Source organism: Hylobates moloch, unplaced genomic scaffold, assembly GCF_009828535.3.
Source record: "Hylobates moloch isolate HMO894 unplaced genomic scaffold, HMol_V3 SCAFFOLD_2, whole genome shotgun sequence".
In the NCBI taxonomy this organism is placed as follows: Eukaryota; Metazoa; Chordata; class Mammalia; order Primates; family Hylobatidae; genus Hylobates; species Hylobates moloch.
The window spans coordinates 120,241,636-120,313,724 of NW_026652277.1; the positions used below are offsets into that span (position 1 = coordinate 120,241,636).

General features: G+C 34.0%; 1 pseudogene; it reads right to left on the reverse strand.

The window, feature by feature from the left end:
- Positions 1–29,699: 29,699 nt before the first annotated feature.
- On the reverse strand, positions 29,700–58,135 carry LOC116476795 (TAR DNA-binding protein 43-like; annotated as a pseudogene).
- Positions 58,136–72,089: the final 13,954 nt, after the last annotated feature.

A 72,089-nucleotide genomic window follows, 5' to 3' on the forward strand; every position in this document is an offset into this window, starting at 1 on the left:
GTTAAAACGGCTTTTATCCAGAAGACAGGCAACAATGTACCCCATAAATATATACACATAATATGTACCCATAAAAATTCAAAAAGAAATTAGATAACTTCTGTTGAAAGTTAACACAAATTGATTTCAGTACAGATGCTTCTGAATTCACTGAGAAAATTACATAGCTTTTTTTCTTTATTTTTGAAATTTCATATCATGCATGAATTTGAGAAATAAATTCCATAGATCATGATAGATGATCATTTTTACATATCATTTCTTTTCATAAATCTCCTGTTATATATTACATGAGTTTGTTTAGGAATTTACTATATTTACCCATGAGATAAGTATATATACATATAGATATTTGATTTTGTCTTTTTATAGCGTCTGTCAGATTTTAGTTTCAAGGTTATGATGGATTTATAAAATACCTTGCAAATTTTTTTTAAATTTTCTTTTATTACCTGGGATGTTGGGGGTAAGATTGGTGTTATTTCTTTTTTCAATGATTGAAATAATTCAATGGTGAATTTACTTTGCTGGTGATTTTGTTTATGAATAAAGTTTAATAATGGATTAAATTATCTTAATTTTGTAATTGCATATTTTCATTATTTCTGTAACTTTTATAACATTGTATTTTGAAGCAATTTTTCATTTTAAGTTTGTTGACAAATTTATTATAAACATAGGTTCATAATATTCATAATATTATTAATTTTGTGTTGTGGCTTTTATACTGAAAGTAAGAATTATTTTAACAATTTCTTTGATTTTAGAGTAATCTATCCAGGGATTTATCAATTTTTTAAATGTATTCAAGAAACAACTCATGCCTTTGTTGATATTCAATATTTAAATATTTAATTGATTCACTATTTTATGTTTATATTTTTTTATTTTACTGTTTTTATATTATTACTTATTTTTCTGTTTTATCTACAATTTTACTAATCATCAAGATTACTAGAAGATTTGCAGCTTTTCTTTCTTCATATATATATTGAAGCCTGCATTTTGTATTTACTTATTTTTATTTTTATTTTTGAGATTGAGTCTCACTCTGTCACCAGACTGGGGTGCAGTGGTGCCATCTCAGCTCACTGCATTCTCTACCTCCCAGGTTCAAGTGATTCTCCTGCCTCAGCCTCCCGAGTAGCTGGAACTACAGGCATGCGCCACCATGCCCAGCTAAGTTTTGTGTTTTTAGTAGAGACGGGGCTTCACCATGTTGGTCAGGATGGTCTCGATCTCTTGACCTCGTGATCCGCCCACTTCAGCCTCCCAAAGTGGTGGGATTACAGACTTGAGCCACCATGCCTTGCCTTAAGCCTATATTTTAATAAATAAATATATAATATAATATAAAAGCCCGGAAAGGTGGTATGCTTTCTGAAAATAGTCATATCTATCTATGCATCTAACTATAAATCTGTTTAATTGTACAGTAATTATATTGAAATGCATTAAAGTTAATTGGAGTACAGGCATTATTTTTTAGAAAAAAAAAATGACAAGTCTACCAAGTTTCTTAAAGAGAATTGATTTTCTCTTTATTTCCCTTATGTTTCATATTGTCCGTATGTTTTAAGGTTAATAATACTTGAACTCCACGTTATGCTAACCTCTGAGAACATGACCCAGGAATTACATAATGAATTTTATATTTGGGGAAGCCCATATGTCTGAACCATTTCAATGTAATATGATATATTAAAGCTCTCTGATCATATATAAAAATAACTATGCCATCTGTAACTTAATATTTCTCTATACTAATGCTAAAATATAAAAGTGGTAGTCGTTTGGACCATTTAAAAAAATAAACTCCAGATGTTGTAGCGGGTTAAGACCATCATCAGTTTCAGATTTTTCACTGTAATTGTACCTGTGATTCTTCCCTTTTAAAATTGGCTGGGGCCGGGTGTAGTGGCTCACGCCTGTAATCCCACCACTTTGGGAGGCCGAGGTGGGAGGATCACGAGGTCAGGAGATCGAGACCATCCTGGCTAACATGGTGAAACCCCGTCTCTACTAAAAATACAAAAAACAATTAGCCGAGCATGGTGGCGGGCGCCTGTAGTCCCAGCTACTCCGGAGGCTGAGGCAGGAGAATGGCGTGAACTCGGGAGGTGGAGCTTGCAGTGAGTGGAGATTGCACCACTGCACTGGAGCCTGGGCAACAGAGTGAGACTCCGTCTCCAAAAAAAAAAAATAATAAAAAAAAAATTGGCTGGATACTTCAGAACACTTCCACAGGAAGCAACCCTGATGATTACCAGATTGCCTTACACAGAACAAAAGTAAATGTGACTTAGGAGGAAGTAAGCATTTTATTAAAAATACACTTGGTATAAAAGAGGTGTATAGTAAGACACTATTGACAAAAATAATAAGTCTGCGAACAATTGTACAGAATTTATCTTCACAGTGCCAAACTATTTTAGAGTCTAGATAGTCAATTTGACTATCTAGATATATAGCCTAAATAGTCCAGTTGACTGGAAGGATATATATCATTCCAATATATATAGATCTAGATCTAGATGTAGATCTAGGTATATATGCTTCTAATATATATAGATAAAGATATAGTCAACTAGACTAACTAGACTGTATATCTAGATAAAGGAAATGCCTCCTTCCAATATTCCTTTACTTAAAATTAACATGATAAAACTATGAATTTTCAAATCTACTTTTATATGTTGTCCTTTCTACCAAGCAAAGATTCATTTACATAAAGCATTTTAGTTGATTTTAGAAACCAGTATTTTTGTTACAATTTTATATTATTACTGTTATAATGACTTAGATCTATTCCATTAATAATTTATAAAATGATACTTCTTATAGGTTACAATGTGACATGCCTGTGCCTCCACCCCCAAATTTTACATTCTGTGGTAATTTAATTGTTAAAAAGCAGCAGCAATATCTATATTACATCTAACAAGGAGGAGGCATGGGAAAGTGCATGCATGTATATATAACATGTACTGAGGTTTGTATATGCAAATTTTAGTGATTAGTTTTCCAGTGGATATTCTTTCTAAATTGCATTTTTGTTTTTATTTTCAACACAAGTCAAAGTATATTTGAAAATATTTTTGTTTCCAGGCAAAACAAAATTGGTAATATTTATGTTGCTTTTGTCGGTGTTTGTGATGTCATGCCATTATTCCATCAAATGCTCTGATTTCTATCGAGATGTAAAAGTGAGTGAACCAACGTATGGATGCTTATGAATACAGATACATTAAAAGGACTAGATGCATCCCTAGCAAATGGTTTCTTGTGTTACTAATAGAGCATTAGCATAAGAACCTTCAAATCACTAGATCATGTTGATGCTCTCAAATGACTTGCAATATCTTTCCACATAAACACACTATACAGTATATAATTCTGTATGTTGTACTATATACTATTGTAAACAGTGTAATTAAATTGCATCATAGACAAATCAAACTACTCTATTTCAAGAAATTATTACAAAGTTTTCACAATCAAAACAGTATGGTATTGGCAAAAGAATGAACAAATACATCAACGAGTAAATGTAGAGCATCCAGAGTTGGACCCCCACAGACAACTAATTTTATACACAGTGCCAAAGTACTTTAGTAAAGCACAGGTACTCTCCATGATGAAGCAGGCTTTATTCCTGAGATACAAGGTTTGTTCAACATACGCCAATCAATAAATGTGATTTACTACCTTAACAGAATTAAAACAATATCATCTCAATAGATGCTGAAAAAGCTTTTAATAAAATCCATCATTATTTCATGATAAAAACTCTCAACAGACTAGGCATTGAAGGAATATACTTCAAAATAATAACAGCCTTCCATGGGAAACCCACAGCCAACATTATACTGAACAGGCAAAAGCTGGAAGCCTTTTACTTAAGACAAGGAACAAGACAAGGATGCCCAATCTCACCACTCCTACTCAACATAGTACTAGAAGTCCTAGCCAGAGCAACCAGGCAGGTGGAAGACATAAAAGGTATCCAGATAGAACAAGAAGCCAAATTATCTCTCTTCAGTGATGATATAGTTCTGCATATAGAAAACCCTGAAGACTACATCAAAAGGCTCCTAGAACTTCAGGAAATTTCAAGACACAAAATCAATGTACAAAAATCAGTAGCGTTTCTATACTCTAATGATGTTCAAGCTAATAACCAAATCAAGAATGCAATCCCACTGATAGTAGCCACACGAAAACAATCCTAGGAATAGAGCTAACCAAGGAGGCAAGATCTTTGCACTGCTGAAAGAAATCATAGATAATGCAAACAAATAGAAAAACTTTCCATGCTCAGATTGGAAAAATAAATATCATTAAAATGACCATACCATCCAAAGACATTTACAGATTTAATGCTATTCCTCACAAACTACAAACATTTTTTTCACAAAATCAGAAAAAAAAAACTATTCTAAAATTTATCTGGAACAAAAAAAGAGCCCAAGTTGCCAAAGCAATCCTAAAAGAAGAACAAAGCTGGAAGAATCACACTACTCAACTTCAAGCTATACTGTTAGGCTATGGCAACCAAAACAGCTTGCTACTGGTACAGAAAAAGACACCTAGACAAATGGAACAGAGTAAAAAACACAGAAATAAAGCACCACATCTGCAACCTTTTAATCTTCCACAAAATTAACAAAAATAAGGAATGGGAAAAGCACCACTTATTCAATAAATGGTGCCTGGATAATTGGTTTAGCCATAAGCAAGAGAATAAAATTGGACCCTTACTTTTCACTACATCCAAAAATTAATTCAAAATTGATTAAAGATTTAAGCGTGAGACCTCAAACTACAAAAATTCTAGAAGAAAACCTAAGAAATGCCATCTAAACATTGGCCTTGGCAAAGAATTCCTAAGTCCTCAAATAGCAATTACAACAACAAAAAATTGACAAGTAGGACCTAATTTAACTAAATATTTTCTGCACCGCAAAAGAAACTATAAACAGAATAAGCAGACAACATACATAATGGGATAAAATATTTGCAGAGTATTCATCTAACAAAGGTCTAATGTCTGGAATCTATAAGGAACTTAAATCAACAAGCAAAAAACTCTATTAAAAAATAGGCAAAAGTCGTGAACAGACATTTCTCAAAAAAAAGATATATAAGCATTCTACAAACTTATGAAAAAGTGCTCATCATCATTAATCATCAGTGAAATGCACATTAAAACCACAACGAGATACCATCTCACATTAGTCAGAATCGTTATTATTACAAATTTAAAAAATAATGGATGCTGGAGAGGCTGTGAAACCACATCTTATTGATTATTTGTTAGATTTAGAAAGGTCACTAAAATAAGGAACTATATAATATGAGAAATCTATATGCAGTTTTTATGACTAGTTATAGAATAAATATTTAAAGATAAATTGATGACATAAAATATCTACTTTATGGCCAGTTTTATGCAGGACAAAATATTATAAGCAAGAATAGCAAAACCTAAAATGAAAGCTGGGGTTTTGAGAGGAAGTTTAAAGATTGCCTTGAGAGATGATCGACAAATTATGGCAACTACGATAAAACGTATTTGTAGAATACTTCAAATACTTCCTGTGATGCCATATCATTTCTCGATTAGTTCTTTCTGTTGCTCACATCTCTTTCAACAGAATCTCAACTTTCTTTCCATTTCTATTTCTATGAAATAGTATCATGACAAATGCAGATTTTCTTTTGCTGTTATGTTATTGAGGATACTTGGAACCTACCATGAAAAGGTTAAATATGTGTACACGGAATTGCTCCTACATCATACTATAATCTTATACTACCAGTTTTAAGGCCACAATATGTGTGGATGGTAATGTGTTTAATTATGTAAATATTAATAAGATTCACATTATATTTATACATTGCTATTTTCAGACATTTTGGGTGTATGTCCAAAGTCTTTTACATAAAGAAAAAGTTAGTATCTAGGATTTGTTTCCTAGCAGCTCTCCGAAACTTTTGCATGCAATAATGTAGCATTCTCTAGTAATAGTACTGTAATTCTTACATATAATATAAAATTTGTTTTAAAGTAATGCTCAGACACACACACAAACTCACATGCTCACTTACACCTATCCAAAGTCACCAAACATAAAATCAGGTTATTTTAATTGACATATTCAGGTAAGAACATCTCAGAGGTGAAAAATAAGAATTTTGTTTGTTAAAATGCTTTGCACTATTCTCATCTTTTATTTTAATATAAAATAACAGTAATAAACTTCTTAAAATTACTTATTTTAGGCTGTTGTTTCTAAAGAAGGGAGGCAGTTGTTTGATTTCCTTTGATTTATACCTTGAGCCACAATGCAAGATTCCAAAGAGACATAAAAGTGTTTACCTGACTAGTAAGAGAGATCTTTATCTCTGACTAATTTCCAGCTCTACATAATTTCTGCTTTTAACATGAAAGAAAAATCATTTCCTGAAAGGTAGGAATATTACTCTTGAAATATAAAACCAGCCATAAAAATAATAATACTAATTAAAGCAGCATTAAATGTCAAAAATCAAGAAATCACATGTGAAATGCAAAATGGAATTGCCACAAAAGGGAAAAACTATTATATGTGAGAAAGTTAAATGTTGATTAAGCATATTTAATCCATATGAAAAATTGATATAATTATTTAAAGTCATTTTGCAGTAAAATAATCTGCTGATTGTAATAATCATATTAGTATGTGTACACTTTTACTGCTAAAAAGCTCCATCTTATTCCATTGAGGAAAGTGAGAAATTACAAGCTGACAAAAACATGAAGATTCTGATGAGGAGACACATAGACCAAGCACATGCACAAAAACTCACAATTTTAACAATGGGATTTTCTGTTTCCAGTTAAGCAGTACCAATCATTCATCTGAAGGTGACTTTCCCAAATTATCAAATATATTTTTAAACTCTGCAATCTCTTAATACTGCATTTTATGAACATTTACAGATTCTTTTCCAAGTTAGGGTTTATCTCAGAGAAACATATTTTGCCCTCTAGACAAAAAATAAAATAAAATGAAATTCACACAGCATTAAGCAGAGTTTTTTATAATAAAAAAGTGTATTTCTAGAAACTATTGGAGGTATCATTTACTCATATGTGTTCTTCTCTATTTTTTTTTTTTTTTTTTTTTAGTTAACTTTATCTGAAAGGTCAATGAATCACTCCCTTCTCTAATATACTTCCCCTTCTTTTGCCCTTGATCTTTTTGCTCCAGGATTGGCAGATGTGGGGCCCTGAGGCAAAGCCATTGACGGAGAATCCCACAGAGCTTAAGATGCATACATTCTATTTTTGGAACATTACAATCACCAATGAGGACATTTACTCATCGTCCTTTTATTTCTTAGCTTCTCCTTATTTGTCATGTTTCAATTATTCAAATAATTGGGCCTTAATCAAGGCTAATCCGTTTAGAAGTCTAAGTCCACTTCACTTGAGTTCTTTGGCTCTCTAATTTCTGACACTTCCTCTGGGAAAAATTCCTTTCAACCATGTATAAGATTTCTTCCTATTACTAAGTTATATATAAATATATATATTATGATTTTATATATATAATCATATGCTTTTCAAGGTTCAGTAGAGTCCCTCAAATTTCTTCTGAAAGAAACAAATATTAGAAGCTGTTTTCAATATTCCTGTGTTAATGACTGCTCAATCACTCTCAATTAAACACCATCTTTGCCCAGTACAGCCACACAGAATAGCTTAAATTTGGATCACAGCATGCATCTCTGAAGATCAGGTGACAAGCAAGCCTTCAAATATTGCCATGTCCCAAGATATCTTCATTTCTACACATCTTTGGCCAACTTATTTCAAAAACCTAAAGGACTGTATCTAGACTCTGAAGCTCCCAAATATAAAATTCAAAAAGTCTACTTAAAGTCTGGGCCTGATGGCTCAAGCCTGTAATCCCAGCACTTGGGGAGGCCGAAGTGGGTGGATCACCTGAGGTCAGGAGTTCGAGACCAGCCTGGCCAACATGACAAAAATCCATCTCTACTAAAAATACAAAAATTAGCTGGGCATGGTGATGTGTGCCTGTAATCTCAGCTATCCAGCAGGCTGATGCAGGAGAATTGCTTGAACCCAGGCTGTGGAGGTTGCAGTGAGCCGACGTCGCGCAATTGTGCTCCATCCTGGGAAACAGAGCGAGACACCATCTCAAAAAAAAAAAAAAAAAGTCTACTTAAATACTCTTCCTCAATTTATCAGCGTGACAGAGATTCTGATCCGTCCCATCTAGGATATAACCTGTCAGGGACATTAGTGCAAGAACTAAAAGCTTGCTTGTAGAATCATGTTATATATATATACACATACATATATATGTGTGTATATATATGTATGTTTATATAGATACATATTTTCCCCCTTTAATTGTCTCTCCAAATGATAATCAGGAACTCATGGTCTCTCCTTCTGTACTTTTTTGTTAGGAGGTTATGGCAAGTCATGGAATAGATACACAAGTAGCTAAGGTTTAGACCACGATGCAGGTACTCAAAGTTAACAGCTATCTGCTTGGCAAGATTTCTCTAACCTTACATACAAATTTTTATACATTATATACTGTAAACCTAACATTCTGGAAAAACTTTGAGCATGTTCAATTTCAGATGGTAAAGGTTGGCATAGCAACTTTATGATCCATGCTCATACTATTATATTTTATTTTACTTCAAGACAGAGATGATCCTTGTTTATTGCTTCTTAGACATTTATACAACAAATATTGATGTTCATTGACATCAATGAGTTGATATCAATTGTTGATATAAATTATATCAATGATAATGAGTATGCTCATTCCAAGTGTAAGGCACTGTAAGTGATAATAATTTGCATGTGATGTGGACTCAATATTCAAGGAGCACACAGCCTCATAAGGTAAATTAGAATGTTACATTATTGTAATAGAAGGTAAAATAATAAAGAATTGCAAATATAGTACTGTGGGATTTCAAGTGAGGAGGAATTCCTTCTAGTGTCACTAATATCAATACAATCTCACTTCTTGGGCTTTTAGAAATCACAAACCTGTCTACTAGTTGGCTAATTACAATATTCAGTGTGATTTTGCTTTCCAGAATTAAAAAAATAAGTTACTGAGTTCTAATAGCAATGGAAATTTTATACAAACTTTACCTAAAACACTTTAGCTGTCTTCTCAAATAATGAGATCGCATTTCTAGATAAGAACACATGAATGGAGTAATTGTAAGGTTTACTCTAATGATGTGTTTGTGTGCATGTGTCTGTGTACATGTGTAGTTTGTTTCATTGTTTTGTTTCCTTTTTTGAGGAGAAAATAAGGGGACCAAGAGAGTCCACTGGCAAAAATCTAAGAAGGTATATAGCAAAGTCACAAATTAAGAAAACAAAAAATGATACCAGTATTGTTGCATGACATGTAAATTAAACTTCTCCCTGGAATGGCACTTGAGTTTTTCTCCTTTGAACAATTTCAGAGGCCATTACATGTTTCTTCAACTTATTGTTTCCTTGGTAGCCACTAAGTGAGATGGTTGCAGACAGATGCAATTATTCTTTTTGTAGAAAATACGGTGTGGGGTGTTATGCTAAAACTCTCATCGCGTTCCTTTTCTCTACTGGTTAGGAGTTAGTCACATAACATGGATCCATGTGTAGCACCTTTGCCTTTCATCTAGATTTTCTTATGCTCCTTTGCAAGAATGAAGAAGGGGACAAATGCCAACCACATATATGGATTTCACAAGTGCTGTCACTTTTTCAGTTTATAAAGAAACGTTAGGCAATAGTAATGTCAAAGAAATGAATGCATTGACAGAATTCCTAGGTATAGCATGTTCAACTGGTAGAGAAGAGTATATAGACATTTTTCTTGGAATTGAAGATATTCTCAGGCCTCTAAAGCATTCATAAAATAGATAAGGCCCAAATCCAATGGTATGTGAAAATGCTTCCCTTATTTAAGAGAACCCAAGTCATCAGTACGATAAGATAAAGAAGGATTTTTCTTTACCAAAGAAGATAAAAGGGGGTCAAAGATGGTGATATTAATTAAAAACATGTTGAAGTTTAGTCCATAGATATTAGAATTAGATATCTAAAAGCCCGTACCTGGTTTTTAGAAATTGCTTCTCTACTAAAAATACAAAAAAAAAAAAAAAAAAAAAATTAGCCGGGCGTGGTGGCGGGCGCCTGTCCCAGCTACTCGGAGAGGCTGAGGCAGGAGAATGGCGTGAACCCGGGAGGCGGAGCTTGCAGCGAGCCGAGATCGCGCCACTGCACTCCAGCCTGGGTGAGAGCGCGAGACTTCGTCTCAAAAAAAAAAAAAAAAAAGTAATTGCTGAGAAAACAAAACCACCGGCACAAGAAGGCGGAAGGGGCCTGATACGGTAAGAGTAGGCAATACAAGATGAATTTATGATAAACGTGGTGAATTGGTTGGGATATGTCTGTCTCAAGGGACTAATGTAAGACTCAAACTTACAGGAAAAGCAAGTATAAACAGATTTACAAAATTTAATTTTGTTTTTTGGAACTGCAGGGTTTTAGCAAGGCTTTTAGCCTCCTACAGTGACCTAGTCAGAGAGCGTGGAGTTGAGGAAAGTGAAAAGGCTTTGATGATTCATTGTATTGAACTTTAGAAAATACAAGAAAATGTTGAACTAAAAGTTTAGGCTGGAAGTTCAGCCTCTGATGGCCCAGGTGTGTAAGTCGTACACATTTAATAAAATATTTATTTTTTCACATTGCTAGAAAGTTATTATCATCAATAAAGGTTTCCAAACCAAACAGCTGAGAGGGCAGTGATTCCCTCTGAGAGATAAGCAATAAAATATGTACTCTTACAGAATAAAGAACACGTCTAAGTGTTAGTGGTAGTCTAAATAAAATTATTAATAGCTAAAAGAAAGAATGAGTCCATCAGAGCCAGTGCTGGCACAGACAAGGGGAGGTTGGAAAATACATACATACATACATACAGCAGTATTTCTATTTTTTTTTTTTTTTTTTTTTGAGACAGAATCTCGCTCTGTCACCCAGGCTGGAGTGTAATGGCGTGATCTCATTCTCCTGCCTCAGCCTCCCGAGTAGCTGGGAGTATAGGCACCCGCTACCACATCCGTCTAATTTTTTGTATTTTTAGTAGAGACGGGGTTTCACTGTGTTAGCCAGGATGGTCTCGATCTCCTGACCTCGTGATCTGCCCGCCTCAGCCTCCCAAAGTGCTGGAATTACAGGCGTGAACCACTGTGCCCAGCCATAAAGCAATATTTCTTAAAGCTCTGGCTACAGTGGAGGAAGTCCTAAATATGAATGTGTGGCCCTTTTAGCAGCCTATACTAACTAGTAGTTGACATAGATGACAGTAGGTGTTAACATTATATTATAGTCATTGCTCTGCTTCCAAGTTCACTAAGATATCTTACAATTAAAATTTGCCTCTTATATGGATTCGTCCACAAGGAGAAAATAAGCAAATTGGTAAATGCATATTCAATTCACTTGTTCGTTGTATTTAACTGCATATAAATTCATTGTCATTATTAGCATTTTTATCAGTCTCTTTGTGTTTTGTTAATGTAAATGAGCACCCACTTCAAATTCTGATTATCTCTAAAGTAATAATAGCAGAAATCCGGAGACTTCAGGAGTGAGGCCCAGTTGGTGGAATGTAATAACCCGATTAGCACTAAGGTGTTGTCATAGGATTGGGCTGGCCCAGGTGTGTAGCCTGCTTCTTGTAGGTGATGCTTCTCTCTCTTCGTTAAGCATGAACTTCAAATAACACTGTAGCTCTAAAACTTAGTTATCACAAAGTTTGGTTAAGTAAAATGTCATGCAATAAGCAATTATAAAAATGTCTATATACAAGAGGAAAAAGTTGAAGTACTAAAGATTCCAGTGGTTTACAAAAATAATCCTGGAGGTAGAGTCAAGAGAGCCCAACAAAACAGGCTACATTTGACTAATTCTATTAATCGTTCTCTCTCCAAATGTCAACTATGCTTTAAATTGATGCTAATATAATGATTTAATTTATCATTAAACATTATTTTAAATGATATTTAAAGAAAAATGTTACAATTTATCATCAAGCCACTTATTAGTTACCAGACAACTGGGCAATTTAAGAATTTAATATAGTTAATAGAAGTTGACTAATACCTATGAAAATATTTATTTAAAATAAGCTGTATATATATAAGTATACTGGAAAGAATTTACAGAAGATGTGAAGAAGAATGGACAATAGGCTTTCTTAAGATGCTCCTTGGGGACCCTATGGGAAACATTTAAGCTCTTTGAGATTATTTATATAACCTATAAAATGGCATGTAACCTTAGCTTCTTAAAAGTAAAGTGCTAAATTATAATGTAAATTCCTTTACAATTAAATTATAAAATGTTATGAATATATATAGTGAAAATCCAAGTTTAAAGTTGAGAAGAATCAGGACAATAAAACGTTTATATTATATATAAGATTATGCAAAATTATGTTTTATTGGAAATGCTTTTGATTCCAAATTATTTAATTGCCTTAGATTTCTATTTTAACCTGTATTGGGTAAACCTAGCCAAATTATAAAAAATTTAAATCTTCCTACCTCTCAGGAGCAAATATGATGATTTTGGACACATATTCAGATTTAACAATATAACCTTGAAGCATTAATCTGCTTACATATTATAAACAATTTTCTTAATGTTGTCACTAGGAATGGGAAATACAAAAAATCTGAGATTTCTTCACAGGAATAACAATAGGCCAAAAATTTAAAAAGAGAAAACTAAAGTGAGATAAAGATATACAAAATACTAGTAATAAAAGCCAGTTAAACACTGGATGCAATAGCTAAGAGTATGAATTCGAAGGGGAAGTTAACATGCCAAAAAGCAATAAAAATTTAAATAATAATAGCAGTAAATTAAAATAAGTCCAAACAGACTGATCATGAAAAATCAGGATTCCTAGAGGTTGTGGTAGTCACAAGGGTTAAAAGCTAGATGAGGAGACAGAAATATGAAAGAGATATGTAGTAAGAAGTAAGGAAAAGTGAATTATCTAGAGTTCAGTAAATCAGGAGCCAGAAGATGCACAGTGTCCAAGGAGTAGGACAGAATTTAGTCTATATTGAGATAAGATATTTGGGAAGAACACTGATTAATAAACCAGGTAGGTGACTTTGGGCATTTCAATGCTTCACCTAAGGGAAGGTGCTTTTAATATTCTTTGTAATTCTAAGGAATGGGGATTGTGAGCTTGGCCTTAATTTCATTTAACTGGTATCTGCACAGGCATACACATAGGTGTAATGATGGCTGTAATTTATCTTTAAATTTGACATATACTTTAAAAATATTTATACATATAAAGTTGAAATAGTACGAATGTTCTCATTTTTTTAATATATAGATATTTGGTGTAGGTCATTATTACAGTATTTGAATAAAGGAATGCATCCCATAATATTTAAACCTGGTTGTCATTCAGATCATCTGGCATGCATGTCCTTTGGCCCATCTGTTAGGTTTTCGTGGTGCCATACTGAGGAAGTGGCAAACTAGTTTCAAGTAGACATAAATGCCAACCAAAGATGAATTTAGCAGGATAGCTTGTTGAGTGCAAAAAGTGACATCTCCTATAAGTGGAAATGCTTGACTAGCAATGCCAAACTGGGGTCTTGTGCTTCATTACATGTGAGTGCATCTGTTGCCACTTGTTGCCCTAATTCCATGAAAGAGAATAATTTTCACTATGAAACTTTGGAAAAATGGAAGCATAGGTAATTGCATAGGTAATAGAAGACAGACCTTATTATGGCATATATGATAAAGTTGCTGAGATAGATGCTTCTGAAAAGTAGTTGAATAAATGAATATACAGTATTTCTCTAGAGTTTAAAATATTTGGTCAAAAATTCAATGGTATCATTGAACAAGAAGCAAGTTTAAAGAACAATATGTAATTATGCCATATTTTAAAAAATGAACACTACATGAAATGAATTTTAGCAATATAGTTTATGCACAGCTCCAAGCAGAAAAGAGAGGATAAAAAAAGAGGGTAACTTCAAGCATTATGATTGTGAAATTCATGTATTTTGGAAACTGATATAAATCATTTAAGATTAAAAGAAGCAATAAGGAAAGACAGGTTAACTGGAAAATTATAGCCAACTAATGTATATCTTATTTTGTAAAATGCAAGAATAGAGAACTATTCACAATGAAATTAAGTTAACCAAGTAAAATTTTGGAATATCATAAATTTTATGACAGTGGTAATGTTCAGAAAATTCACCTCTTCAATTCACTGTAATAATTCATTCATGGATTTATTTATAAATATTTAGTTAGCAACTAGCATACCAAACCCAGTGATTGAGTCGTCCTAATGACTTACCTGAAATAAAAGATTCTTTTTTATTTTTACTTCTAGATGACAGGTTTTCTTAAACTTACCACTTGGTCCTTAGTTTTCACATACAGCCCTATTGTTTTTTAAATTGGATCTAGGACTGATAGATGGGAAGGAAGGAGAGATATCAGTGTAGCAAAATGTTAACTGCAGAATCCAGGAAAAGTGTCTATAAAAGCACATGGTGAAATTCCTCCAACTTTTCTAAATGTGTGGGAATCTTCATAATAAAATGTTTTCTTAAAAAAAAGAATTTTTTAAATTTAAAATGATGGATAGTTGTTAAATAACAAAAGTGACAAGTGGTTACCACATAGAATGTTTTAAACAATTTTTCCCTTTCTTTTGTTTGTGTGAACTGATGCTTTAAAAGTTTGTGTTTTATATTATTTTTCCCTTAAAATCATCTGAACTGTGACTTCTATTTGAAATCTCAAATCAACCAGAGAAATCTATTGATCCCATATCACCACACTAATATATGAATACACTTATTTCATGTTACAACATTCCAAGGGAGATAATGATTTCCAAACCTGGACATTAAATTCTCAAAATATATTTTCTTCATTAGGAAAGTTTTCTTTTGGAAATACAATGTACTGCAGAAGTTGGGGCTTTTTCATGTTTCATAAAATCAGAAACTGCTTTAATTACTTTAAGGAAAAAAAGAAACACAAGAGTTCTGATTCCAACATTTAAAGGTCATAAGCATCTTAATAACTCTTTAACATTGGAAAGTCTTCTTCCGTGTCTTTAAAGTTAAAAATCCTGTTTCCTCACATTATGATGAAAGGGCAGAATTACGATGTTTTGCAATATGGTAACTCTCAACCGACTTACCAATTAAAATAGGCTATGCTGCTGTGAAATCAGTGATTCTACATTATGGACCAATTTAAAATCATCCCTATGTTAATCCCTAGAGGATTGTTTATAGTTTTAAACACCTTATGTTTATTCATTTACTACTTTTTCTAATTCTGATTCTAAAATCTGGTTATTTTATTTTATTGAAAAAAAATAACAGGACCTTTTTCTTTCTACAATATTCTCAGGTATTCCCACAGTATTGAGTCCTAAGTATTTTAAATAAGTTAGCTAATGCATCTTTCACAGTCAAATCATTATGCAGATATTATTATTTGCCACCTCCCCACCCAATTACAGATGAAGAAACTGAGGATCAAGTAATTATGGAATTTATTCAGGGTCTGATAGCTGGCAAAAGGCCGGGCTAAGATTCAAACCTAGGCAGTCTATGTTTATAATTTTAAACTGAGACTTAATTGACATGATTCAAAAGTCCTGAGAACAAATTGGATGAAATACAAGAAGTCATACTTTTTAATGTATTACTAGGTCTAAAATAATGAAGAAATGAGAGGACAAAAGCACGATAAAAACGTAAGTGGGGAGAAATGAATTTGTAAAGGAAATGGTCATTGTTCTAAGGGCTTCTTATCACCTGATTTCTGGTGATATCCTAGAGCATTACTCTCATTAAGATGTGCTCTGCCCAAGAGAAGGAGACAATGCCTAGGGCCAATATAAGGGTGAATTTGGTTCAGAGATTCCTAAACCATAGTTCACCTTCCACCATCAAATCTAGCACAAAATAAATAACAAATACACAAAATTCCTTGCTTTGATTAGAGAGATGTTTGTCTCACACTGTTAAGGTGAAAAAAAAATGAAAGTATCTCCTTACAGTTTCTAAGAAAAGTCCACTCTTATAAGGATTTGGAACTAGAAAACATAATATCCTGTAGTTCTGAAATAAACAAGTTGATGACTAAAGTGGTCATTTTTTGTTTGTTTGTTTGTAGCAAGCACTTATGAGAAGAAAAACCAAATCCTCTCTGCAATAATATAGTTTATAATCAGGTCTCAAAAAACATGTATTATTAAAATTGAAAGTAATATGAGCTCATGATAAAAATGTCAAGAATTCATGAGAAAACAAGGAACTATAAATGATAGCTTGGAAGAGCTACTAATTTAGAATTGTACCTGCTAAGACTATGGTCACAAGAATTATCTGCTACAGAATATTAAGTATATGTAATATATCACAATGTTATTAAGCAACAAGATATCATCAAAGTGAATTAACCAGATATGAAAAAGGGCAACAAATTTTATACAGATTAAAAATCATACAGTAAATTATGAATGAAACAAACATCCTAAAACATAGATTCAAAATATTAAAAGAGAGAGTTACTGAATGAAAAGATGGATTTTAATATATTACAGATACTTTAGAGTGGATAGGAGAAAAAATATATAAAAGAGAAGTTAAGGGATATTGAGGAGAGAATGAGATGGTCTAATACATACATAGTCACATTTTCATAAGGAGAGAATAAAGGAAAGTAAAGAAGCAGCAGTTGTGATTATGATGAATAGTTTGAAAATTCTTAGATTCAGAAAGCCTAGTGAATCGTAAGAAGCAGCAATAATATAAATAAATTCATATCTATATGCATATGGAAACTTCTGAATAGGAAAAACAAAGAAAAAAAGACAGCCAGAGAAGATAATTGAGTTAAAATAGATAAGTTGTTATCAGACTGATAATTAAATTCTTAATAACAACAAGGAAGCTCGAGGACAATGAAAGCACATTCAAGGACTGAGAGAATGTAACCATCAACTTAGCATTTCTTATTTAGAAAAAATTCTGTGTTAAGCATGGAAGTAAAATTATATTTTTTCTCAAACAAAATCAATGGAGTTTCTACTAACAGAACTTCACATACATGAACAAACAAATTGAAAAACAATAAGAGATTCAAACTAAAATGATCAAGTAAATATTAGTAAATATGGGTAACTTTACAAATCTTTATTGTTAGTAATAACATCTAATTTTTATTTTATTTTATTTTATTTTATTTTATTTTATTTACTTTTACTTTCTTTTTTGAGACAGGGTCTCACTATGTCACCGCAGTGCCGTGGCTGGATCACGGCCCACTGCAGCCTCCACCTCCCAGGATCAAGTAATTCTTCCACCTTAGCCTCCCAAGTAGCTGGGACTACAAGTGTGTGCTACCAGGCCTGGCTAATTTTTGTATTTTTTGTAGAGATGAGATTTTGCCGTGTTGCCCAAGCTGGTCTCGAATGCCTGTGCTCAAGCAATCTGCTTGTCTCAGCCACCCAAAGTGCTGGGATTATAGGTGGGAGCCTCTGCTTCTGGCCCTAATTTTTTTTTTGTTTTTGTTTTTAAGTAAAAGATGAAAAATTCTAGTATATAATGTAAAGAAGTGGCAGAAGTGGCTTAGAATTTGTATTTTTTATGACTTATGTAACTCATTTCATGGAGGGAATCCTCCCTTAGATTCTACTGATTTAAAGGAGTCTTTGTGTAAGGTAGTAGCATTTATTGCCTATTCAACAGGCATTTCCTATTTCTTTCTTTCATGCTTAAAGATTTTCTATGCGGCCGTTAGTAGTGAATTTGATATCGCTACACAAATGAGGTACTTCTTTTTCCCATAGTCATGTGGTGATTTTCTCAACCTCCACTGCAATGTAAGTGTGGTCATTTGACCAGCTGTTTCCAATGAGATGTAAGGGTAAATTTGATGGGGCTTTGGGGAAAGCTAACTTACTATGATATAAAGTATGGTCCATTTTTGCCTTGTTCCCAAGCATTTCGTTACTGCTTAAAGATGAGTTCAAGCACTCTGTAGGAAATCTGAACGGAATTGCAGAAGTAACTTCCCAGTAGCTCTACAATGTTGAGCAATTGAAGCACTGCCAATTATTTCCTATGTTCAGAATACTTGTTCATGACATAAAATAAGCCCATCTAGATGAAGCCACTCTTAGTTGAGTATTACACTGAGGGAAACTTCTTGCAGACTAATACAATTGCACATATACACACATATCATTTTAATAAACTGCTTGATTCCTTAGTTTATATTTATGGACAAAAATCAAGTGGTATTACTTCAATACCATTAAGTACCTGGGTTTTTTTTTACTCTACCTAATTATTTAGGATTTCTATCCACTTCTTTCCCTGTAGATACTCCTCAGGGGTTTCCATCATGTTTGTCCATAGATAGTCTCTCAGTTACAGTTACTACAAGGCATTATATCCATTTATCTCATGAAATGCTTTCCATTTATCAGTGTATATTCATCAAGAAGCCACTTGAAGGAGAATAATTATTGCTACTACTTAGTGCACTTCATGAGAGTGTAAGTGATTGTGCTACAAAAATATTTCTCAAGATCATCAATCCATGAAACAAAAATGGTCCTCTGTCCCCCCAATATAGTAGAGCATAGTTTGATCCCTAACGCAGAGTAACCTTTGAAACATGGGCTATCAAATACATTGTTGTTTCCCTGGACCCAAAAAATGTCCCAACAAATTGAACAGGCCTCTGCTCCCTTAATTACTTTTTCCATAAAAGTGTGGCTGTTAACATGCAAATAAAAGAAACAGCATTATCATTTTTTCAAATAATATAATATTTTGTCTGAGAATAAATTCAAATTATAGAAGATTGAGTATGATTTAATCCCATTAAAATATGCCAAGGACTATATATTTATATAGATCTAAAATATACATATAATCTACATTTTTAAATATTTATACTATGTATTAAATATATATTATATATAAATATTATATATTTTAAATATCTGTCCACATCTACCTTTATTTATCTAACAATCTAATACTGTATATGCATAGGAAAAACTTGAATGCTTAGGAAATTGATCTCTAGCAGCACTGGAAATGGTTTTAGAGGCCAGTGTGTGAAGAAAATAGACATTTATTCCCTACATAATGTATTTACAAATATTCTCTTTATTGAACTTCTATGTTTTATCACATTTAAAAGAAAATAAAAATGAAGCTACTCTTAATGTAAGCAATTGGTAAACTGGACTCAAATTTAATCTTACCAATATCTACATTTATACTTATATAATCAATCAATAATATAAAATGATATCTGATTTTGAAAATGGAAAACAAGAGAATTCTATAATCATTCCCTTAAGGACAAATATCAAATATGAGATTAAAAAAATACATGAAGGTATTAGATATCCAAAAGGCAGTGAAGAATGACAGAACCAGGAGGAACTAAGAGAAGTCAGCAATCTAGAGAGGTAAGGTTGACTACTGTGAGCCATTTTTCTCCAAAAGGTGTTTTTCTTTTTCTTTTCTTTGTTAAATTTCAGTAGCTTTAGTGGTGCAAGTGGTTTTTGGTTACATGGATGCATTGTTTAGTGGAGAAGTTTGAGATTTTAGTGCACTCATCACCAGAGTAGCGTACATTGTACAGAATACGTAGTTTATATCCTTCAGCCCTCTCAAGCCCTTCTCCCTTCTGAGTCTCCAATGTCCATTACACTGGTCCATATGCTATTGTATACTCATTGCTTAGCTCCCATTTATAAGTGAGAATATGCAGTATTGGGTTCTCCATTCCTGAGTTACATCACTTAGAATAATGGCCTTCGGTTTCATCCAAGTAGCTTTAAAAGGCATTATTTTATTATTTATTATGGATGAGTAGAATTCCATGGTGTATATATACCACATTTTCTTTATCCATTCATAGGTTGATGGGTACTTAGGTTTGTTCAATATCTTTGCAATTGCAAATTGAATACTGATAACTATATGTGTGCAGATGTCTTTTTTACATAATTAATTCCTTTGGGTAGATACCTAGTAGTGGGATTGCTGAATTGAATGGTAGATCTTCTTTTAATTCTATGAGAAATCTCCATTTTGTTTTTCACTGAGATTGTACTAATTTACACTACCATCAGCAGCATATAAGTGTTTACTTTTTACCACATCTATGCTAAAATCTATTGTTTTTTGAATTTTTAATAATTACCATTCTGGCTGGGGTAAAGTAGTATATTATTGTGGTTTTAATTTGCAATCCCCTGATGATTTGTGATGTTGAGCATTTTTTCATATGTTTGTTGGCCATTTTTATATCTTCTTTTGGGAAATGTTTATTTATGTAATTTGCCCACTTTTGATGGAATTATTTGTTTGTTTGTTTGTTTGTTTGTTTGTTTTCTTGCTGATCTGAGTCCCTTATGAATTCTGGGCATTAGTCCTTTGTCAGATGCATAGTTTGCAAATATCTTTTCCCATTCTGTGGGTTGTCTTCTTACTCTGATAATTATTTCTTTTGCCGTGGAGAAGCTTTTCAGTTTAATTAGGTCCCATGTATTTATTTTTGTTTTCGTTGCATTTGCTTTTTTGGTCTTAGTCAAAAATTCTTTGCCTAGGCAAATATCCAGAAGAGTTTATCCTAGGTTTCCTGCTAGAATTTTTATGATTTCAGGTCTTAGAAATAAATATGTGATACATCTTGAGTTGATTTTGCATACAGTGAGAGAGGGGAATCCAGTTTCATTCTTTCTACATGTGCTATACAGCTTTCCCAGCACCATTTATTGAATAGGTTGTCCTTTCCCCAATTTATGTTCTTGTATTCTTAGTTGAAAACAAGTTCGTTGTAAATATTTGACTTTATTTCTGGGTTATAGGTTCCATTGGTCTATGTGTCTACTTTTATATCAGTATCATGCTGTTTTATTTACTATAACCTTGTAGTATAATTTGAAGCTGTGTAATGTGATGCCTCTACATTTGTTCTTTTTGCTTAGAATTGCTTTGGCTTTGGGTTCTTTTTTTGTTCTATATAAATTTTAGGATTTTTTTCCTAATTCTGTGAAAAATGATGTTAGTGTTTTGATAAGCATGATATTGAATTTGTATATTACTTTTGTGGTCATGTTCACAATGTTGATTCTTTCAATCCATTAGCATGGTATGTATTTCCATTTGTTTGTGTCATTTCTGCTTTCTTTCATCAGTGTTTTGTAGTTCTCCTTGCAGAGTTCTTTCATCTCTTTGGTTAAGTACATTCCTAGGTATTTTATTCTACTTATTTTATTTTATTATTTTTTTGCAGCTATTTTAAAAGGAATTTAGTTCTTAATTTGATTCTCAGCTTGGTCATTGTTGGTGTATTGCAGTGCTACTGATTTGTGTACTTTGATTTTGTCACCTGAGATTTGACTTTAATCATTTATCAAATCTAGGAGTCTTTTGGATGAGTCTTTAGGTTTCTCTAAGTATGTGATTATATCATTGGCAAACAGAGAATGTTTGACTTCCTCTTCTGCAATGTAGATGATGTCAGCGGAGTATTGAAGTCTCTCGCTATTATTGTATTCCTGCCTGTTTCTTTTGTTGGGTGTAGTACTAATTGTCTTATGATTCTAGGAACTCCAGAGTTAGATGCAAACATATATAAGATGGTAATATTATTTTCTTGTTGGGAAGATTTTTTTATCATTATATAATGACTTTCTTTGATTTTTTTTTCTTTTACTGTTGTGGCATTAAAATATATTTTATCTAATGAATAGCTACTTCTGCTCATTTTTGGTTTCCATTTGCATGGAATATCTTTTTTCTACCACTTTATTTTGAGGGTATAAGAATCCTTATGTGTTAGGTGAGTGTCTTGAAGACAGAAAATACTTAGTTTTAATTTTTTAAAATCTGCTCTGCCAATCTGTATCTTTTAAGTGGAACATGTAGACCATTTACATTCAATTTAATATTGAGATGTGAAGTACTGTTTCAGTCATCATGTTGATAGGTAGATACTTTGTTTTTTGGATTATGCTACTGTTTTATAAGGTCCTGTGAGTTTTATGCTTTCAAGAGGTTTTATTCTGGTGCATATTGACCTTTTGTTTCAAGATTTAGAACTTATTTTAGCATTTGTTGTAGGTCTGGTCTGATAGTGACAAATTCCCTCAGCATTTACTTGTCTGAAAAGACTTTATTTCCTCTTCACTTAGGAAACTTAGTTTTTCTGCATAGAAAATTCTTGGCTTATGGTTATTCTGTTGAAGGAGGCTAATAAAAGGACCCCAATCCCTACTGTCTTGAAAAGTTTCTGCTAAGAAGTCTGCTGTTAGACTGATAGGATTTCCTTCACAAGTTACCTGATGTTTTTGTTTTACTGCTCTTAGAATTTTTTTCTTCAGGTTGACTTTAGATAGCCTAGTGAATATATGCCTTGGTGATGTCCTTTTTGTGATTTTATTTTTGAGACAAGGTCTCACTCTATTTCCTAGGCTAGGCTAGACTGCTGTGGCATTATCTCAACCTTGGTGATGTCCTTTTTGCAAGGCCAGAAAAGTTTTCTTTAATTTTTCCCTCAAATAAATTTTCCAATTTTTTGCTTTTTCTTCTCTCTCAGGAACAGTAGAGATTCTTAGGTTTGGCCAATTAAATTAAAGTATTGAAGACTTTATGACTTTGTTACATTTCTTTTAATTATTTTTTCTTTATTTTTGTCTTATCAAGTTAACTCAAAAGCCTTGTCTTTGAGCTCTAAAATCTTTTCTTCTACTTAGTCTAGTCTATAGTTAAAACTTCCCACTGCATTTGGTAATTCTCTAAATGTGTTTTTTATTTCCAGAAGTTCTGATTGGCTTTCTTTAAAATATCTATCTCTTTAGAAAAATTTTCATTCATATCCTGAATTGTTTTTTAAATTTCTTTATGTTGGTTTTTACCTTTTTTTGTATCTCCTTGAATAACTTAATAGTGAAACTTGTGAATTCTTTATCTTGTATTTCCAAGTGTTCGTCTTGATTTGGATTCATTGCAAGAGAGCTAGTGTGATATTTTGAGGGTGTTAGAGAACCCTGTTTTTTAAATACTGTTAGAATTATTTGTCAGGTTTTCTATTTCTCCTAATTATTTTAAAATTTATTTTTGACTTAATTTATTTAAAATTTCCTTTATTTTCCCTTTGAGGATATAACTTTAATGTTTATAGTTTATTGTAACCCAAATGGCTCTGGGTGTTTTCAAAGGTGAAGACTCTGTATGACTTCTTTGGTTATAGAGAGTCTTTGTATCATGGCTTTCTCAATGCTGCTTGTGGTAGCTATGTGCTTGGTGTGTGAGCAGTTTAACTGTTTTTTGTGGGGTTGGAATGGAAGAAGTCTTATGAAACATATCTTATTCCTCAATCATGTGCAGTTGTAAAATTTATTTAGCTTTTTCTTCAGTATATTTTTTCTACTGTTTTGAACATTTCAGGCTTTAGGCAAGTAGGAGATTTGCATAGGTAAAAACCAGCTGTGGCTAAAGCAGGTTAGTAAATACAATACCCAGTTGTGGGCAAAGGATCCAGTCTTGACTGAGGTGGCTGGGGAAACTAGGTGAAATACACTGAGGACTTTTAAGGGGGAAGAGATGGAGCCACCTAGAGGTGTTTTTCAATTCTGTATAACATAGCCAAGAAGCCAAATGACACACTTAACAGTGTCTCATTGATAATCGGTAAAAACTAGAGTTCAGTGGTTTTCAGCATTATGAGGTATATCTAGAAAACCTGTTCATACTTTGAGTTGAAATCCTTGAAGGGCAACACCCTAGGACTAAGAGGGAACCTAATCCCTAAATCCCTTTGAGGCTTTGTAGATGCAGGCATAAAGCCTCTCAAGAGAAAGCTAATATAATTCAATGCCTCCAATTAGGCTTAAAAATAAACAATGTCTAAAACACAATAAAAAATTATTAGGTGCAAAAGATGGAAAGACCACATGAACAAGAATAAAAAGGTAACAATGGTCAATAAGAAAACTAAGAAATTAAATTTGATGGAGCTATCAAATATCATAGACTTTCAAATTTCTTAAATCAGGTTACTTGCCTAGATAATATTTATAAACGTTCTGAACTGCAGGAATATTTTATTTCTACCTAAATTACTTCTTATCATGCTAACCTAGTATGGCAATATTACTCTGAACTGAAAACATAAATTATCAAAATTTACAGTTTCTTATTTAAAAATCTTGGGGCATGAAGTATTTTAAAATTCAGAATATTTTAGAGTTGGAAAAAGTAATACTGTATAGATTACATAAACACTTCCAGAGAGCAGTACTGTATAAGCAAATGCTTTAATATTTCTGAAACAACTTAGTGAATGTATAAAGAGCTTGACTTTTTAAAAAGACTACACATAGCTTAGGTCAATAAATGTTAATCTTTACCACCAAATGAGTTTACTGCAAACTTTTAAAATAAAAACTTCAAAATTTCAGAACTTTTTAAATTTTCAAATTGTGAATAAATGATTTGAGAGCTATAGTATATCCACTGTTGATAGAATGAAACAATTTGAAGTAGTTTTTGTTCAATCAAATTTTTTGATAATAAAATTAATGCTAAAGAGAAAAAATAAACTGAATTAAATATGCTTATAAATCCGCAATATTTACAAATCTAAATAAAAAAACTTTGTACTATTTTATGTATCTATTTTTTTAATACAGTAATTCTAAGCTTAAATTAAGTTTTAATTTTAGGCTATAACATTATTATGATCTTAAGAGACACTTGGGAATCATTGTAAACCTCTGGAACTAGAATAAGCCATTTATATTTGCATTTATTTATATTTATATTATCCTATGGAGAGAGTACCAAGTATTCATTTTGAATCTGCTAAAATATAACATTAGGATGTTATATTATCATTTCAGCATGGAATCTATTTGAAAAAATGTTTTTTTCACTGGGAATTATGACAAAACGTACTTTATTCTTTCATTGACAAGTGCGTATATCACAGCATGTTTTATTTGGGTATAAAACATGAATCACCAATGGGATATGGGGATATGGGTGTAGGTTTGTGTTTATGTGTCTTTGTAATGAAATCTAATGTGACTGGCTTTTAAAATTTAAATATTGAGTATTAAACACAATTTACGTCTCTTGTATAAAACCATCTTAGAAATATTTGGCCATTTTTCTTTTCCATTCAATTACTCTTGCATGAATAATTTGTAATACACTCACAAAAATATAAATAGAAAAAAACTGAGGAGCTAAATACTTAGCTTATGACTCTACTAATTAATACTTTTCTTTGGGCTTTTGTTTTCTTTTACAATGGCTTCTTCGAATTTATAATAAAGCAAAGAATTTTCCTTGTGATTTTATATCTAATGATACATTTTATTGAAGACTTTGGAATAAGGGTGAGATCTCATTGGTGACAGAGATTTTACTGGGGCCTTGAAGGAGGGCTAAAGTAAGACACGGTCACACAGTTCTAAGAAAAGCTTCCTAACAACTTTCACAGAAACTCTGGGATGGGGTTATAATAGACATGATTGCTATTTGTCTTGCCCACATTTTGAGGTGTAATAAATTTTAGATATTAAATGATTTCTCCAATGCCACAGAGCTCTTTAAAGTATCAGACTCAAATCCCAAATGCAGGATTTCTAATTGCACACTCTTATCATTTTACCAAGACTGCCTGAAAAAATGACTTTGGGAATGGCTTTTCATGTTTTTTTTTTCTTTTTGTAGTAAAATTATTTTTTAAAACTCACTAGACAATTGTATAATATAATTAAAATTGTGAGCGTTGATTTAAAGTTTAAATATGTATATTAATTGGTTGCAGTGATATGGAATGTTAAAGCAACTGAACATGTACGTTAATGAATATTAAGAACCAGAGCTCTTCCATGTTAATCCCAAAGAAATAAAAGTTAAAAGAAAGTGTCGCACCTCCTTTTAGATGCTGATAATTCAGTCATATTGATTACTGGCACAGGTAGGAGCTATTGCAAGAAATGTTGCATATCCCCTGGCCAGAGAAAATATTAAAAAGTATAAGCAGTACTATCACGATTTTAAGACTTAACTTGTCCCATATCTGACCAGTGGGAGCCTCTTCAAGCTGCCTCCCTGATTTAAAAATTTTTTTTTTCAATCAGAAGATAAAATTCTGTGTATTTATTATGTACAACAGAGTATAACATGTATGCATTATAGAATAGTTAAATCTACTTAATGAAAAAGTGCATTACCTCATTTGCCCTCCTTTTTAGTTTCTGGAATAGCAAGTTGTTGTTAACTCATAAGATGCTTTTTATGCCTCAGTTCTGGAATCATTCAAATCTTTAAGGAGCCAGATACTACATACTTTCGAATAATATTTATAAGCCAATGATGGTAAGATACTCGTTGCTGCTTGCACACCATTGCTTCTACATCTTACCAGCAAAGTATTTACAGATTATGTGTAGATCATCTATAAACTATCTCTCTCTCAATTTCTCTATTTATCTATCTATAAAGTAGGTATACATTATATGTTTATAAATGTACATATACATTTATATAATTATTTATATATACATATACGTATAAGTAATACAAATAATAATTACTTAATAAAAATAATAATCCATATACATATAATTATTTATACATACACTTAAGGATCTATGTTTAAAGCCAAGAACTCCCATAATTCCAAACCAGCATCTCAGAGTTTGTTCTGATTTTTCTCCTTTATAAAACAATTTGCACCTCCCTTTCCCAACAGTGAGAAATCCACATATTATTACCTTCAATAATATTACTCATTTGCTGAGACTCACACTATGCAGCAGTTTTATGATTACTAAACAATACTGCAGAGAGTATCAAACTTAGAAACTAAAGAGTAATATTTGCTTATAGTCATTTTACATTTAGATATTTGCTTACGATTTAGTATTCATTTACATATATACTTTTTTCTTGAACAACACAGGTTGGAAATGTACAGGACAACTTATACATGATTTCCTTCTGGCTTTGCCACATCTGAGACAAGATCAAACCTACTTGTCTTCCTCCTCGGCCTACTCAATGTGAAGATGATGAGGATGAAGACCTTTATGATGATCTGCTTCAACTTGATAAATAGTAAATATATTTTTTCTTTTTTATGATTTTCTTTTTTTCATTTTTATAGCAACATTTTTACAGCTTACTTATTTGTAAGAATACAGTTAATAATGCATATAACATAAAATACAAAATCTGTGTTAATTGAATTTATTGTTTTCAATAAGGCTTCTGGTGATCAGTAGGCTATCAGCAGTTAAGTTTTTGGGAAATCAAAAGTTATGTGTGGGTTTCTGACTACACAAGTTCAGCAGCCCTAATACCCATGTTGTTCAAAGTTCAACTCTAGTTGAGTGCACTTTATTTCTTATTAGCACTTATATATGTTATGTGTAATGCACAAATCTTAAGTGTGCTCTTAGATGAAGTTTGAAATACTCATTTGTCTGTGTAACCCATACTCAAGAAAATTCAGTTCATAACAACATAAAATGTTACCTCTGTATATAAAAGAAATATCTGCACTCCAGTGTTTATTGCAGCACTATTCACAATAGCCAAGATATGGAATAAAACAAAGTGTCCATCAGTGGATGAATGGATAAAGAAAATGTGGTTCATAGCCACAATGAAATATTATTCAGCTGAAAAGATGGAAATCCTGTCATTTGCAGCAACATGGATGGAACTGGAAGACATTATGTTCAGTAAAATAATCCAGGCACACAGAGACAAATATCACATATTTTCACTCATATATGGGAGCTAAAACAATTAACCTTATGGAGGTAGGAAGTAGAATGATGGTTACCAGAAGCCAGGAAGGGTAGTGGGAAAAGGGTATAAAGAGGGGTTAGTTAATGAGTGAGAAATATACAGTGAAATAGAAAGAACCATATCTAGTGTTTTATAGCACAATAGGATATCCACAGTTAACAACAATTTATTGTATATATCAAAAGAACTAGAGAAGCAGAATGGGAATGTTCCCAACACAAATAAATGAGAAATATTTGAAGTGGTGGATATCCCAATTACCCTAATTTGATTATTACACATAAGATTGTATCAAAATAACACATATATCCCATAAAAATGTAGAACTATTATGTATCCATAAATATTTTTATTTCTTATTTAAATCAGTTTTATTTAAGAATTTTCAACATTGGCAACTCTTATAAAAAGCATCCAAGCACAGGACACAGAACTGCAGCTAGCACCAGTCTTATGGGTAGCTAACAGACATTAGAACTTCAACCCTTCTTTGAGATGCCTGACCTCACTCACGAACTTGGCTTCCAAGTACTCCTGCAAAGCACACAAGCTCAGTCCATGTTCTCAGTGTTCTCCCAACAGCTTCAGTTCGCATTAGCAAAATTACATATCAGTAACAGAAAGAAACACACACCATACAGCATTCACAGAACTTGACAAAGTGATAGGGGGAATACACATATTGTTTCACTTAACGCATTCAACTAATGTGGGTTATATAAGAAAAAAGTCACTTAAAGTTTCACTTACAGTTTTCCAACAGATGTGGATGTAATTTGAATGCAAAACACATTCATACATTATTTGCTATCATTGCTTTCTGCTCACTGTCTCACCAAAGCCACAAGTTAGAGATACATATCTTGCCAAGTTAAAAAGTATTCATTATGCTCCACTAAGTCTTTGCATGTACTCTCTCCTTTTCTCGCTCATACTAGCTTTTCATGCCTTGGCACCACCATCCATCACACACAAAGTTGCAAAACTTCAAAAAGATTTCTGCTTCCATATCATAGCCTTACATCCATAGCATTGATACAGCTCCATGAAATAAACAGTAATGGATAAAAATGGGACACCCACTGTCAAAGATGCAGCCTGTGATGCATGATGACAAATTATTGAATGAGAAAGCATGTAAACAGAAGTATACCTGTGGCAGAAAATTTACAGCACGACTTTCAGTAAAGTACTTCTTCCAGAAAAATTTGAAATGAGATTAACTGCAGAGATTAAATGAAGGCTTCATATTGAACTTTTGTATATGATGGTGTAATAGTTCATTTTCACGTGGCTGATAAAGACATACCCAAGTGTGGGTAATTTATAAAAAGAGATTTAATGGACATTCCACATGCCTGGGGATGTCTCACAATCATGGCAGAAGGTAAAAGACACCTCTTACATGGTGAGCAGTGAGAGAGAATGAAACCAAGCAAAAGAGTTTTCCCCTTATAAAACCATTAGATCTGGTGAGACACATTCACTACCTCCAGAACAGTATGGGGAAAACTGCCCCTGTGATTCAGTTATCTTCCACTGGGTCCTGCCCACAACACGTGGGCAGCCACAGTTTAAGATGAGATTTGGGTGGAGACACAGCCAAACCATATCATTCTGCACCTAGCCTTTCTCAAATCTCATGTCCTCACATTTCAAAACCAATCATTCTTTCCCAGCAGTCCTCCAAAGTCTTCACTAATTTCATCATTAACTTAAAAGTCCACAGTCCGAAAGTCCGAAGTCTCATCTGAGACAAGGTAAGTCCCTTCAGCCTGTGAACCTGTAAAATCAAAAGCAAGTTAGTTACTTCCTACATACAGTGGAGTACAGGCATTTGGATAAATACACCCACTCCAAATTGGAAAAATGGGCCATAACAAAGTGGCTAAAGGCCCCATGCAAGCCGCAAATCCATCAGGGCAGTCGAATATTAAAGCTTCAAAATGATCTCCTTTGACTCCATGTCTGACATCCAGGTCAAGCTGATGCAAAATGTGAGTTCACATGGTCTTGGTCAGCTCTACCCCTGTGGCTTTGCAGAGTACAGCCTCCCTCCAGGCTGCTTTCACAGGCTGGCATTGAGTGCCTGTGGCTTTTCCAGGTGCATGATGGAAGCTGTCAGTGGATCTATCATTATGGGGTCTGGAGGATGGTGGCCCTCTTCTCACAGCTCCACTAGGCAGTGCCCCAGTAGGGACTCTATGTGGGACTTCCACCCCACATTTCCTTTCCACAATGTCCTAGCAGAGGTCCTCCATGAGAGCCCCACCCCTGCAGCAAACATCTGCTTGGATATTCATGTGTTTCCGTACATTCTCTGAAATTGAGGCAGAGGTTCCCAAACCCCAATTCTTGGCTTTGGTGTACCCGCAGGCTCAATACCATGTGGAAGCTGATAAGGCTTGTGACTTACACCCTCTGAAGCCATGGCCAGAGCTGTACCTTAGCCCATTTTAGCCATGGCTAGAGTGGCTGGGATGCAGGGCACCAAGTCCATAGTCTGTATACAGCAGGCAGGGGGTTCTGGGCCCAGCTCTCAAAACCACTTTTTTCTCCTCGGCCTCTGGGCCTAATATGGGAGGGGCTGCCACAAATAGCTCTGACATGCCCTGGAGACATTTTTCCATTATCTTGGTGATTAACATTTGGCTCCTCCTTATTTATGCACATTTCTGCAGCGACTTAAATTTTTCCTTAGAAAATGGGTGTTTCTTTTCTATTGCATGATCAGGCTGAAAATTTTCCAAATTTTTATACTCTGTTTCCTTTTAAAGCTGAATGCTTTTAACAGAACCCAAGTCACCTCTTGAATGCTTTGGTACTTAGAAATTTCTTCTGCTAGATACCCTAAGTCATCTCCCTCAAGTTCAAAGTTTCACAAATCTCTAGGGCAGAGGCAAAATGCCACCAGTCTCTTTGCTAGAAAATAGCAAGGGTCACCTTTACTCCACTTCCTGACAAGTTCCACATCTCCATCTGAGACCACCTCAGCGTGGATTTCATTGTCCATCTCATTATCAGTATTTTGATCAAAGCCATTCAACAAGTCTCTAGAAAGTTCCAAACTTTCCCCCATTTTCTTGTCTTCTTCTGAGCCCTCCAAAGTGTTCCAATCTCTGCCTGTTACCCAGTTCCAAAGTCACTGCCACAGTTTTGGGTATCTTCAGAGAAGCACTCCACTCTACCAGTACCAATTTACTGTATTAGTCTGTTTTCAGGCTGCTGATAAAGACATACCCAAGACTGGGTATTTTATAAAGAAAAAGCAGTTTAATGGACTCACAATTCCATGTGGCTGGAGAGGTCTCACAATCATGGCAGAAGGCTAAAGGCACTTCTTACCTGGCAGTAGCAAGAGAGAATGAAAGCAAGCAAAAAGGATTTCCCCTTATAAAACCATCACGTCTGGTGAGACTTGTTCACTACTTTGAGAACAGTATGGGGAAATTGCTCCCATGATTCAATTTTCTCCCACTGGGTACTTCCCACAACACATGGAAATTGTGGGACCTACAATTCAAGATGAGATTTGGGTGGGGACACATCCAAACCGTATCAGAGGGAAACAAGTGTTAAAAAAACAAAAACAAAAGAATCAAACACTGACACCATGACCTCTCCAAAAGAGATTTTCTTAAGGAAAAAAAAAAATTCATATGATGGGGTTTAAATTAAAACAAGAAGAAAAGAATAAAGTTTAATCAATGGTTTCCATTTTGAATGTGCAAAGAATTGACATGTCCAGGGATAAAATATTACAGAGGAATCCTTTTGATATCAGTTATATACTATTGATTTGTCAAATTAGGCTAACAGCAGTTCACTTTCAATCACTCAATATTTCAACCATTTATGTAACAAAATTTATAAAATCTCATTAGCTATTCCTCTTTTTTTAAAGAAAAATGTTAAAAATACTGCTGAATATACTCCACATTTGACAAACCAATTTTGAAAGTTTTTAGTACATATTTTGTGTATACTTACTGTGAGTTTAGAAAAATGTGTAATTCCACCATTCAATTCCAACCAACCATAACCCCCACGTCTGTATTTTCCAGCCAGAAGACTTAGAATCCATACTTGAGCTAAAGTCTCAGTTAAAACCACTGCCTGACCCTGCAGTTCATTCCACCCTCCATGTTCTACCTTGATTGTTTCTCAGGTCTGCTCCACTTCTACTACAGTTAACAAATCCGCTCTGATTCCCAAAGCTACCTGGATTACCACCAAATCTTCCACCTCTTTCTGTCTATTGCTATTGTGCTTACACTTGCATTGGATATATGTATGCTGATTCCCTTAATAATCAAGTCCTGTCCACAAAGAGACTGGGCAAGCTAAACATCTGCAATGTAAGAAAGTCAAAGTCCCTGAATGGTTTGGAATTGAAGACATCTATCACTTCTCTGCAATGACAAAAGAACTGCTGCAGTTTATCAGAATTCATGTTGTCTGTACAACACCCCACAAACATCTTTTTGCTTCTCAAAGTCTCATTCAGGGTTTGCTTAGAGTTAGGAACTGTAGAGTCACACCATCATCTATCTGTCTTATGTTGCTGTGACATTCTTTCACCTGGGTTTCATATTTTATAAAATAAACAAAGCCAAACCCCTTTGAATAGCCAGTTCTAACATCCTTCTTGACCTGAACCATAAGAATTTCTCTGAAGGTACTGAAACATTCTTTCAGATCGTGTTCAGTTGTTTTCCATGGGAGACTCAACACTACTAAAGCAGATGTTTTCTGGACTACTCTTTTCACTTTTATGGCTAATGAAGTACCTGTCTTATCCCTTTTTCTGTAGTTATCTACAGAATAGTTAACAACATATATCAAATTTCCCCAGCCAGCATTGGGGGCATGCAGAATTCCTTCTACCAGTAGACACCCCTAATACCTGAGACACTGGAATCCTGTAGGGAAGCCCACATGCCCCTGGAAACTGGACTGTAACCATGGGCAGCAGCACCGTTCCATCATCTTCTGATGGTATTTCAATGGGCTCATAATTCTCATCTCTGGTTACCTGAATACATGCAGATATTTTTTATTTTTCTGCTAGGCCACTGCTAGGAAGCCCAGTAGGGCCACTGAAGCAGCTACAGATGCAAGAGCAGCCCAGCTACTTCTTCTTTCTCAAAAAATTTTGAACCATGTTCCCTCCTGCCCTTCCTTGCCAACCCATGCTCATATACCTCAGAAGCATACCATATGGAATCTTCTGGTTCCAACTTTTTAAACCAAGCCTAAAATCTGGAATATTCATTCATATTATGAAGAGTATCAAAAATGTGTATCTTTTAGCAAATAAAATAGTCATTTGTCTGAATCTACCGCATATTTTCATCTCTTCTCATGCTGTATAATGTCATATTTATTTGGATAAATTACATTCAAAGACATATTTTGAGTTCAGTATAACATTTTACTTTTAAAGAATATCCCAGTAAACACCTTGAAATGAATACAGTTAAGATGTGTAAAGCTTCTCTTAAAAGAATGGTGGTATATAAACAATTCAGAAAGTAATAGATTATTTTATTCTTGAAACAAACTCTTGTACTTAACACCGTTTTCTTTAATGTTATATTTTATTCACAGTGTGACTTCATATTAAGAATTTCTCTGCTCAAATTAGAAGGAAATTAATTTATGTTAATATCAAAATGCATCAATATTTTATTTTGTTAAAGGGAAATTCACTAACATTAACAGCCAAAGCGGGTGAATTATTCCATGATTGACACACTTTTGTACTAATCAGATTATCATTGGGTCATTCAGCACCTCTCACTTTCAAGCTTACCTGCATACTTTCATTAAGGCACCTGAGGAATTTCATATTGGGAATACTTTAGCTAGTTTTATCAGAAAAAAATATTAAACTGTGCACTCTTATTTGTTTACTATTTTCACTCATTTGCTTATCAGTTCTCTGCATATTGCCTCACACAATTTGATGCAAAATTGTGAAGTGGTGAGTTGTGCTTCTCTGTCTTTTAATGTCTGCTTAAATCTTTTTAAAGGGATTTGGTTACTATCTTCATTGAATTATTTCTGGTCAAATAATACTTTCAGCTTGATAAATAGGACTTTTTCTACTTGTATTTTTCTCTGTGTGTGCATGTGCGTGTGTGTGTGTGTGTGTGTTTGTGTGTGTTTAGGCAAATCATATTCAATAATTTATATTTAGTCTTTCTAATAAAATTTCATGTCTTTTGTTAAAAACTCTTTCTACCAGTAAAATAAATCAAGTAATGAGCTGTGTCCAGTTAAGTACGAGAAGGCTCATTCTCCATCAAACTTTCTAATTTTATATTTTACTTCTACCTTCTCTTTAACAGGGGTAGGTGATTTTAAATTATGAACTTATTACTAATTATTCATATAATTAACAATATTATAATCTATGTAGTCAAAGTCTTTTGGATATTTGGTGGCTATACATATTATTTGAGTAAATATTTTATTTTACTTTTAAACTCTTTTATTGAGGCATGATTGAAATCCAAAAAGCCATACATACTTAATTTATACAACTTGATAAGTCTAGAGATAAGTATAAACCTATGAAACTATGACCAAAATCTATGCCATAAACATATCTGTCATCTATTTACACCCTGTTTATTTATTGTTATTATTATTTTGGTGTGATTAGAGTACTTAACATAAGATCCACAGTCTTAGTAATTTTTATATATCCAATACAATATTGTTAACTATAGACACTATGCTTCATAGTAGACCTCTAGGACTTACTCGTCTTGCATAAGTGAAACTTTGTACTCCTTATGTAATATTACCCTATTTCCCTTTCATTCCACCCCCTGGCAGCCACCTTTGTATTATATGCATCGATTTGTTTGACTGTTTCAAAGTTATCATAGAAGTGGCATCATGTGATGTTTGTTTTGCCATTACTGGTTTATTTTACTTAGCGTAATGTCTTGAAGTTTATCCATGTTGTCACAAATGGCAGGATTTCCTGCTTTTATAAAGCTGAAAAATATTCCACTGTACATATATACCAAATTTTCTGTATCCATACTTCTGCCATGAACATTTATGTTGCTTCCATATCTTTTTTATGTAAATAACGCTGTAATTAATATGGGAATACAGATGCCTTTTTGAGATTCTGGTTTTAGTTTCTTTGAATATATACCCAGAAGTAGAATTGTTAGATCATATGGTAGTTCTATTTTTAATTTTTTGAGGAACTCCATACTCTTTTCCACAGAAGCTTCAACATTTTATATTTCCACCAACAGTGTAAATGGTTTTACTTTCTTCATATCTTTGATAACACTATTTTGATAATAGCTGTTCTAATGAGTGTGAGATGAGAGCTCGTTGTGCTATTGATTTACATTTCCCCAATGATTAGTGATAGGTAGCATCTTTTTTTTTATTTATTTATTTATATTTTTTGAGACGGAGTCTCGTTCTGTCGCCCAGGCTGGAGTGCAGTGGCGCGATTTCGCTCACTGCAAGCTCCGCCTCCTGGGTTCACAACATTCTCCTGCCTCATCCTCCCGAGTAGTTGGGACTACAGGCCCTTTGCCACTGCGCCCGGCTAATTTTTTGTATTTTTAGTAGAGATGGGGTTTCACCGTGTTAGCCAGGATGGTCTCCATCTCCTGACCTCGTGATCCACATGCCTCGGCCTCCCAAAGTGCTGGGATTACAGGCGTGAGCCACCGCGCCCAGCCAGGAAGCATCTTTTTATATAACTGTTAGTCATTCTATATCTTCTCTGAAGTAATATCTATTCAAGCCTTTTGCCCATTTTTAAACCAGGTTGTTTGTTTTCTATTGAATTGTAGAGAAGTGTCTTATATATTTTGACTGTTAATCCTTTATCAAACATATGGTTTGCAAATATTTTTTCCCATTTCATGTTTTTCTTTTTCTTCTGTTGATTGTTTCCTTTGCTGTAGGGAAGTTTTTTAGTTTGATATATCGCCACTCATCTATTTTTACCTTTATTGCTTGTGTTTTTGGTATCATATTCATAAATCATCATAGGGCCAATGTTAAGAAGTTTTGCCCCTGTGTTTTCTTCTATCAGTTTTTTTCTTCTAGGAGTTTTATGTTTAAGTCTTTAATCCATTTTTAGTTAAATTTTATGTACAGTGTAAGATAGGAGTTCAGTTTTATTCTTTTGCATGTGGATATCCACTTTTCCCAATAACATTTATTGAAGAGACTATCTTTACCTTTTGTGTATTCTTGGTACCCTCACCAAAGATTAGTTTACTCTACGTGTGTGTTTATTTCTGGGCCCTCTATTCTATTCCATTACTATGTGCCTGTCTTTCTGTATTTATGCCAGTATTATTCTGTTTTAATTGTTGATGCTCACTCTCACATAGTAAAGGAAATCCTAGCCAAAATAAATAGACAATAAAAGAAATAAAATGCATCCAAATAAGCAAGAAAAACTAAATTATCTATGTTTGCAGATGACATGATTTTATATGTAGAAAATACTAAAGACACACACACACACACACACACACAAACCTGTTAGAACTAATAAATGATTTCCATAAACTTACAGGAAACAAAATCAACATACGGAAATCAGTTGCATTTCTGTACAATATCAATGAGCATCTAAAAAGAAAATTAAGAAAAAATTCCACTTATAATAAAATAATATCGTACAAAATTATTACAAAATCATTCTTAGAAATGTCTACCAATGCCCGAAAACACATATTCTATTTACCTCTGAAATCTTGGGTATTATTCATGAACTTTGTGCTTACGAAGGCCAACCCTTCCATCTATTCACCATCCTTATGACTATGAAAGCCATTGAGATGACAGAAGCATAGAAACTGGAGAAAGAAACCATGAGTTAGCTCTTGTATTAGTCTAGGTAGACTAACTATTATAAAATCAATACCTAACATTCAGAAATTTTATGAAATAGAAATTTCTCACTTGAGCCTCAATCCCATACAGTTTGGAGAGTTTTCAGGACATAGACATTAGTGATCTTGGCTGCTTTTTTCATGTGATTATTTCACTTGTGGAGCCTCCTCCTTCTCTGTGTTTAACCTTCAGAGAGGGAGAGTGTTTAGGGACGAGCACTACAGACTACTTTGGGGCCCAGAAATGCCATATATTACTTCTTCCCGTATTCTTTGGGACAGAATTTAGTCACATGATATTCTGATACAAATGTATCTAGTAATAGAAAAACTTCAGCACCTTATTATTGGGGAAGATGGTAACAAAAATCTTTAGATTTTCTACACATGGCATGAAACTACATAAAGTCATATTTTTATAGCCCTTTAATGTGTCAAAAGTAAATGTTTGACATTGTCTGTCCAAATAGTATGAACATTAAAGCACATAGTCCCTTTTTTATGGTTAAATGCTTCCACTGATATTTGATAGATAAGATTCGTGTAAGTTACATAAATTAACGGTTAACACAGACATCTCTCTAAAGCCAGAGTTCAAATGTTTGAATCGATTCAATGCTTTGAAGACATTTTTCTCCCTCATCAAGCCACTAAGACAATATACCACTTTTCTGACTGCATCATTTAAAATAAAATATGTCAATAAGAAAAGTAAAATTTTCGGGGGCAGGGGCAAGATGGCTGAATAGAAACAGCTCTGGTCTGCAGCTCCCAGCAAGACCAGTGCAGAAGGCGGGCAATTTCTGCATTTCCAACTGAGGTACCCAGTTCATCTCATTGGGACTGGTTAAGCAGTGGGTGCAACCCACGGAAAGTAAGCAGAAGCAGGGTCACTTCACCTGGGAAGTGCAGGGAGCCAGGGGACTTCCCTCCCCAAGCCAAGGGAAGCAGTGAGGGACTGCGCTACACACCCAGGGTACTACACTTTTCCCGTGGATTTTTGCAATCTGCAGATCAGGGGGTTCCTTCATGAACCTATACCACCAGGGCCCTGGGTTTCAATCACAAAACTGGGTAACTGGGTAGGGACTGAGCTGCAGTAGTTTTTTTCATACTCCAGCAATGCCTGAAACTCCAGTGAGACAGGAGAACCATCTACTTCCCTGGAAAGGGGGCTGAAGCCAGGGAGTCAAATGGTCTTGCTCCGTGGGTTTCAGTCCCATGGAGTCCAGCAAGCTAAGAACCACTGGCTTGAAATTCTCACTGCTAGCAAAGCCGTCTGGAGTTGGTCTGGAAGGATCGAGCTTGGTGGGGGGAAGGGCATCTGCCATTACTGTGGTTTTAGTAGGTGGTTTTCCCCGATAGTGCTAAGGAGACTGGGAGGTTTGGACTTGGCAGAATTCACCACAGTGCAGCAAAGTGACTGGGGCCAGACTGCTCTAGATGCCAGCTGGAGCTCTCCTGTATGAGGTTTCTGTCAACCCCTGTTGTGAGGTCTCTCCCAGTCAGGAGGCACAGGGATCGGGGACCTGCTTAAGGAGGCAGTCTGTCCCTTGGCAGAGCTGGTGTGCTGTGCTGGGAGAATCCCTCTTGTCAGGATCAGCTGCTCTCTTTAGAGCTGGCGGGCAGGAAAGATTAAGTCCACTGAACCTGTGACTGCAGCTGCCTCTCCTGCCAGGTGCTCTGTCCCAGGGAGATGAGAGTTTTGTCTGTGAGAGCTCCTGACTGGAGCTGCCGGGTTTTCTGCAGAAATGCCCTGCCCGGAAAACACTGCATATTCTCACTCATAGTGGGAGCTGAACAATGAAAACACACACAAGTTGGGGAACAGTACACACCGGGGCTTTTTGGGGGTTGGGGAACAAGGGGAGGGAAAGCATTAGGAAAATACCTAATACATGTGGGACATAAAACCTAGATGATGGGTTGATAGGTGCAGCAAACCACCTTGGCACATATATACCTTTGTAATAAACCCGCACATTCTGTACATATATCCCAGATCCTAAAGAAAAATTAAAAAAAAAAAAAGGCCAGGTGCAGTGGCTCACACCTGTAATTCCAGCACTTTTGGAGGCTGAGGTGGGCGAATCCCCTGAGGTTGGGAGTTCGAGACCAGCCTGACCAACATGGAGAAACCCGTCTCTACTAAAAATACAAAATTAGCCGGGCGTGGTGGCGCATGCTTGTAATCCCAGCTACTCAGACTTAGGAGAATCACTTGAACCCAGGAGGCAGAGGTTGCAGTGAGCCAAGATCGTGCCATTGTACTCCAGCCTGGGCAACAAGAGCAAAACTCTGTCTCAAAAAAAAAAAAAAATTAAAGAAAAAGCTAAAAAAGTAAAATTTTCTTTGTAGCAAACAAGATTTATTAACATATTCGATGTTATCCATTTTATGAGTTAAAACATAATAATTTAAATCATAATAGTATTAATTTTAGATAGACTTCTGACTTGATGATGGATGATGTTGTTTTGTAGTTGTTTAACAGATAATTTGAAGTACCTCTTAGTGAAGAAATTAAAGAAGAAACTCACTAAATGACATAACCAAGCTATTTAATGCTACTTTATATTATTGCCTGGATAGAGTTCTGAATTCTATGAATTATGAAATTTAGTACTGGTACCAATAAAATAAATATAATTTAAATTTTAGCTTTCTCCTATATTTTATAAAATTACAATTGATATGATCACTGAATGTACCATTCATATAAATGTGTCTTGGGCTGAAAACACCACAGAGAAACTGATTATTTGCCTTATATATATCTTAAAATGTGGAAATGTCTTTTTCACAAAGGTTTTAATAACTATTTCCTCCCTAGAGATCTCGTCTACTATTTAACTACACAAATTTAATGTTTGCATATCAGTTACTTCAGCTGAGTTTCATGTCAGGCATTTGTTTAGTTTCTACTTAGAAATTATATTTTCACTGGTGTTTTGTAAACTGTTAAATACTGTATTCAATGATCTTTATGTATTTTGATATTTTAACAGCCTCGTCTCAGGTAAGGTCCATGTTCTAAAATGGATTAAAATGATTTTTTTTTCTGGGTAAAGAAAGGCCCCTTTCTTCAGATTTTAATCTTATGTATTTAACTTTGGAAAAAAAACCCCACCCTTTACTGTATTCGTAATTTCCAGAGGTAAAAGCTTTAATTCTATACTGTAGGTCACATTGGAGGGACACCCTGTACTTGAATTTGACAGCAGTAAAATGATATTCCTTGGGAAATTTAATTAAAAAGTTGAGATTATAAAGAACGTAATCGCATTTCTCATCAAAATATTTCGAATCACTTTTAGCTCATTAATTCTCATAGCACTCATGGGATGTAATTATGCACTCAAGAATATTCTGCGTTTGAGCTCTGTTCATGGTCATTTGTAAGATCTTTTTATCTACCACAAAGTAAATGTTTGTGATTGTACAATTAATTTATATTAATTTACATCCACATATTATTTTTCTGATGTTTGTATGATGCTATGTTAAGTTGAAGAAAGGACATGAGACTAAAAATGAAACAAATTTGTGACATTTCTGGTCTTTAGGTTTAGACCTTGCACTGACTCATCAACTCTTACATGTCATATCTGTGTTTTATTATTTTTTGAAGGAATAGATACTAAAGATAATGAATTTGGCATTTATAAGGAAAATAAAATATCTAGATCCTGGTAACTGAATGTGACAGAAACTGTAGTGATAGCAAATCCCAGGAAGGCCCATGTTCAAGTATATCCCTTGTATATTCTACCAATAGAAATCTTATCAGATTAATAAACTGTTAAGAAGCAACGACACCGTGGGTGACTCTTTGGCCCTTTAAAATTTAATATAAACTGTCTTAATATAATTGCTTTATTTGGTTTTGAAATAACACCACATTCATGGGGTAGAGTGGGCTGAAGTAATCAATATTGATTTAATGATTGACTGAAATCTATAACAGTTTCTTGATAGTTCAAATAATACAAAGACTTATTTTGGAGCTAGATGGGCAATCAACTGGGGGAATAAAAACAACTGGAAAAACACAGATGAGGAGAAGTATATTAAAAAATATTGACGGTATCAACCGTTTGCTTCATGCAACATTTTACGTGGAGTCTTGGTAAAGGTTAATACCCTATTGAAATCTACAGCATGTACTGTCAACTTTTAAAATTCCATTAGTTTAGAATGTAGCAGAATTTAAACTTCTCCAGTTTAAATAAGTCTATAATCCAGGCTAGCTCAATACAACTTCTTTAGTACTGTCCATAGTCTTGCTGGCCAATCCTCATCCTTTCTTCTAAGAGATGAGTATATAGAACAACTAACATAATAGCTAACATTTTAAGTACATAATGAATACAAGGGAGTTTGGTAAACAACTTGATCTTCTTGGGTAGGTAGTATTACTATTTCTACCCACTGTACATATGAACAAAATAAGTCTTATAAAGGTTGTTTCGCTTTTTCTTGATCACATCACTAGTGAGAGCTAGATTTAGGATTCGAAGATTGTCTAATTTTAGATTTGTCATCTCCTGTGAGTCTTCAACTGTGTTTCATGAACCCAGCAGGATCATCAGTATACATATCTTTAGTGATTTTGTAAATTCTTTATGAAATGTTTAAATTTTGTGAGGCTTTTCAGTAATTACATAGATATACATATAAATTGTAGATCATCTGGGTAACCACTTCAAAAGGGAAAACTACTACTTCGGGTCAATATGCATTTTCATCTAGACTTAAAATCTATTTAGCATCAAGTGCTCCTATATTTATTGTGAAGAAATATTTTAGAGGAGGAAAAAAAGGTGAACATAATCAACAAGTGTTCATCTAAATATGTAAGTAAAGGTGCACATTGTATTATAATGCAATAGATAACTGTTAAAGAAGAATGCAAAGACAATATAACATGCCAAACTCAGAAGAACATTTAGTTTCAGTTAATATCACATTAGAGCTCTCAGTTACAGCTCTGTTTGAGAGCTGTAATACATTATATATCACATTATACTGATAAAAATAACTTGAAATTCTTTGCTTTTAGATTTGTTTTGTATGTGTATATATGTATATATTATATATGAAAGAGATTTTTATATATGAATGAAATATATATAGTTGAATGAGAGCTAAAATGCCATTACATTTAATTTTATCTGATGTAATAAAGTGATTAACAATAAAATTTAAAGATTTTTAAAAAATCTAAACATTATTCAAAGTTTAGAAGCACTCATCTGTAAAGTCCAGCTTCAGATACATTCTCCAATTTTCTACTTTTGCTTTATTAGTATTATTTTTGATTGAGACATAATTCATCTCCACAGCTGCTAGCAATTTTCTTAAAATGTAACATTTAAGTGATGTGAGGTTATATGAAGGCAGCAAAATTTTAAAATCCAATAAATAATGAAGAAAGTAATGACACTGAAAGCATGCTATTAGTATCTTTTTTTTGTAATACTCTTCTAGAGTAAGACTTCTGGCAATGTTTTTAAATAGATAAAATGAAAATTGCCGTGTGTGTGGCATAATACGTCTGCCTGCAAGGAGCTCATTTAAGTGTAGTTTTTTTCTACTAAAAATGCAAACATTCAAATAAGGCAGTATAATGAGATGTATGAGCTGTCTCATAGTTAGTATACATATGATTAAGAAATTATTTTTTGAGAACATACTCTACATTCATGGTTCTATTTCTTCACATTCACTTCTATTTCCCACTCTTGAGTCTAGCTTTTCCCTCAACACTCTAGTAAAATGGTGCTCACTAATACTTTCTCTACTACATTCGATACTGCATTCTTAATAGGCTATTTTATGTACTTATTGACTTCTGCGTATCATTTCTTCCACTTTACTATACTTATTGCCACATTCTGTGACCCTAAACCCTTCCGGTATTCTTGAGATATCTTGAAAAGTCCATTTAAGTCTTATTCCTGGGTCCATCATCTTTTACATAGCCCTTGAACATTGATATTTTTCCTAAGGCTTGATTATTAATTCTCTGTATAAAATCTATAGTAAACCTCATCTATAACCTATGTTCCAACTACTACCCTTATTCCAAAATCCATTGCCCCTGCTGATTTAACACCTTCTCACCTACATTTAGATATTTAGAGAACCTTATAACCATACAAATACAAAAATGAATTTCATCTCTTTCTCTCAGTATTTATTCTTCTTTTGTATTTCTTATTTCATAATGGCTTGACACCTATTTATTAATTTACTATCAGGGCAGTCATCCTAGATTTCTCTTTATCGATTTATCTCATTTACTTATTATCTAGTCATTTACTGTATCCTGTGGAATCAATATCTTTAATATGTCTTAAGTATATTTCACCAACTTCAATTTTATTTTTTGAGATGGAGTTTTGCTTTGTTGCCCAGGCTGGAGTGCTATGATGCTATCTCGGCTCACCACAGCCTCTTCCTCCTGGGTTCAAGCGATTCTCCTGCCTCAGCCTACTGTGTAGCTGGGATTACAGGCACCCACCACCATGCCCGGCTAATTTTGTATTTTTAGTAGACAGGGTTTCACCATGTTGGCCAAGCTGGTGTCGAACTCCTGGCCTCAGGCGATCCACCTGCCTCGGCCTTCCAAAGTGCTGGGATTACATGCGTGAGCCACCATGCCTAGCCTTCAATTACATTTTCACTATTCTTGTTTCTGTCTCTAATCATTTCTTACACGGCATCTGTCTGGCAACTCTTTAATTTTTCCTTCATAGTCTATGAGAACAAATTTTTTACAATGCATATTAGACCATGTAGCATGGTTTTTAAGGATATTTTAATGCTTTGCTATACTTTTATGCTGAAGTTTAAATTCCTTAACTTATTTCAGAAGGCATCTCATGACATAATTATTTCCTACCATTCTAGCCTCAAGTGCCACCCCTATCAACAACACTTCTTTGTCCATCTACAGAGATTTAATTGTAGTTTTAGTGAGGGCTCATGATTTTTTTTAAAGTGTGTCTCTCCTCTTGGAACGTTTTTCTTCCCTTGTCTGCCATAAATATTTGTGAGATTATACTTCACCTATCACTGAAAATGAAGCTCAAACACCACCTTCTACTATCTATCTATCTATCTATCTATCTATCTATCTATCTATCTATCATCTATCATCATCATCATCTATCTATTTTTTTCTTTTCCTATGAAGCAAAGAATGAATACAGCTTATTCAATGCCAATCTGTAATGTCTTTTTCTTTATCTCTCTCTTCTGTAAAGAAAAGTATTCTAAGTAAATAGTAACTGCTCAAGCATTCTCACTGCTAGAGGCGAGCATGTGTTAATTCTGGCCAATGAGTTGCAATCAGAAATCATACAGGGAGAATTTCCTTCAGGGATATCAAGATAAAACCTCAGGTACAAAGAGCCCTTTACCTTTTATTAAAAAAATTTTTTTTGAACATGGATCAGGACATGGTATGTAGAGAAGCAGCAGTGGTCAATTTATGACCATGAACCAAGAAGCAAAAGAAGAAAAAAACTCAAATTAATGTATTCCCAGATAATACATTATTGAGATCTAAAATTATTGCCAGAATCACCATTAGTAGCCATTTAGCTTAAATCATCATTAGTCAAGATTTCTTACTTGCAGGGTAATGCATTCCTAATATACTATTATAGTTTTATATATTTGTCTTATCTCCTAAACACCCTGCTCATTCTTTCTGTTACACTTTAGCAAACTACATTGTTATATATTATATCAGTTGATTTGTCTATATTCTCAACTTTATTTGTGGAGGTCAAGAACAAAGTTTTGCCTCTCAGATACTTGGTCTTGCATCTGGAACCACAGGTACTCAATAAAAGTTTTTTACTTAAAGTGAATACTTATTCATATTCAGTATGTAAACAGATAAATTAAATATGCTGCATGTCTTGAGTGAAAAACTATTAATCCTCAAAGATAATCACAAACTCTATAGAAAAATTCTTAATTTTAATGGACTGTGTCTGGCTTTTTCTCTTTTGTTTGTGTATCTTCTCAAGACCCAGCCGAGTGTACTTACTCTTCTTTATGCAGAATGAATATTAGGATTCATCTTTATGGGAAGGGCTTTATACTTATGAAATGTCCCAGTAGCATAAAAACCTGTAATATAAATTCCTCCATTAACAGAGGCTGTCAGGAAGAGTAAAATCAGTACTCATCCTTAATTCGTGGCATACAATTTATTATGTTTTTCTTCTCACTGCTTATTTTAAATCTTATTTCATGGCAATAAACATCTTTTTTATTATTTTAGTATAAATCCTTAAATGTATATTCATCATAAAAATATGTAACTATGGTTTATGAGGGAATGTACTTAGAATTTATACCAACTTTATAAAATCTACTCCACCTTAAATAATAATGCTCTTATTTCTTCTAACTGTTTTCACTGAAAGCTTTTTTCTTATCAAATGTTTACATTGTATATATCAATTGTTACTTTTGATGGAAGCATAGACTTAACATTGTGTTGAATCAAACCAATTATATTTTACTTGGACATTCAAGGAGGGTGCTTATCATTCCCACTAACTCATATAGAACTGAAATGAATATCCTTGAATAAAATATCTTTAGAGCTTCTTGTGAAAGTTTCATTGGCATGTTAATTCAAGAGTGAGATTTCTGGGTTTCGGTACATTCACAAGTTAATTTAATGGTCTGCCAGATTGCTGTCTAGAATGGCTGTACAAAATTGCCTTGCCTTCACTCTTCCTGTGAATTCTTTTTTTTTTTCAATGTTTTCAACAAAATTTCCAACTTACCTTTTTGCTTTCCAAATTGTTGAATTAAAGAACATCTACTTCTTTTAACATGCATTTTGTTTAATAGACATTGATTTTTAGAGCAATTTTAGGTTCACAGAAAAATTTAATGGAAGGTACAGAGAGTTCCCATAAACCCCCTGCTCCACACATGTACAGCCTCTCTCGCTGTTGACATCCCATGCCACAGTGCTACATTTGTTAACAACTTATAAACTTTAATTACCACATCATTATCACCCAAAATTTATGGTTTACATTTGGGTTCACTCTTGGTGTTGTACATTCTTCGGGTATTGATAGATGTATAATGACATGAGTCTTACAATATAGTATCATACAAAACTGTGTCATTGCCCTAAACATTTTGTATTCTGCTTATTCATCTCTTCCTTTCCCCTAACCCCTAGCATCTGATCTTTTTACTGTCACCATAATTCTGCTATTTGCAGCACGTCCTATTTTTGGAATCATACAGTATGCAACCTTTCCAGAATGACTTATTTCACTTAGTCATTTAAGGTTTCTCCATGCCTTTTCATGGCTTGATAGGTTATTTCTTTTTAATACTGAATAATATTTCATTGACTAGATGTACCACATTTTATGTATATATTCTCATAATGAAGAACACTGTGGTAGCATCAAAGTTTGGGGAATTTTGAATAAACTGTTATAAACTTCCATGTATAGGTTGTTGTACGGACCCAACTTTTCAACACTTTTGGATAAATACAAGGATTGTGGCAATTGGATTGTATGGTAAGAGTATGTTTAGTTTTTTAAGAAACTTCCAAACTGCCTTACAAAGTAGTCGTATAATTTTACACTTCCATCAGCATTGAGTGAGAGTTTCTTTTGCTCCACATCTTCACCAGCATTTGATGCTGTGTTTGTGTTTTTTATTTTAACCCCACTAATAGATGTTTAGTGGTATTTCATGTTTTTATTTGCAATTTCCTAATTCCATATAATACAGAACATATTTTATATGCTTATTTGCCATCTGTATCCCTTCTTTGATAAGGTGTTTATTCAGGTATTTTGCCCATTTTTTAATTGGGTTGTTCATTTGCTTATTGTTGGATTTTAAGTGTTTTTTTTTTAATGTGTGATAGGTGATGTTCTATTATCAGTTGTGACTTGTGAAAAATATTTTCTCACAGTTTGTGGCTTGCCTGATCAAGCTCTTTACCAGACCAAAAATTTTAAATCCTTAATTCATTTAACTTATCAGTTATTTCTTTCATAGATTTTGCCTTTGGTATTGTATCTAAAAATTCATTATGATATCCAAGTTCTTCTAGAATTTCTTCTATGTTATCTTCTAGGAATGTTATAGTTTTGAATTGTACATTTAGATTGGTGATCTATTTTTAGTTCATTTTTGAAAAGAGAACATAGTCTGATTTTTTTTTGCAGTGTATGTCTAGTTAAGTTTCAGCACCATTTGCTGAAAGATTATGTTTTCTCCAATGTATTAACTTTGCTCTTTGCAACAGTCAAATGACCATATTTTCACAGATCTATTTCTGAGCTTTCTATTCCATTCCTTTGATCTGTTCATGTATTCTTTCCCAATATACTGTTCTGAATACTGTGGTATCATAATAAGCCTTAAAGTTGGATAGTGTCAGTCATCCAACTTTATTCTTATTTATCAATATTTTATTGGCTCTTTTGTGTCTTTTGCCCCTCCACACAAACTTAAAAATGAGTTTGTTGATTATTACAAAATAACTTTCTGGTATTCTGATTGAGTTCATACTGAATCTATATATCAACTTGGGAAAAACAGATATCTTGACAATAATGTCTCCTGTCCATGAAAATGGAATATCTCTTCGTTTATTTAGCCTTTTTTGACTTCTTATATTAGAGTTTTGTAGTTTTTCTCATATAGATCTACTAGATATTTTGTTAGATTTATACCTAAGTGTGTCTTTTATGGGAGTACTAATGCAAATGGTATTTTTTTTTAAATTTCAAAATCAACTTGTTTATTGTTGAGCTATAGGAAAGCTACTGGCTTTTGTATACTAATCTGTATTTTGTAACTCTGCTATGGTGACTTATTATCACCAGGATTTTTTGTTGTCGTTGATTTTTTTGGGTTCCTACATAGATGATAATGTCATCTGCAAATAAAGACAGTTTTCTTCTTTTTACTTTCCAATACAAGCACCATTTTTTCTTGCTTTATTACATAACAAGGACTTCCTGAACAATGTTTAAAAGCAGTCATGAAAGGAGGCATTCTTGCCTTGTTTCTGATCTTAGTGAGAAAGCTTTGAGCTTCTTATCATTAAGCAGGCTGTTAGCTATAGACTTTAAAACAATATTATTTATAAAAATAAGGGAGTTCACTTCTATTCCCAGTTTACAGAGGCTTTTTATCATAAATGGAGATTCTGTCAAATGTTGTCAAATGGTTTTTCTGCATCTGTTGATATGACCTTGTAAGTTTTTTTCCCTTGCCAATTGACCTAATTGATTTTTACATATTGAACCAGACTTGCATACATGGGATATCTCCCACTTAGTTGTGGTATATAGTTTATTTTATATATTGTGGCATTTGATTTGATAACACTTTGTTAAGGACTTTTGCATTGGTGTTCATGAGTGATACTCATTTACAGTTTTATTGTAATGTCTTTGTCTATTTTGGCTATTAGAGAAATGCTATCCTGATAAAAATGAGTTAGGGAGTATTTCCTCTGCTACTAGCTTCTGGAAGAGATATAGATAACTGGAATAATTTCTTCCTTAAATATTTGGTAGACTTTACCGGCAAAGTAATATGGAACTAATGCTTTCTATGTTGGAAGATTATTCATTCAATTAATTTACTATAGATAGGCTTACTTTTTGTGTTTGTGAGTTTGTCGGGTTGTGTCTTTCTTGGAATTGGTCTATTTCATGTAGGTTATAAAATTTGTAAGTATAGAATTCCTCATGTTGTTTCTTTTTTACCCTTCTGATGTTAATAAAATCTGTAGTGATGCTTTATTTTTTATTTTTGATACCGTGTCTTCTGTATTTTGTTTTTAGCCTTGCTATAAGCTCATAACTTTTTGATTTTTTAAAAACACCACTTTTTGGTTTCAATTGATTTTCTCTTCGTAATTCCATTGATTTCTGTTTGAATTTTATTTATTATTCATTTTCTGATAGTTACTTGACTCTAATTTCTTCTACTTTTTCTTGTTTCCTAAATTTGAAGCTTCAAGTAGTGATTTTTATATCATCTTTTTTTCTTAATATGCATCCAATGCTATTAATTTTCCTCTAAGCACTGCTCTGGCTGCATTCCCCAGTATTTTATAAGCTGCATTTTTGTTTCCATCCAGTTCAAAATACTTTAAATTTTTTATTAATTTTTTTAAATTTGACCCATGTATTGTTTTGATGTATGCTGCTAAATCTCTTAAAAATTTGGAGATTTTTCCAATTATTTTTCTGTTATTGATCTGTAGTTCAGTTCTATTCTGGTCTGAGAACAGCTATTGTATGACTTCTATTTTTGTAAATTTGATTATTGTTAAAACGGTTTATTTTCTGGCCCAGAAATAGGTCTGTCTTTGCCCATATCTCCTTTTCACATTTTTCTTCCTGCTTTATATTCACTGGAAGCTGATTAGATTGTGCCCACCAGATTAAGGGTGGACCTGACTTCCCCAGCCCACTGACTTAAATGTTAATCTCTTTTGGCAACACCCACAGAGACACACCCAGGGTTAATACTTGTATCTCTCAATCCAATCAAGTTGACACTCAGTATTGACCATCACACTCAGTATAATGACTAAAACTAAAAAAGCTGATGAAACCATGTATTACCAATGGTATGAAGCAAATATAATTCATATACATTGATAATGGGAATTATGGGAATGCAAAATGGTACAACTTTGGGAAACAGTATGGCAGTGCCTCATAAAATTAAACATTAGTTTACCATATGGCCCTGCGATCTCATTCTTTTGTATTTAGCTAAGAGAAAACATATGTACATACAAAGAGGTATAAGTGTGAATGTCTTTATTATTAATCACAATAACCCAAATTAGAAGCAACTCAAATGTCTAACAAGAGATAAATTAGTAAATTGTTGCATATCTACTCTTTAGAATAGTGCTCAGTAATAAAAATGAATGAAACATACATTCAAACAACATGGGTCTTTCTAGAAGAGAGTATGCTAATTGAAAAAAGAAAAATGCAAAATTTATATACTGTATAATTCCATTTACATTAGATTCTAGGAAAAAAATACAATAATAACAGAAAGCAAATTGGCGGTTGCCCAAAACCTGAAAAGTGAAAAGGAGCATGGGAACATTTGTTAGGGTGAGGGAAATTTTATATCTTGATTTTAGGTATGGTAACATAATATGTTAATTATGTACATTTTATATCTTGATTTTAGGTATGGTAACATAATGTATTAATTAATGTATTAATACCAAAATGTATTAACCTGTATATTTAAAAGTAATGAATTCTACTATATGTAAATAATACCTTATAAAATAGGAGGGAAAATGAAGACAAAATTAAGATTCTTTTTCTCTGGACATAGAGTAGCAGTGTGAATTTCTAGCACATCTTCATTGAAAGATATGCTAAAAACAAGTTTTTCAGGCTAATGACAACTATAACCAGATGAAAGCCCAAATCTACAAGATGAGCATCAGACACTGTATATATATCTACATACACATTTTAAAAGTCTTTATCATTATTTTAATTTAATGCAAAAATATTTTGTACCATATATAGAAGTACAAATATGACAAGACAAGCACAAATAGAGGATTCTTAAAAATATATATTGTTACCACCATTGTCAAAGGGTTTTTAATTAACTCAAGGTAACTGAACAGATTTAAGGCCAGTCTCAGATGTTACATAAGAGGCAGTGATATTATCAGATATTTGTGGGAGGGAAATAAGAATTATTTCTACTTGCACTCTAAAAGTCACTGTCCTAACTCAGGTCCTCCGTAAAGCAGAACGTTAAGTCTTGATCATTATCATAATTCTTGTTTTGGATGTGTGAATACAGACAGTGGAGGGGGAAAGATAATATGAGCCAAGATGAAATAGAAACAGTGCTACAGGATAATAAAAGATGACCATGTGAGCCGTGAAGAGAAATGTATTGAAGTTTACAAGGAGAAACCACACTGTGGTGAAATCTAGATAAGGGCGAAGGGAGAGACACTGGCTAACCTCTTTCCTTTCCTTCATTTCCCACTTTCAAAGTTAACCCTAAGGCGGAGCAAACTCTACCACACTAAATTTGATAATGACATTGCATCATCAAAACCCTCTATGGATGCTCAAGAGTATAGATGAGAGTCCCCAGAAAACAGAAGCTGAGAAGGAAATTTGCATTCAGGAAATTTATTTGGTAGTGCTCTCAGAAACAATTATGAAAGAGGAAGTAAAAAAGCTATGCAATTACAACAGAATACTCAGGCCAGCTACAGAGCCATTCACGGTAATCATGATATGAATAAAAGGAGCCAGGCTTTAGTATTTTTCTATCAACCAGGCATTGGACACAAGCTGCAAACAGGGTGAACGTGTAACCTTTGTGTAGGCAGTGCCTTTCTATTATAAGCAACACTCATACCCAGATTAGCCTTAGCTTTGTTGTTAGCAGGCAATAGGTACAGCCTCTAAAGAAATGTTTCCTGTTTTTGTAATGGGTATATGAATGATTCATTGCAGTGGTCACTATACTCTATTGTGTGGTGTGCCTTTTTATTCAAGTGGCAGTGGAGGAGTGACTCCACCCATCATGTGGGACATTCAGGGAATGCTAGCTGGGGAAACTTCCACCAGCTTGGGCAGCTTCTCCAAGGTGAGACTCACACTGTGCCTTTGGAAATGAAAGGTTGTTCCAGAACTTGAGAAGGTACATAAAATTTGTGTCTGATCAAGCCTAGTCTTTATATGCACCACTTATTACTCATAGAGGACTCAGAGGTGCACAGATAATTCCATTTATTGAAGAAACCAATTGGTAGAGTTAAGTGCAAGTAGGGCAGAGTGAGAGATGAACTTGGATAGTAAATGAAATGCCACATTATGTCACACCCTAGGAGCCATATTTGAAAGTTTGGATTTTATCAAATCAGAAAACATTCCAGAAGTGACACGATCAAATATTAATGTACATATCAAAAAGGCTATTCTTCTGCAGAACAAAAAATGGAGAAAACAAATCTTTAAAAACTGGAAAATTATTTGGGAGGGACATCACAAAATAACACAATTACTAGAAAGCTTATTAAAAGCTACTATAATTAGTCCTTCAGGAAATGAAAAATTTAACCAAAATGAGATGCTAGGTACCTATTATGCAAAACAAATGCTTAAGTTTTGCTGAGAATATAAATATAGAAATAATGAAAACTTTCATGTACATCTGACAGTTGAGAAACCTGTACTAAAGCTGAATGTAGGCAGGAGCCACAATCCAGCAGTTCTACTCTTTGGAATATATCCAACATCAAATTATTCATACATCCACCAAGATACATTTTTTATTGTTTCTGTTTCTCTCCTGATACTGCTATTTCTGTGAGGAGATTTTCATGTGTTGAAGCTATGTTTTGTGTTACTCATTGAAGACAGTTATAATCATGCTTTATAATAGTCCTCCTAGCCTTAATCAGAAAATAAGATGCTTCTTAATATTTTACACAGTTGGTTTACTTCTCTCTTGAGAACAAGTCTCACCTTTTAATTTTGTCTTGTTCTATTAATGCTAAGTTTAGATGATATCATTCAAGTTATAAATGGTAAGTTAGAAGTTTCTGGATTAAATCTTTTCCTTTTCTTAGTAAAAAGAAACCAAATTGTTTCATCAAGTTATTTATTTGCTGTGTTTACTTAAGAAACTCACTTTCTGATGTTAAAATCCTTTGCCTTTTGATGGGCTACTCTGGATTTCTTCAATTCGTTTGTAGTTTATGAGCCAGTCATTAAAGTTTGCAGTCTTTGGAGATCTAATCTCTGGCTCTTTTCTTTTGGAAGATTATTGGACTTTTTTCAGGATTCATGGTTTTCCGCCTTCACTTTTCTAGTTCACCAGACATTTTATAGGTCTCTCACATGCACTCTGCTTCCTTTGAACACGTCACAGAGATGTCCTTATTCCCTGGATGAACATCACAGGGATGAGGACTTACTTGCATAGCTTCCTATCTCTAAACCTTCAAGTGATCGTGAATTCACGACCAGAGTCTGTCTGCTCTTGGCTGATCTCCATTTTTTTTTCAAGTAGTTGCTTTATAAATTAGACCCAACTTTCATGTATCTTTTCAGAAAAGGGTAGAAGATTTATATGATTTGGTCTTATTTTATCAGGACCAGAAGAAAAAAGCCATCTTCATTTTTAATGATGATGATAAAGAAGGATATTTCGTCTAGCTTTACAATTTTAAATTGACAGTTGCTACTTTTTTCTTTATTCATCACACATTAACAATGTGTTTCCTAAGCTTTAAAGGTGCCACCAATTTTCTTCTGACTTTTCTTATTTGCAATGAAAATGTCAGCAACCATTTGTATCTCTTTTACCTGTATGAAATGACTTTTTTTCTGCTTTATTTCAATTAATCTATATCTTGATATTTAGTTTGATGATAATGTATCTAGATACACCTTTCCTTGTACTTATCTTTCTTAGGTTCTTTATTCTTCTTGGGACTCAGAATTTGTATCTTTTATCAATTTTGGACATATTTTGACATTATTTATTCACATATTGCTTTTCTTCTCCTGATTTAATGGGGCTAAAATTTTACACATTTGAGACCATTTGATATTTATTCACAATTCTCAAATTCATTGTTCCAGTTTGCCACACTTTCTCTTTTTCACTTTTTACTTTTTGGTAATTTTTTATAGACCTGTCTTCCAGTCTACAGGTCATTTATGCTGTTTTTCCAAGGCTATTGTTGACAACATTAAATAAGTTCTTTTTTTCTGATATCATATTTCTACTATTTCCTTTTGGTTCATTTTTATAGTCTTGATTTCTCTGCATAAACCTCCCCTCATATATGTAGTCCACTTTCTCCACTAGATATTCTAATATAATTATGATGTTATTTAAAAATTCCTCGTGATAATTCTAAAATATGAATCATCTAAAAGCCTTATTCTTTTCACTATTTTCTTTTTTATATGGGTTAACTTTTCTTTTTATATAATAAAAAAGTTATTTTTTGTTGTTGTATGCTGTATATTTTGTATGAAACAACAATAGACTGAAGTAAATAATATGCACCAACAAAGGTGATATGCCCTTTAATTTGTCAAGTTTCCTATGTGGAGGCCTATCTACAACCTGTTTTGAACTGAACTGTGTTTGGGTTGTGTTGTAGGTTCAGTTAGATTCAATGCACTGTGAACTCAAATATTTTCAGGGTAGGAGGAGGGTTTTCCCTTCAACAGATCTTGAGACCTGAGCACGGGCCTATTTCTCGAGGTGTGTGGTATGGTTTTTTGTTGTTGGTGGTGGTGGTTTTTTTTTTTTTTTTTTTGCTTTGTAATCCAGATATCAGTTTTCTTAACTTAGATCTCTTTCTTTAAATGCTTATTTCTCAGCTTTTAGGAATGCTGTTTAGTTACATGATTTTTTAGTTTATCTGTTTTATTTTTCTCAAGGTTAACAGTAACAATTTCAAAATTTGTTTTAAAGTTAATGCAACTGTCTTCTTTATTCTGTATCTCCTTTTACTCATTTGTTAGCTACAGTTTCTGAACTTTATTACTTTGGAGCAGTGGAGAATAAGAGATAATAAAAAGAATGATACTGCTGTAATCTGATTTGGAGTCTCCTTAATCTTGGTGGTTATTTTAACCTGATTTTTTTTTTTTTCTTGAGTAACTTTCTTTTTCTTGAAGAGTTCCCCTTTGGACATACACAACAACATATCCTTATGGTACTTTTCGTTTCTAATTTCTCCCTTAGTTCTTGGTTATCCTAAATCTATCCACCCTGTGGGTCACTGTCTCTACAGAGAAGCCTCTCTACGATTACTCAAAATTGCTTCCAGCGAGATCTGCAATGTGACGAATAATTGAGCCAGAGAAATATTCATTGATTTCCACATTTATTCTAAATTACGAATCACTTTACTATTCTGCCATTTCAAGCTAATGGTTCAAACTTTTCTCCTTTTTATTCAGAACCTTGTCTTATATGTATTGTAAGTCACGAAGACACGTCCTGAATTTCCTAGAAGTTTCTTTGAAATATATGGCTTGTTTAACTTGAGGTGAGGGGGAAGCAAACATTTTCTATTTCCATTGGGAGAAAAGCATACATTCTATATTCTTCCAAAAATATCTTCCAAGTATATTTCTCAGCTTCTTTCAGCGAGAGCTTGTTATATTAGGATGGGCCAAAGACCACAATACTGGTTTTAGGGCATCTTCTTGAATATTCTGCATAGGTCATCTAGTGTATGCCTTTAATCTGTGGATATAATTACCACTGAAATCTCAGCTGAAGCTGAGAAGAGCACAAGGATACACATGTGCATACACATGGATGAATAGATACATAGATAGATTTTTTTAAATTTTTTACTCAAGCTCTAAAAAATACTATTTGTCTCTGTTCTGGAAAAAGTGCTTTGTCTATTTAGTATTCATACTATTCCTTCAAATTTTTCTCAGGAAAGACATCCTGACCTCATGGAATAAATAATGTGCCCTGTTCTGTGCCTTGGAGCACCTTGTCTTTTCTAACACAACGTCCATAACAATGTATTGCAGTATCGAGTGCCTGAAGTTTTCCTTGGGGATATGAAACAAAAAATAAGTGAAGGAAAGCAGGAGGAAGACCAGAGCAAGGCTCCAAAACATTTAGAACACTACAGACATATTCCCAAAAGTACTTCTCCGGAGCCTTCTTAAAATTGTGGTTTGTTGTACCATGCTGAAGCCAAGTGAATCCCTAACCAAATCTAGGGATGTTCACAAGGATTAGAAAAGGAGCTTACAGAATTGTTAGGCTATATTTGCTAATTCATTCACCCAGTCGATTTAATTTTGTGTTGATAGTGATTTACATATTAAGAACACATATGACTCAGAATATAACTCAATATTGGTCAAAGACTTTATCATATATCCAAAAATAAGGAGATGACTCACTAGCTCCATATCAATTTTAAGGGTGTATGTTAATACTTCTCTGCCACTTAATGTTTATTTAGAGTTTAAAGTTAATATTTAAATTAACAATAAGTCAAATTTTATTATATATTAATTTTAAATTATTTAATAGTATAAATGGATTTCAATATTTTTATTTTTATTTTTTCCAATGTTATTGAGGTAAAATGGGTATATAAAAATTACACATAATTAATGAATACAATTTGATGAGTTTGGACACATGTAAACATTTATGCTGCCATCATCACAATACAGGTAATAAACATATTCTTCACCTCTAAAACTATCCCATCTCCTTTTCTTATTGTTTTCTTTTTTGCAGTAAAAAAAAATTTAATAGGATATCGATACTATTAACAAATTTGTAAGCGCACAAAACCTTATCGTTAGTTATGGACACTAGGTTGTACACATTTCTGCAACCTGCTTATCTTGTATAATTGGAACATTATGAACATTAAACAACAACTACCATAAGCACCTCTTTAATTTCCTGGTAACCAAAGTTTTGTCTACTTCTATTCCTTTGATTATTTTAGATGCTTCTTATTAGAGCAATCATGGAATATTGTACATCTTACTTATTACACTTAGTATAATGTCTTCCGGGCCCACCCAAGTTCTCACAAATTACAACTTTCAGAAAAACCAACACCTTTTGTTATAAAACTGTTATTAGGTATAGAAGGAATTTATCTCAACAGAATAATGAACATACACGAAAAGCCAACAGCTAACATTATACTCTATGGTGAACAACTATACGTTTTTTTCTCTAAAATTTGGGGAAAAAACAAGGATACCCTCTGTATTAGTCCACTCTCACACGCTATAAAGACATATCCGAGACTGAGTAATTTACAAAGAAAAGAAGTTTAATCGACACAGTTCCACAGGCTGTATAGGAAGGCCTCAAGAAACTTACAATCATGAGGCTCATGAGGCCTCAATAAACTTACGATCATGGCAGAAGCCAGCATGTCTTACATGATAGAAGCAGGATGAAGAGAGAACAAAGGCAGAAGTGCTACAAACTTTTAAACAACCAGATCTCATGAAAACTCTGTCATGAGACAGCGCTAGAGGGATGGTGCTAAACCATTAGAAACCACTCCCGTGATCCAGTCATCTCTGACCAGGTCCCTCCCTAACACTGGGAATGACAATTTAACATGAGATTTCGGTGAGGACACAAAACCAAACCATATAATTCTGCCCCTGGCCCCTCCTGAATCTCATGTCCTTATCACATTCCAAAATTAGGAAGCAATTATGCCTTCCCAACAGCCCCTCAAAGTCTTAATTCATTCCAGCATTAACTCAAAAGTCCAAGTCCAAAGTCTCATCTGAGACAAGGCAAGTCCTTTCTGCCTATTATCATATAAAATCAAAGACAAGTTAGTTACTTCAAAGATATGGTGGGGGTATAGGCCTTTGGTAAATACTCCCTTTCCAAAAAGGGAAAAATCAACCAAACAAAGAGGTTACAGGCCTCTTGGCAGTCCAAAACTCAGCAGGCAGTCATTAAATCTCAGAGCTTTAAAATAATCTTTTTTGACTTCAGAATGTCTCACATCCAACCCACACTGATACAAAGGGTGGGTTCTTGAGGACTTGGACAGCTCTATCCCTGTGGCTTTGCACGATAGAACCCCTGCAGCTGCTTTCTTAGGCTGGCACTGAGTGCCTGTGCCTTTTCCAGGTGCATGATACAAGGTGTTGGTGGATCTACCATTCTGAGGCCTGGAGGATGGTAGCTCTGTTCTCACAGTTCCACTAGGCAGTGTCTCTGTGGAGACTCTCTGTGTGAGCTCAGACCCCATATTTCCTCTTCACACTGCCCTAGTAAAGCTTCTCCATGAGGGTTCTTCTCCTGCGGCAGACTTCGGCCTGGACATCCACAGATTACATCCTCTGAAATCTAGGTGGAGGCTACAAAGCCTCACCTCTTGTCCTGTGTGTACCTGCAGGATAAACACCACATGAAAGCCACCAAGGTTTGGGGCTTGTACTCTCTGGAGTAGTGGCCTGAGATATAACTGGGGCCACTTTAGCCACAGCTGAAGTTGAAGCAGCTGTGATGCAGGGTGCCATGTCTTGAGGCTGTACAGGGCAGCAGTGCCCCGGGCCTGACACACTAAACCATTTTTCCCTTTTAGGTCTCCTGGCTTGTTGTGGGAGGGGCTGCCGTGAAGGTCTCTGAAGCTCCTTGGAGGTATTTTTTTCCATTATCTTGGCTATTAACAAGTGGCTCCTATTTCTAGAGTAGGCTTCAGTTTCTCCTGAATTTTTTTTTTTGTAATGGTCAGGCTGCAAATTTTCAAACTTTTACACTATGCCTCCCTTTTAAATATAAGTTCCAGTTTCAGGTAATCTCTGTGTACACATATGAATCTATGCTGTTAGAAGCAGCCAGCCACATCTTTTATGTTTTGCTGCTTAGAAATTTCTTCTGCCAGATACCCTAAGCCATCTCTCTGAAGTTCAATGTTCAACAGATCCCTAGAGCAGGGGCACAATGCCACCACTTGCTTTGCTAAAGCATAGCAAAAGCAATCTATACTCCAGTTCCCAGTAAGTTCCTCACCTCCATCTGAGACCACTTCAGCCTGGACTTCACTGTCCATATCACTGTGAGCATTTTGATCATAACCATTCAACAAGTCTCTAGGCAGTTCCTAACTTTCCTTCATCCTCTTAACTTCTTATGAGCCCTCCAAACTGTTCCAGTCTCTGCCTGTTACCCAGTTCTAAAGTCACTTCCATATTTTCAGATATCTTTATAGAAATGCCCCATTTCTCTGGTACCAATGTTCTGTATTAGTCTGTTTTCACACTGCTATAAAGATTATACCTGAGACGGCGTAATTTATAAAACAAGGAATTTAGTTGATTCATAGTTCCACAGGCTGTACAGGAAGCATGGCTGTGGAGGACTCCAGAAACTTACAAGCATGGCAGAAAGTGAAGGGGAAGCCAACACATCCTACATGGCTAGAGCAGGAGGAAGACAGAGCAAAGGGGCAGGTACTACACACTTTCAAACAACCAGATCTCATGATATGATAATGCTATCACAAGACAGTACAAGGAGGATGGTGCCAGACCATTAGAAACCACTCCCATCATCCAGGCACCTCCTACCAGGCCCTACTTCCAATACTTTGGATCACAATTCCACATGAGATTTGGGTGGGGAAACAGAGCTAAACCATATTACCCACTCTCATCAATTTAATTCAACATAGTAATGAAAGTCTTTGCCAGAGCAATTAGGCAAGAAAAAAATAAAATCTATTCTTATCAGAAAGGAAGATATGCAATTATATTCTGTTTGCAGATGACATAATCTTATATGTAGAAAACTCAAATGACAAAAAATTGTTAAAACTATTAAACAACTATGTTAAAGTTGCAGGTTATAAAAATAAATATACAAAATCAGATGTGCTTTTATACACCAAAAATAGACTATCAAAGGAAACTAAAGAAATGAGTTCTATGTAAATAAGTTTACTAGTACTTATCCTTAAAGACAGTGAAGCTAAAATTCTAAAGAATAATTTCTCCAGGAATTTTGAAAATCTGAATAGATACTGAAATATGTAGTATGTATTACTTTTTATAGCATTTACATAATCATGTATTTTATTCATGATTAAGCTATAAGCAAAATTAAAAATACCAACATGGCTGAGACACATTACAGGTTAGGTTTGAGACTATTGTAATAAATCAAATATCATAATAAAGCAAGTCACACTTTTTTGTTTTTTGGTTTCCCAGTGCATATAAAGGTCATCGTTTAACTATATTGTAGTCCATCAAGTGTACAATAGCATTATGTCTTAAAAAATGTACATGCACTTAAGAAAACTTTATTGCTAAAATATTGAAATGATCTTCTGAGCCTTCAGTGAGTTATAAACCTTTCCCTGGTGGAGGATCTTGCCTCAATATTGATGGCTGCTGACTAATCAGGGTGTTGGTTACTGAAGGTTGAGGTTGCTGTGCTATATCGATTTCTTAAAATGAGACAATAATAAAGATTTCCAGGGGAAATGGGACAAGATGGCAGACTAGACACAACCAGAAATCCCCACTCCCATGGAGAGAGACCTAATTATCAAGTAAATCACCATAATTTGGGGAGATTGTCAGAGAAAATAAGCCAAGAGTGGATGAACGGGTGATGCTGATGACAAGGCTGAAGAGGAAGGAAGTTGGGAACCCCAAGTGAAACATATGAATGATAGGGCTACTTCAGGGCTTTAGTAAGTCCTGGGAGAGGGCTGAGTCAGGGAACTGAGAGATGGTTCACTCTCACCATGAACCTCTGGGATCCTAGCTACAGGAGACTGTGCATTCCAAATGGAAGTTTGAGCTGGCAGGGTGATCTCCTCTGGGAGCAGGCAGAGACAGGTTTTCAGACAGTGTGGAATCCAGGAGTTTTTGTGCACTGGGAAGCTCTGATGGACAGTGGTCTTAGACACCCATTCCCCAGGGTTCCCTATTTCCCTCTGGAAGGTGCTGGCCCAATCTGACCTCTGAGATAAGACAGAGTGGAGCTGAGCCAGCTTCTTCCTGGGACTAGGGCATGTCTGTTCTGTAGCCCTCCTGCCTACTGGCCCCTGGCATGGCCCATGCCTACCTGTCCTGCAGGAGTGGGTACACAGAGCAGCCTCTCTAAACTAGTCTGAATGTGTTGCTGTACCTGAGTACTGTACTGATGACTCAGGAGCACATTGGATTCCCTAGGACAGCCAGAATCTGACCCGAAGTTGTGGGATATCCTGGTGCCCCAAAGGCTGCAGAGCACAGTTCCAAAGTATGAAGCCAAGACCTTAGGCCAGCAATCAAATGGGAGAGAAGCCTCCACTATCAGAGCAATGAAAATTGTGAGACACCAGAGTTCTTGGGCTGGGCAAGGGTGTGGCATACTTCCCTCTAAAGGGCCAGGCCAGCCCAGAAAGGGTGTGGCATATCTCCCTGAGACAGCATTTGTCCAAGGGGGTCATGCGACATGGAACACCTAATAAAACACCATGGGTGCAGCACTGGTGATCAGAGGGGCTTGCCTCAAGGCCCTCAAGTGGATCTGGTGAGGAGGCTATTTTTCTAATCCCCACTTCCACTGCAGAGCATGCCTGAAAATTCAGGGAAGTACAAAAGAGTCACACAACTGAGTTTTAGCCGAGCTACTAGCCATTACTCTTAGGCACCATCTACTGATGACAGCTCAAACTACAACAACATAAATTATCCTGCCAATATACACACCTGTGAAACCAAGTGCAAGAATTTACCCACACATAGAGATCTTCTACAGAGCCCTGGCCCTCTGAATGCATCCCGAAATAAAGCCAACTGACTATACTCAAATTACACCATGGTTAAAGAAACACCAGCCCTCCCAGATGAGAAAGTATTAGGACTTTCTGGCAAGGACTCTGGCAATTCAAAAAGCCAGTATATTGTCTTACCCCAAATGAGTCCACTAGTTCCCCAGCAAAGATACTAAACCAGTTTGAAACTACTGAAAAAAACAGGCATAGAATTCAAAATCTGGACAGGAAGGCAGCCCATCAAAATTTAGGAGAAAGTTGAAACCCAATTCATGGGAATCAGGGAATCCGGTAAAGTGATCCATGAGCTATAACATAAAATAGCCAATTTAAGAAGGAACCAAACTGAACTTCTAGACTTGAAAAATCCACTACACGAGTTTTATAATACAATCAGCAGTATTAACTGCAGAGTAGAGCAAGCTGAGAAAAGAACTTCAGAGCTTGAAGACTAGTTCATCAAATCAATTTAGTATGACAAAAATAAAGAAAAATGAACAGAACCTCTGAGAAATATTGCAGTCATTGAAGAGAACAAATCTATGATTCACTGGCATTCCTTAGAGGAGAGAAAATAAGCAACTTGGAAAATATATTTGAGGATATAGTTTGTAAAATTTTTCCTAATCTTGCTAGAGAGGTTGACATGGAAATCCAAGAAATACAGAGAAACATGGCTAAATTCTGTTCTAGATGACCATTCTAAGGTACATAGTAATCAGACTTAGCAAGGCCAAAGCAAAAAAAAAAAAAAAAAAATTAATGGCAGCTACAGAGAAGGATAAAGATACATACAGAGGGAACCCCACCTAGCTATCAGTAGACCTCTCAGCAGAAACCTTATAAGTTAGAAGAGATTGGGATCCTATTTTTAGTGTCCTTAAAGAAAATTTCAACCAAGAATTTAATATTTTGCCAACTATGCTTCATAAGAAAGAGAGAAATAACATTTTTTCTCAGAGAAGCAAATGCTGAGGGAATTTGTTTTGACTAGACCAGCCTTACAACACACCATTAAAGTCACGCTAAATATGAAATTGAAAGAATGACACCTGCTACCACAAAAACACACTTAAGCACATAGCTTGTGGGTACTATAAAACAACTATGCAATCAAATCTCCATAACAACCAGCTAATAACATGATGAGAAGATCAAAATCACACATATCAATACTAACCTTGAATGTATATAAGCTACAACTCCCTCTTAGTAGACAGACTGGCAAGTTGGATAAAAAGACAAGACCCAATCATTTGTTGTTTTCAAGAGACCCATCTCAGATGCAACAATATCCAGATTGAAAGCAAAGTAACAGAAAAAGATATGCCATGCAAAAGAAAAACAAAAAAGAACAAGAGTTGTAACTCCTATATTATTTTCTTAAAACAATAAAAATTAAGAAGGACAATTAGGGCATTACATAATGATAAAGGGTAAAACACAGCAAGAATTACCTATTCTAAATATATAAACATCTAACATTGGAGCACTTGAATCTATAAAACAAGTTATTTTTGGCCTATGAAAATACATACATAAACACACAATAATAACTTCGACATCCCATTGAGAGTATTAGGTGGATTATTAAGGTAGAAAACTTACAAAGAAACTCTGGACTTAAACTTGATATTTGAGTAATTGGACCTAATAGACATCCATTGAACACTCCTCCCAGTAACCAAAGAATACACATTCTTTTCTCAGTTTCACATACAACATATTCTATGATTGACCACACGCTCAGTCATAAAGCAAGTCTCAATAAATTTAAAAAAAAACTAAGTCATATCAAGAATACCTTCAGACCACAGTACAATAAAAATAGAAACTAACATCAAGAAAACCTCCAAAACATGGAAATTAAACAACTTGCTCCTGAATAACTCCTGGATGAATATTGAAATTAAGGTAGAAATAAAAAAATGAAATTGATGAAAATTGTGGCATAACTTACCAAAATCTCTCAGATTCAGCAAAAGGAGTATTAATAGAAAAGTTTATAGCCCTAAAAAACTTCATCAATAAGTTAGAATGATCTCAAGTTAACAATCTAAATTTGCAGCTAAAGAAACCAGAATATAAAGAATAAAACAACCCCCAAACTAGCAGAAGAATAAGAATAACTAAAATTTGAAAATAAGTTAATGAAATTTAGATTCAAAAATGAAATTGAGATACAAGATATTAATGAATCCAAGAACTGGTTATTAAAAAAAAACAAGATTGATAGACCATTAGCCAGATTAACAACAACAAAAAGATCCAAATAATTACAATCAAAATGGCAGTGATGACATTACAACTGATCTCACAGAAATACAAAAGATCCTCAGAGAATAGTATGAAAAACTCTATGCACACAAATTAGACAATCTAGAGAAAGCTTTTCCAACTCATGACCTGTAGGCCACATATGCCCCAGGGCAGGTTTGAATTTGGCCCAAAATAAATTTGTGAACTTTCTTAAAACATTAAGAGATTGGCTCATCAGCTATTGTTAGCGTTAGTGTATTTTATGTGTGGACCAAGACAGTTCTTCTTCCAATGTGGCCCAGGGAAGCTATAAGATTGAACATCCTTCTTCTAGAGGAAATGGATAAATTCATGGAAACATACAATCTCCGGAGTTTGAATAAGAAAGATATTGAAACTCTGAATAGGTCAATATTGATTTCTGAAATTGAATCAGTAATAAAAAAACCCTGCCAACCAAAAATTCCCTAAACCAGATGGATACACAGCCAAATTCTACCAGAAATATAAAGAAGAACTGATAATATTTCGACTTAAACTATTCTGAAAAGTCGAGGAGGGACTCTCATTAACTAATTCTATGAAGCCAGAGTCAGCCTAATGCCAAAATCCAGCAAAGACATGATGAGGAAAGAAAACTTCAGGCCAATATCCTTGATAAACATAGATGCAAAAGTCCTCAACAAAATACTAGCAAAATATATCCAGCAGCACATGAAAAAGTTAATTCAGCATGATCAAGTAGGCTTTATTCCTGGAATAAACAACGTCTACAACATATTCATCATGGGTAGATTCCATCTTATGAAACCACCTTTTTTGCAGAGCCATAAGAAGAAATTCTCAGCCATTCAACTTTTATCGTGAGATTGCAGCAATTGAGTCATACCTTTAGGCTCCACCCCTAATTCTATTTCTTTGGCTATTTTCACCACATCTGCCACTACTTTCTCTGCTGAAGTGTTGAACCCCCAAAAGACATCCAGGAGGATGATTGAAATGAACTTCTTCCAGACTTCTGTTAATGTTTACATTTTGACTTCCTCCCATGAACTACAAATGTTCTTGTTAGTATCTAGAACGGTGAGTCTTTCCAGAAGGTTATCACTTTACTTTGCCTAGATCCTTCACAAGAATCACTATCTATGGTGGGCTATCACCTTACAGAATGTATGTATTTCTTAACACGACTTGGAAACCAAAATGACCCTTGATTCTTGGGCTGCAGAATAGATGGATGTAGTAGCAGGCGTAAAAATTTAGTCTGTTTATATTTCCATCAGAACTTTTGGGTGATCAGGTGCATTGTCAATGAGCAGTAATATTTTGACAGCTGTTTGTTTTCTGAGCAGTGAATCTCAGTGATGGGCTTAAAATACTAAAAAAATTGTACTATAAGCAGTTGTGCCATCATCAGGCTTTGTTGTTCCATTTGTACAATATAGGTAGAGCAGATTTAGCATGATTCTTAAGGGCCCTAGAATTTTCAGAATGGTAAGTGAGTTAAAATTGGTTTCAACTTAAAGTTGCCAGTTGTGTTAGCCCCTAACAAGACAGACAAGACAGTCAGCCTGTTCTCTGAAGCAGGTATTAACTTCTCTCTATCTATGAAAGTTCTAGATAGCATCCTCTTTCCAGTAGAAGGCTGTTTTATCTGCAAGAAATTTGTTATGTTGTTGTTTAGTATAGCCACATTTATTAATGATTTTAGCTAGATCTCCTGGATAACTTGTTGAAGCTTCTCCATCAAGATCTGCTATTTTACCTTGCAGTTTTATGTTATGAAAATGGCTTTCTCCCCTATGCCTCATGAACCAACTTCTGCTAGCTTCCAATTTTTCTGCTGCAGTTTCCTCACCTATCTCAGGCTTCATAGAATTGAAAGGAGATATGACCTTGCTGTGGATTAGGCTTCAGCTTATGGAAAAGTTGTGGCTGGTTTCATCTTCTGTCTAGGCCATTAAAACTTTCTCCCTGTCAGCAATACAGCTATTACTCTTTCTTATCGTTTATGTGTTCACGAAGTAAAACTTCTAATTTCCTTTAAGAACTTTTCCTTTGCATTCACAACTGGGTTTTTGGTACAAGATGCCTACATTTCTGCCTATCTAGGATATCAGCATACCTTCTTCACTAACCTTAATCATTTCTAGTTTTTCATTTAAATTAAGAGATGTGTGATTCTTCCTTTCATTTAAACTCTTAGAGACCATTGTAGGGTTATTAATTGGCCTAATTTTAGTATCGTTGTTTCTCGGGGAATAAGAAAGCCTGAGGAAAGGGAATGAGACAGAGAATGGCTGTACAGTGGAGCAATCAGACCACATACTTTTACGGATTAAGTTCACCACCTTACATGGGTACAGTTTGTGATGCCACAAAACAGTTGCAATAGTAACATCAAAGATCACTGATCACACATCACCATAACAGATATAATAATAACAATACTTTGAAGTATTTTGTAAGAAATACCAAATGTGACACAGAGACATGAAGTAAATATATGTTAGTGGAAGCATGTTATCTGTAGACTTAATTGACACAGGTTGGAGAAACGTTCAATTTGTTTTAAAAAAGTGAAGCACAAGCAAAGCTTAATAAAATGAAGTGTGTCTGTTTGTCTGATACGAAGTATCTCTCTGGGATTCAATAACATTTTCACTGGCATAGATTAACAATGTCCATGATAATGATTGCTGATATTTATCCAGGAGTTATTATGTGCCACGTACATTGGCAAGCATTATCTCATTCCATTTAAAGAACATGATCTGATTTAGATACTATTCTTATTTCATTATACTTATGACATCAATAAAGATGAAATATGTTAGATTATTTGCTGAAATCCACACAGCAATTAAATTGTTTTAAATAGAAAGGATTTAATTGATCCTGACATCTATGACCTTAGCTACAATGATCTATGGAATATCACAAAACACAGTGTTTTTCCCAAATAGCTTGCCTGGTTCAATGTTTACATAGAATGGACAGAATTAGTTTCTATTCCAAGAAAATTGGAATCCAATCTGATTAAATATTTCAATATGCATAAAGAGAACATTTATGAAAATAAAGGGGGCTTAGTTACTGTGGAATATAAAAAAGAAGACTCACAGCTTAATAATGGCTATTCCTATCCAAGCTTTCTCTGGAGAGTCTTGCAGCTTTAGCAAATAAAACTTTTGTCGTTCGGTTCCATTGGCATGTATATTCATTATCTAGGTTGTCTCTTGCCATATTGGCAGAACAATACATGTTTTAAAGTATCTGCATTGTTGTCTTAGAGATTTTATTAAACATTATATTTATTAATTATCCTTCCTCACATACTCCAATCTTAGTTAATATTTTCCTTTTCATAAATATATTAACAGAAGAATGTACACATTTATCATATTGACAATGAGTAGAATTTCTCATTTCCGATTTGTTATTCTGATATTACATATATCAATATATTGAATTGTGTTTATATAAATTAATTATGTTTTGATCTCACAAACTGAAAGACCAGAAGATAGAATGTAGTAAAAAAAGAATTATGCCATTGTTTGAGGTCACTTGTCTTACTTTCCCGCTGATGATGGCATGAGGGTGACATTACCATTGACAGGATATTATTATTTTCTTAGATTCTAAATTATTTTGATCTTGAGATTTCTATTTAAATGTAATAATATGACATAATATTTTCTTAAAAAGTAAATATTTGACTTTTTTTCGCGGAATTCAAATACTCCAAGGGTGAAGAAATGAATGCCAGTCTTATGAAGAATATATCAAAAGAATAACTCTAAAGTTAAAGGTGCTGTAGTTGTACAGTTATTGACACATTTTAAGATCATGTCCACAATATGACAAAGATAATAGGGCAGTGGAGAAAGTTATTAGAAAATTCAAGCATGATTAAATATCATTTTTCTATAGACAACTTAAAGGAGCACATGTCACAATTAGAAACTATAAGTTATTAAACAAGTCAGAAATATAATACACTAATCTGCTTGTATCACATGTTTTTGTATTAGATATACTGCTAAAGTAATTCACAACTATAGTATTGGTACAATTCTTTTCTTTTTAAAACTTTCAAAATAATGAGCCTTTATTTACTTATTTTTATCCTCTCCCTTTCTGAAATTATCCTAATAGTTCTCAAATTTAAAGCTCTAATAATTCCAAAAACTTTAGTAACCAAATCTCTTCTGTGTAAAACTTTTATATGAATATAGTATGATAAAAGGAACCAGGCTTTTTTTTAAATGTACATGTACATGCTCTAGTTAAGACATTTGTAGTGAGGTTCTCATCTTAGTAACACTCTATAATATTTTCTTTGAAGTTAATTTTTTGCTAAACCATTTTCTTTACATTTAATTTAGATATTATATATGTAATATATATCTATGAATCTACATATTTGTCTAAGAACTATCTTCTAAAAGAACAGCTTATCTCAATTATTCTTTTGGGTGTAGATAATACATCACCAATTTGAAAGTAATTATTTTTGTGTCATACTTTTAACTGCTCATTGATATGTATCTTTGTAAACAAACACGAAACTAAAAAATTAGCACCAAGCTAGCCTCTGAAATATGAAAAGAAAATATTGTTCTGGCTGGGTGCAGTGGCACACGCCCGTAATCCCAGCATTTTGGGAAACCGAGGCAGGTGGATCATTTGAGGTCAGGAGTTCAAAACCAGCCTGGCCAACATGGTGAAACCTCATCTCTACTAAAAATTCAAATAATTAGCCAGGCGTGGCGGCTCATGCCTGTAAACCCAGCTACTCAGGAGTCTGAGGCAGAGGAATCGCTTGATCCCGGGAGGCGGAGGTTGCAGTAAGCAGAGATTGCACCACTGCAGTCCAGCCAGGGTGATGAAGTGAGACTCCGTCTCAAAAAAAAAATGTATAATATAATATAATATAACATAATATAATATAATATACAGTCCCGAATTTCTTTGAGCTCATGATCTTGGGTAGGTGGGTAAAGGGATAAAAAATTAGCCATGATATGATTTTGATTGAAGGAGAATGTTTTGCTAATGCAGTGGAACCCTATTTAGATTGGGGAGTAGGCATCAGGATAATATTTTGCAGAGTCCATGATATCAGTTCAATCTTGAAATATGAATAAAAGTTAACCAGAAAGCTTTGAGGACCTAAGGATGACAGTAGAAGGAAGAATAGGCATAAGATATAGGAGTGAAAGAGAATATAGCACTTAGGGGAGTGATTTGAACTTAAGATGCATAAGGCTGGAAAGTTAGGCAACATCAAAACCCTGAGAAACTGTATGCAATAACAAACACAAGTGATTCATAAAGGGATAATAATTCAGCAAAGATTCAGAATAAAATTTATTTTCCTATAGATTTTATAAGCTATTCATTACTAAAATGATCAAGTAGAACTTTCAAGATGCCTTTCCCCTATATTTGTCAGCACAACAGGGGGACTATTTTAAATAACAATTTAATTGTACATTTTGAAATAACTAAAGAGTATAATTGGATTGTTTATAAAGGATAAATTCTTGAGGTGATGGATATCTCATTTACCATTATGTGATTCTTATACACTGTATGCCTGTATCAAAATATCCTACATATTCCATAAATACATACACCAACTTTGTATCAAAAAATTAAAAATATGTTTTGTAAACCTACAATTTTAAATAAGTTCAAAATTGTCTTGTTTACTAAGATTTATAATGGATATATTTCTTCTTGTGTTAAAATATATTTCAAATCTATAGTTAATTCTAAATAAAAAGCTGCTAATGATGTCAATGAACATGTTTGAGACTGGCTTTTTTAGATCAAAATATTATGTATTTCTCCACTTTGGATATAAAAATTATCAAAATTGGATATCTTCATCTACTCAGAAAATTTACAAATATAATTTTTAATTCAGATTTATCAAAATATAATTTACAGTTAAAATTTACTTTTTTTAGATGCACAGTTATATGAGTCATTATAAATGTACACAATTATGGAGCCTGGAACAATAAAGAATTAGAATAATTCCATCACCATTAAAAACTTTCCTCTCTGCCACTTGAGTGTCAATTTATTCCTACGATAACAGCCTGTGGCGCCTACTGATTTCTTTTCTGTCTCTGTAATTTTGACATTTTCAAAATTTTATATAAATAGAACATATAATAGGTAGCCTTCACACTTCACTTCTGAGTTTGGCTTAAATTTAAGATTCATCTATGTTGCTGAGTTTGCCGGTAGTCAGTTCTTTTTATTTCTGAGTAGTATTCTACCATGTGAATGTCCCACATTGTACTGACCCTCACCAGATGCCAGATGATAGATGTTTGGGTTGTTTGTATTTTCTGGTGATTACAAATTATGCTATTTTAAACATTCACAGAGGTATTTTCTAAACTAATAATAATATAAATAATAAGTTGGATTAAACATACTGATTTTCTACTGTTAAAAATATATGAACATAAAAATGTTTTCAAAAGGAAGGCATTAAATTTCGTTTCAATATTAAGCATAAACCTAAACCTATCACATTCAAGTTGGACAGATTTGGATAATTATCTAAATTTTGAGCCTCCATTTCTGAGTGTTTTAACAAGGTCAATACAATTCATTTATCTCAGAGTAATGTTGAGGAAATGAAATGGGGTAATGCAAATACACTTTGTAGATATCTTTTTCAGTAACCATAAATATTTTCCAAGTAAGAAGTAACTAACTTGATCAAGTCCACTTTACAATAATCCGGAAAGTTTTTACAGGAAAGTTTGTCTCAAATTTTAGGCAGATAAACACCTAAATCATTGTGTAGATTTCGAAATTCCTCTCAATGTTTATATGACAGTCCTTAATAATATCCTCCTTAGGTAGTAAGACTGAATCCTAAGTTGACGGGAAAAAAAACTGCACTAATACATAATATGCCACATAACGTAAGATTTAAATGAAACTACCTTATCCTAATGACTGGCAGAGTAAGTTGTAAACAATAGCATTTGTTAAACGTTGAGCCAAATGACCATGCATTATTAAATCCAGCTCTTACATTTTTCAAATTTTAGATTGAACTTAAGCCCATGACCTCATCATGTTCAATGTTAATTTTCTATGTTATAAGTTCTTTGTCTTCAAGGTTACTTTTGGTTTTGAAATATCATTTTATACTAGATTACAGGCAAGAGACAGTTTTCCAAATAGTACTTCTTGGGCCATAAATACAAGCTGTCTTTTTTGTTTGGTTTGGTTTCATTTTTAATTAAAACATAATTGTACATATTTATAGGGTACAGTGTGATGTTTTAAGATATGTATACATTGTGGAATGATCAACTTAGTGTAGTTAAGATATCCATTACCTTGAAAGTTTATTATTTCTTTGTGTTGAGACCATTCAAAATCTTCTCCTAGCTATTTTGAAATATACAATATATTATTGCTAATTATAGCCATGCTAGTGTGCAGTGAAACACTAGAGCCTATTCCTCCTATCTAATTATAACTTTGTTCTTATTGTCCAACTTCTTCTCATTTCCCTTTCCCCTCCATGCATCCCAGCCTCTAGCAACCATTTTTCGACTCTCTACTTCTGTAAGATCAATTTTTTAAGATACCACATATGTGTAAGATCGTGAGGAATATGTCTTTATGTGCCTGACTTATTTAACTTTACACACACTCTCTTATTAATGACCGGATATTAAGCCTAACTAGTCTGACATAAGGTCATTCATATTCTTTCCAGCTCAACTTGTTTTGGTCAATTAAACATATGTCTGAAAAAAAAATTTCCCGTGATCATGACCAGAAAATAAATTTGTAACTAAATAGCAGTCAGTGTGAAAGAATAGCTACTATCCAAATTGAATCTTTCTCTACAATTTTTCTAAGACTGATTTTACTGTTACCACAACAAAAAAACATCAGGTATACATGGTTAAACTAACGTATGGGCCTGAATTTAATCAATTGCTGCCAAATGAGCTTTTTAAAAATGGTTTTCATTTTCCTCCCAGAAAACTGGCATTCAAATATCATATTTTGATTCTTTTTATGTTGCTACTGTGATGAGGACTGTGACAATAACAGTAAGTAGACATTCAATTGAGATAAAACTTGGTTTCCGGGAAGTTTTACCACGGTCTTAATCATACTTGTAGATTTTCAAGAGCATATTGAGTATTTAGATCTTTATCTTTTGGCCACAGTAAAACCTTCTGTGCCACATAGTCTTCTGCTAGTCATAATATAGCAAAAAAAGTAGCCACAAATTGGGATCTCATTTTTAATCAATTAAAAACCTTTCCTCTGGCCAATGTGTTTAAATAGAATGTCAGTCTTGAATAATGCAGGAAGCCTACTGATAGATGGATATTTTATCTAAATGTTTATATATCTGGAAATAAAAGATGCATGAAAATTAACTTATTTATTTTCCTACCTACTGGTTTGATAGATTTAATTAATATGGGCAACTTCTTTCTTGCTGAGTTATTGATAATCGTCCTTTTATTGCCATCTGGTGTCTGTTTGCTTATTTAAGTCTATTGTGCCTG